Source organism: Microcebus murinus, chromosome 16, assembly GCF_040939455.1.
Source record: "Microcebus murinus isolate Inina chromosome 16, M.murinus_Inina_mat1.0, whole genome shotgun sequence".
Lineage (NCBI taxonomy): Eukaryota > Metazoa > Chordata > Mammalia > Primates > Cheirogaleidae > Microcebus > Microcebus murinus.
In genome coordinates, this window is record NC_134119.1 from 568,159 (window position 1) to 635,041 (window position 66,883).

At 59.2% G+C, this 66,883-nt stretch overlaps 3 protein-coding genes, 1 long non-coding RNA gene and 2 pseudogenes across 5 annotated transcripts; 2 read left to right on the top strand and 4 right to left on the bottom strand.

Moving 5' to 3' along the window:
• Positions 1–3,161: 3,161 nt before the first annotated feature.
• Positions 3,162–29,516, top strand: GMEB2 (glucocorticoid modulatory element binding protein 2). 2 transcript variants are annotated; one of them, XM_076010802.1, is made up of 10 exons: positions 3,162–3,293; positions 14,610–14,795; positions 19,011–19,108; positions 19,641–19,768; positions 21,772–21,875; positions 22,866–23,023; positions 24,880–24,951; positions 25,260–25,397; positions 25,587–25,709; positions 26,589–29,516. In XM_076010802.1, exons 2-10 carry the CDS (start codon positions 14,665–14,667, stop codon positions 27,227–27,229), a joined length of 1,593 nt encoding a protein of 530 aa, XP_075866917.1. In that variant the 5' UTR covers positions 3,162–3,293; positions 14,610–14,664; the 3' UTR covers positions 27,230–29,516. The 2 variants fall into 2 exon arrangements, with proteins under 2 accessions (XP_075866917.1, XP_012628426.1); XM_012772972.2 differs by lacking the exons at positions 3,162–3,293; positions 14,610–14,795 and having other exon boundaries at positions 19,646–19,768.
• Positions 29,517–35,198: 5,682 nt separating this feature from the next.
• Positions 35,199–36,089, bottom strand: LOC105875746 (coiled-coil domain-containing protein 32 pseudogene; annotated as a pseudogene).
• A 3,071-nt stretch (positions 36,090–39,160) lies between these two features.
• LOC142876841 (uncharacterized) lies at positions 39,161–40,932 on the bottom strand. The gene is made up of 2 exons (XR_012923659.1): positions 40,844–40,932; positions 39,161–39,768 (listed from the first exon to the last, which is right to left on the bottom strand). It is a non-coding gene; the product is annotated as an uncharacterized LOC142876841 (long non-coding RNA).
• A 172-nt stretch (positions 40,933–41,104) lies between these two features.
• Positions 41,105–45,637, bottom strand: LOC142861141 (uncharacterized; annotated as a pseudogene).
• Positions 45,314–60,496, top strand: HELZ2 (helicase with zinc finger 2). The gene is made up of 20 exons (XM_076010803.1): positions 45,314–45,416; positions 46,445–47,557; positions 47,873–48,056; positions 48,128–48,235; positions 48,694–49,211; positions 49,315–49,956; positions 50,706–51,489; positions 51,631–51,706; positions 51,784–55,456; positions 55,540–55,658; positions 55,739–55,870; positions 55,966–56,127; positions 56,206–56,350; positions 56,443–56,559; positions 56,645–56,837; positions 56,922–57,056; positions 57,130–57,348; positions 58,969–59,125; positions 59,204–59,371; positions 59,455–60,496. Exons 2-20 carry the CDS (start codon positions 46,530–46,532, stop codon positions 59,577–59,579), a joined length of 8,685 nt encoding a protein of 2,894 aa, XP_075866918.1. The 5' UTR covers positions 45,314–45,416; positions 46,445–46,529; the 3' UTR covers positions 59,580–60,496.
• Positions 60,497–62,803: 2,307 nt separating this feature from the next.
• FNDC11 (fibronectin type III domain containing 11) lies at positions 62,804–64,927 on the bottom strand. Its single transcript, XM_012773075.2, has 2 exons — positions 64,820–64,927; positions 62,804–63,862 (listed from the first exon to the last, which is right to left on the bottom strand). The coding sequence occupies exons 1-2, from the start codon at positions 64,897–64,899 to the stop codon at positions 62,851–62,853; spliced, it is 1,092 nt and encodes a 363-aa protein (XP_012628529.2). The 5' UTR covers positions 64,900–64,927; the 3' UTR covers positions 62,804–62,850.
• Between the last annotated feature and the right edge of the window lie 1,956 nt (positions 64,928–66,883).

The window sequence follows — 66,883 nt, forward strand, 5'->3', positions numbered from 1 at the left end:
CTTTAAAACGAGGAGACTGCCCTGGATCATCCGACGGGCCTTGTGTCACGAGGTCCTTAAAAGTGGAGGCAGGAGAGTCAGTGTCAGGGGGAGAGGCCCGCTGCAGTAGAGGCTGGGCCAAGAGCCGAGGGATGTTCGTTCTCTCTAGGCACTAGGAAAGGACGGATTCTCCCCTGACCTTCCAGAAGAACCAGCCCTGCAGATACCTTGGTTTAGCGAGCCAGTGAGGCCAGGATGGACTTCTGACCGGCAGAGCAGTAAGAGAATGCATTTGCATTTTCCTGGCACTAAGTCTGAGGAAACGTGTTATGGCAGCAGTAGAAAAGTACTGTAAGTATCCTGGAGATGTTTTGAGACCATGCAAATCTTGTGACACCTCACAGTCTCTCCCACTGCTTTTAGCACCTGTCTGTAACAGACAATAGTGATTTTCTAGTTCCTTCCATGCTTATTTTTTATTTATTTATTTATTTTTTGAGACAGAGTCTTGCTTTGTTGCCCAGGCTAGAGTGAGTGCCGTGGCGTTAGCCTAGCTCACAGCAACCTCAATCTCCTGGGCTCAAGCAATCCTATTGCCTCAGCCTCCCGAGTAGCTGGGACTACAGGCACATGCCACCATGCCTGGCTAATATATATATATATATATATATTAGTTGGCCAATTAATTTCTTTCTACTTTTATAGTAGAGACGGGGTCTCGCTCAGGCTGGTTTTGAACTCCTAACCTTGAGCAATCCGCCCGCCTCGGCCTCCCAGAGTGCTAGGATTACAAGCGTAAGCCACCGCGCCCGGCCTCCTTCCACGCTTATTAATTGGAATTCCACTGTCAGAAAGAGCAGCCCTGTCTCCCCACTTACCCGATTATGTATTTCTATCCATGTGGACTCAGTATTTATTCCACGCTGGGGTTAGGGTCTGGTACTGTCCTCACGGCCAAGCTCCAGCTGGTGGGAGCCCGCAAGCTGGTTCCTCTGTCCTCCATCAAGGCTCCGTCTTTCTCCGAGGACCACCCTGTTTTCCAGGTGCTCATCAAACACCAGCTGGGCTGTTATAACAGAAATACCTATACCAGGTGCTCATCAACAACAGGAATTTATTGCTAACTGCTCTGGAAGCTGGAAGTCCAAGATGAAGATGCCAGCAGGTTTGGCGTCTGATGAGGGCTTCCTCGTTTATGGATGGTGCCTTCCCATGTCCTCACGTAGGGCAGGGCATGAGGGGTCTCTCTGGGGCCCCTTTTATAAGAGCACTAATCCCATTCAGGAGAGTCCCTGTGGAGACAGCGGCCCTCCCTGGAGGCTCCCTCGCCTGTCTCAGCAGACTCAGGACTGACTTCAGGCTTTGGAGTAAACAGAAGCTGTAACTCTCAGTAGGCTGCAGCTTTCAAACTTTCAGTGTTTATGACCCAGAACTTAAAAACCTCATGGGTCTGGTTCACCCCTGTGCCTTCACACTGTGGTGGTCTGGCCTCCTGCTCCCGGCCTCCCTGGAAGCCGGGTCTGCAGGAGGAACTGGGGATGGGGTCCCAGGGAAGGAGGGAGAGGCAGGCCCTGCCCCTTCCCAGACAGGTGCGATGCAGCCAGCGGCCCGGTTCCTGGAGCCCTCCAGCACTGCCCTTCGACTCCACTGGCATTTATTTCCAAAACGTGAAGACAAGCAAACTCCAATGACGAACTCACAGACTGTGCACACCTTTCATATTTACCAGATGATAATTAAAACAGCAACACTCACAAGGGCTCAATAGTTTAATTTTTAAAGGCTTTCCCCATCACTAGTTTCAGTCCATTCTATATTATTGAAAACAGAAAGTGCAGCTCTCCTAATTATAGTATCACGGAGGCTTGCAGCAACCCTTCTTGCAGTGCAGTCAGGGCTCTGCCCCCAACCACCCCAACTGTCTCCCACTTTCTGACTCATTTCAGGCAATGCAGCTTCTGATCCAAATCCTGAGTTATCTGACAGCTGCTAAGGGCAAGAGCAATGATAGTGATCACATCTGAGAGGTCATACAAGGCTGCCCTGTCCTGACACCGCACAGTCTCAGCCACCCTCCCGGCAGATGGGGAAACTCAACACAGGAAGGCTGCAGGCTGGGCAGGTTTCCCCCAGGTGTCCTGCCTGCAGCACATGGCTAGGCCAGGCCAAGGTCCTGAGGCCTCAGCACCCAGGCACCGTGTAGGGCAGGTAAGTAGCGCTCACTGCCACGTGGGGGCCTCACACTGTCCTTTTTAATCAAACAGCAAGACTGGCTGTCCCCACTGTCAAAGTTTGCTGAACGTGCTTACCTTCTTACATTCTGGGAAATCCAAGGGCTTTATATTCCAGCCCTTTACTCACAATTGAAAAAAATAGGAGCGATTCTCAGGGCACCCCTAACACTACATCTATGCGATTTTTGTGGCTCCGAGTTAAAAGAGGAACTGAATGTTAACTTTCATCAAGTTTAAATCACCACACGTGGCTAGTGGCGGCAGCACCGCGTGGCGCTGCGCAAACTCAGAAGTAACATAACGTTCAAAGCTATTTTGAAAGTTTATTATAAAAAATAAAACACGTGAATTGTAACATTTGAACTATAGACAAGCATGAGAAGTAAACCGGAGCTCGCTACCCCTCCAAGCGCGCCCTGCAGGGTCCTCTCTTCCTGGGCTCTGCGTTGCCCAGGTGTACGATCCCAGGTAGACCGCAGCTCGCTATGGCCGCGTCGCCCCTTCGCGCGCGTGTCCTCCACCCCTAACGCCTTCCCAACGCCTGTTCCCACGGAGGCGACTCCGCGCGCCCGTGCAGGGGCAGCATCTGGGCCCGGTCGCAGGTACGCACACCTGAAGGCCCATCGGTGCCGCCCCGCTGGCCACCCCGGCCCGCCGCGCGCCTACACAGCGCCCAGCCACCGTGCGCCACGGGCTGCTGTCCCCGTGGTCCGCCCGCCCACGAGGGAGTCAGAGCCTCAGCCAGACCCCAGCGCAGTCCGCAGCGCGCACCCGCCGCCCGGCAGCCGGCGGCACTAGGACCCTACCACGTCCGCCCGCGCACGCGCGCCGGGGCCCGTCGAGCCTTATTTCATGGCTCCTCCCGCCTCCTCGCGAAGCGCCAAATAAGTCGCGGGCCCTCCCGGCCCTGCGTGCGCGCCTCCGCCGACTGCGTCACTAGGAAGCGCGCGCCCGCGCCGCCGCCGCCGCCGCCGAATCCCCAACAAGGAGCGAAGCCCGCGGCCGCCGCCGCCGCCCGCCGCCGTCGCCGCCCGCGCCGCCGCCACCGCCGGGCGCCCGAGCAGGCCGGGGCGGCCCCAGGTAAGCGGCGCCGGCGCGCCCGCGGCCCCCCCGCGGCGAGGCCTCTCGCTCCGCTCACGCGCCGCCGTCCAGTCAGGGGTCCCTGCGGAGCGTCAGGACGTTACGGCGGGGGGAGGGGAGGGCCGGGGGAGGGGCGGCGGGCGCGCGAGGGCGGCGGCGTCAGGCGCGACGGCGGCGTCAGGCGGGCGGGCGCGGGCGGCGGCGCGGGCGGCGGCGCTTCCTGCCTCCATCTTGGGCCGGGGCGGGGCGGGCCGGGCACTTATGGCCTCCTTGGAGTCCGCGTCGGTGTAGACCGGCCTGTGGGGACTAGTGTCGGTCCAGAGACCGGCTGGGGGGGGACCAGTGTCAGTGTAGACCGGCCTGTGGGGACTGGTGTCGGTGCAGAGACTGGCTTGGAGGGGGACCAGTGTCAGTGTAGACCGGCCTGTGGGGACTGGGGTTGGTGCAGAGACCCGCTGGGAGGAACCAGGATCGGTCTAGACCGGCTTGAGGGGACAAGGATCAGTGTAGACCGGCCTGTGGGGACTGGTGTCGGTGCAGAGACCCGCTGGGAGGAACTAGGATCAGTGTAGACCGGCTGGGGGGAAACTGGACCAGCGCAGGGGGACAAGGATCACTGTAGACCGGCCTGTGGGGACTGGTATCGGTGCAGCAACCGGCTGGGGGCGACCAGTGTCAGTGTAGATCGGTCTGTGGGGACTGGTGTCAGTGCAGAGACCCGCTGGGGGGGACCAGCATCATTGTAGACCGGCTTGGGGGGACCAGTGTTGGTGCAAAGACTGGCTGGGGTGGACCAGGATCAGTGTAGACCAGTCTGTGGGGACCGGTGTTGGTGCAGAGACCTGCTGGAGGGGCCCAGGATCAGTGTGGACCGATTGAGGGAGACCAGTGTCAGTGTAGACCAGCCTGTGGGGACCAGTGTTGGTGCAGAGACTGACTTGGGGGACCAGTGTGGTGCAGAGACCGGCTAGGGGTGACCAGGATCAGTGTAGACCGCATGGGAGGGACCAGGATCAGTGTAGACCAGCCTGTGGAGACCAGGATCAGTGTAGACCAGCCTGTGGGGACTGGTGTTGGTGCAGAGACCCGCTGGAGGGGCCAAGGATCAGTGTGGACCGATTGAGGGAGACCAGTGTCAGTGTAGACCAGCCTGTGGGGACCAGTGTTGGTGCAGAGACTGACTTGGGGGACCAGTGTGGTGCAGAGACCGGCTAGGGGTGACCAGGATCAGTGTAGACCGCATGGGAAGGACCAGGATCAGTGTAGACCAGCCTGTGGAGACCAGGATCAGTGTAGACCAGCCTGTGGGGACTGGTGTTGGTGCAGAGACTGTCTGGGGGAGACCAGGATCAGTGGGTAGAACCACTGGTGGGGACCACATTGAAGCAAACCCATTTGTCAGAACTGAATTTGTGTGGACTGGTTGGTTGGTAGGAGTTGTATCAATGTGGATTCATTAGTAGGAACCATAGCAATATGGGCTGATTGTTAGAAATGATTTGTTACATATTTGCTTAACTTTATAATGCATTTAGTTGACTGATTTCTTTGTTGAACCAAAGTTCTCTTTCTTTGCTCACAATTCAAATATAACAGTTTCAGTTACATCACCTTATTAAAAGTAAAACCAGATGACATAAAGCCCAAATATAACAAGATAAGTAGACCACTTGTTCAGAAATTGTTTCTTTAGCTGGGCACAGTGGGGTACAGCCCCACTACTGGGGAAGCTGAGGCAGGAGGATCAAGAGTTTGAGGCCACAGTGCTACACTCCCACCTGTGAACAGCCTGCACAACACATCAAGACCCTGTCTGCAAAAAAAAGAGTAGAAGTTGTTTCTTCATAGGCAGTGCCCTAAAACTTTTTGGAAGACATACTGGAATACTGGAGGGTGGAGGAGTTAGTGTATACACATATGTGCAATCACGATGAGTGTTTCTGTGCATTTACAACACTTCTTTGTAGAACCACTTTCAACCCTAGGCTTTAGAGTGCCCCGTTTTATGCCTGAACTGGGAAGGGAGGCTGTTCAAATACCTGCTCAGAGCCAGGAGACAAGTCCACGTGAGTTTGGGGCTGCACACGTAGGTGCTTGGGTGTGATGCCGAGGGCACCGTTGCTCCTGGAGGGCTGCTGCCAGGGCAGCGCCATGTCCGTGGCTCACCTCTTGTGACGTTTTTCAAGAGAAGCTGGAAATTTGCAGTTTTGGAACTGGTTAAAATATTTTGAAGCACTGTGAGGATTGAAGAAGTTGTGCCTTATGGGCCAGTGGTTGGTGACCTCTGCAGTGGTATTTTTTTTTTTTTTTTTTTTTTTTTTGAGACAGAGTCTCGCTTTGTTGCCCAGGCTAGAGTGAGTGCCGTGGCGTCCTAGCTCACAGCAACCTCAAACTCCTGGGCTCGAGTGATCCTTCTGCCTCAGCCTCCCGGGTAGCTGGGACTACAGGCATGCGCCACCATGCCCGGCTAATTTTTTATATATATATCAGTTGGCCAATTAATTTCTTTCTATTTATAGTAGAGACGGGGTCTCGCTCTTGCTCAGGCTGGTTTTGAACTCCTGACCTTGAGCAATCCGCCCGCCTCGGCCTCCCAAGAGCTAGGATTACAGGCGTGAGCCACAGCGCCCGGCCTGCAGTGGTATTTTTATCAAAAGAAAATTTTGTCCAGAAGAAACAGAAAGCCATATATTGGAATCTGGTGTATTGATGACTCCTGGGCTCAGGTGGTCCTCCTGCCTTAGCCTCCCGAGTAGCTGGGACTGCAGGTGTGTGCCAGCATGCCCAGCTTCACACTAATACTTTGATACTGTTTTTGTGTGTTTATGTCTAAGAATGCTATTTTAAAAATATTTTCTGGGCAGGTGTGGTGGCTCATGCCTATCATCTCAGCGCTTTGGGAGGCTGAGGCAGGAAGATCTCTTGAGGCCAGGAGTTTAAGACCCGCCTGGGTAACATAGCAAGACCCTGTCTCTAAACAAAAGATCATCTAGGCATGGTGGTGTGGGCTTATAGTGCCAGCTACTCAGGAGGCTGAGGCAGGACTGCTTGAACCTAGGAGTTGGAGGCTGCAGTGAGCTGTGATAATGCCACAGCACTCTAGCCTGGGCGACAGAGCAAGACCCTGTCTCTAAAAAAATTGTTTTTCTCATATCCAATTTACCTCTAAGTTAATTTGGGGCTTGATTTACACAAGTCCTGGAACCCAGGCCTTGGGATCAGAGCTGGGTTTGGGTTGCGGCTGTGAGCGTGTACAGGCTTGCCCCTGGCTAAGGGGTTCCCCTCGTGGGTGGCCAGATGCTGGGGAGTGCTTGTTCTGTGTCTAAGTATTGTATCAAGCACTTGGAACTATTTTCTGTGAAGTAGCTTTTGTGTGTGTTGTTTTGAACATTTAACCTTTTGCACTTGCTTGCTTTTTTTCTCGATTCCTTTATTCTACTCGGGATTTAATTTTTTAAATACCCCAGATTTTACAAAGCGCAGCAGTAGAATAAAAAGCTGGAGTTTCTTTTCATATAAACTTATTTATTTGGATTTTTTTATATTTCAAATTATTGATACATTCAAAGAGTAATTTTAATCTCTATGATTTTTCATGGTGTGATATTTTTTGAAACATTCACCCACATGAAGACCTGGTTTACATTCACATGTTTCGCAAATATAAATCGTTTCTCTTCTTCCTCCTTTGATTTTTCTGTTGGAACAAACAACACAGTCTTTGTGTTTCTTGTTAGGGTGAGGTGTGATTATATGGAGCTTTCCATCTAAACGTTGCTCTAAGTTAGTGGATAATAATCTACCCCTGGAAGTTAGTGTGCCATCTCTACATTTACATTTTACTTGCCCTTTCGTGCTAATGAAAACAAGAAAAGATACTGGAAAAATAGACAAAAATCCCCTTTCCCCCTGCGGTGAAACTGTGTCGAGTGTGGCTTGACATACAAGCTGCTACCAATGCTAACCGTATCGAGTCACACTCGACATCTGAATGCAAAGGGTTAACACAGTTGGCATTGGAGAGGATGGAATTCAGTTTTGTGCATTTTTTTTTACGCTACTTAATACTCTAAAGTTTTGAGAACTTGGGTGAGGATAGTTACTTGTGGGATGGGCCCCTGCCTTTTTGCAGCTTTTGCTTGATGGCCCTTTAACTGCGCTTGGAGTGCTCACCCTCATGGTGAGATAGTTTAGCTCCGAGAAATCAGCATTATAGATACATTTTTTTTTTTTTTGAGACAGAGTCTCACTGTGTTGCCTGGGCTAGAGTGCCCGGGTATCAGCCTAGCTCACAGTAACCTCAAACTCCTGGACTCAAACGATCCTCCTGTCTCAGTCTTCCAAGTAGCTGGGACTACAAGTATGTGCCACCATGCCCGGCTAATTTTTTCTACGTATTTTTAGCTGTCCAAGTAATGTCTTTCTATTTTTAGTAAAGACGGGGGTCTCGCTGTTGCTCAGGGTGTTCTCGAACTCCTGAGCTCAAACAATCCACCCTCCTCTGCCTCTCCGAGTGCTAAGATTACAGGCATGAGATAAATACATCTTTTAAGTGAAATTTTAAAGTGATCTTTTATTCACGTTGGTTTGAAGCTCTTTGTTTCAAAGCCTAAATCTAGAACACCAAAGTTATGGTAGTGAAAAAAAATAATTTAGAAATGTGAAGTAAATCTGTCAATGTAAATAAATTCATTGTTCTAGTTTTTCTGGCTAAAAAACGTGAAGACAGTCTTCAGAGATGCTGCCCCACCCCCGTAACAGGCGGGGGGGGGGGGGGAGGGTGTCTCACATGGATCCAAGCAGCTGCAGGAGTCTCGAGTGAGCTCCCTGCACCCACTGAGGCACCTGTCAGGTGGCTGCCAGGTTTAAGTTGGGGATATAGTAAAAGGCTCATTATATTTGAGAACATTCTGCATTTTTAAAATATTTCCCCCTGATTTTTAAACATGCTTTTTCCTTCCATTACTCATTTTCTATACCCTTCTAAAGCAGGAAAGGGGGAGTATTTTCTTGCCCCTAGCATCTAATTCTTAATTCTTGTTTTTAGATATATTCTACTTAAAGTCTCATAGTGCTCTTGAAGTAAAATGAATGGGTCTTTCCTAGCCGAAAGTTCTCTTGGCTCTCAGGGCTCCCTTCTTACCCACCTCACCCCAGCCCCAGGGCAGGAGCTCACCTGCCATCCCAAGGGTCACATGGCACCATTGCTCTCCCAGGGCCAGCCCGGCCTCAGTGACACCGGTCCTTTCCACATCTGGCGCCAACTCCCCATGGCTGCTGCTTGCTGCTTTTTCTGTGAGAATGTGCGTGTCCTTGAGCGTGTTCAGCACCGTTGGCCTGTTCACATCACTGATGTTTCTTGGGTCCCTGGGTCTCTGGCCGGGGCTGCTGCAGACTGGCTGTCATTGCGGCTGGTGGGCCTGGAAGGCAAAGCTCTTCCTTTTGCCCTTGGAGTGTCTGGAGACCATCCTCGGTTAGGAAGCGGTGGAGCTCTGGCCCTGCTCTGCACCAAGACAAGGGCACATGTGTGAGACGGAGATTCAGAGAAGCTCTGTGCTAGATAAGCAGGTGCAGTGTGAGTTAGCAGAAGCCGGAGCTCCTGAGGGCACACTTTGCAATTGGCTGTTCAGTTTGGGCTGGTTAGTTCTGTCTTTGAAGGCTTCCTGGCCGAGGGCTGGTTGGGTGTGGGTGTCTTCTCTCCTGAGCTGAGGGCAGTTCATCCAGTGCACGGGGCGGCCACTGTGTGCCAACTCCAGGCAGGCCTGGCTCCTGTCCTTGGACATGTTTATGGTTTGGTATAGTTCTAGGGGTGGATGATAAAAAAATAGTTCTGAAAATTTTTCTTTTCCTTTTTTTTTTTTAGAGATGAGGTCTTGCTCTGTCACCCAGGCTAGAGTGCAGTGGCATCATCATAGCCCACTGCAACCTCAGACTCCTGGGCTCAAGCAATCCTTTGGCTCAGCCTCCTGAGTAACTGGGACTGTAGGCGCATACCACCACACCTGGCTCTCTTTTCTATTTTTTTATAGAGATGGGGCTTCACTATGTTGCTCAGGCTGGTCTTGGAACTCCTGGGCTCACGAGTTCTTTCCTGCCTCAGCCTCCCTAAATGCTGGGATTACAGGTATGAATCACTGTGCCTGACCCATTTTAACCTTTTTTTTTTCTTTTTTGAGACAGGGTCTCACTCCATTGCCTGAGCTAGAGTGCAGTGGCCTGATCATAGATAGCTGCAGCCTCACTCACACTCCTGGGCCCATGGATCCTCCTGCCTCAGCCACACTGCCACACTTGGCTAATGTTTCTGTTTTTGTAGAGACGGGTTGTGCTCTTGCTCAGGCTGGTCTTGAACTCCTGGCCTCAAGTGATCTTTCTGCCTTAGCCTCCCAAACCCCAAAGCGCTAGGATTACATATGAGCCACCATGCCCAGCCCATTTTAACCATTTTTAAGTGTACAATTCAGTAGTATTACATACATTCACAGTGTTGTGCCACTATTGCTGCTGTCTATTTCCAGAACGTTCTCATCAGCCCAAACAGAAATTCTACACTCATTACAGAATGAGTCCCCTTTCTGCCTCCCCCAGCGCCTGGTAACTGCTATTCTACTTTCTGTCTCTATGAGTTTGGCTGTCTAGGTAATTCACGTAAGTGGAATCACACAGTCTCTGTCCTCTTGTGTCCAGTTTCTCTCGCTTAGGACGTTTTCAGTGTTCATCCGTGTTGTAGCAGGTGTCAGGATTTTATTCCTTTTTAAGGCTGAATAATGCTGTGTTGCATACGTGAGCTGTGTTCTGCTCACCCGTCTGCTGATGAGCATGCGGGTGTTTCCACTTTGGCTCCTGTGGATGGTGCTGTTAGCGACACTGGTGTGCGAGTGTCCGTTTTAGTCCCTGCTTTCAGTTACTGGGTCTGTACCTAGAAGTAGGATTGCTGGATCGTGCAGCAATTCTGAGTTTGCTTTTTTGAGGAACTGCTGCCTGTTTTCCACAGTGGCTGTGTTATTTGACTTTTCTACTAACAGTGCGTATGGGTTCCACTTTCTTTATATCCTCAACACAACTTGTTATTTTCACTTCCCAGTGGGTGTGAGATGGTGTCTCACTGTGGTTACAATTAGCATCTCCCTATGGGCTAGTGATGTGGAACATCTTTTCATGTTTTTATTGGCCAGCTGTATATGTTCTTTTCAGAAATGTCTATTCTCAGTCCTTTGCCCATGTTTGTTAAGTTGGGTTGTTATGTTGTTGTTTTAGGAATTCTTTATACTTTCTGGAATTAACCCCCAACCAAATACATGATTTGTAAATATTTCCTTCCATTCTCTGGGTGTTTTCACTCTCTTAATAGTGTCCTTTGGGCCGGGCGTGGTGGCTCACGCCTATAATCCTAGCACTCTGGGAGGCTGAGGCAGGAGGTGGGAGGATTGCTTGAGCTCAGGAGTTTAAGATTGCTGTGAGCTAGGCTGATGCCAGGGCACACTAGCCTAGGCAACAGAGTGAGACTCTTGTCTCAAACACACACACACACACACACACACACACACACACAAAAAAAAAAACCCAGACAAACAAGCAAATAAAAATAGTGTCCTTTGATGCATAAAAGTTTTAAATATTGATGAAGTCCAAATTATCTGATTTTTCTCTTGTTGCCTGTGTTTCTGGTGTCATCTAAGAAATTATTGCCAAATCCAGTGTCATGAAGATTTCACCTCCATTTTCTTTTCTTTTTTTTTTTTTTTGAGACAGTCTCCCTGTGTCGCCCAGGCTAGAGTGAGTGCCATGGTGTTAGCCTTGCTCACAGCAACCTCAGTCTCCTGGGCTCAGCGATCCCCCTGCCTCAGCCTCCCGAGTAGCTGGGACTACAGGCATGCGCCACCATGCCTGGCTAATTTTTTGTATATATATTTTTAGTTGGTCAATTAATTTCTTTCTATTTTTTGGTAGAGACGGGGTCTTGCTCAGGCTGGTTTCGAACTCCTGACCTTGAGCAATCCGCCCGCCTCAGCCTCCCAAAGTGCTAGGATTACAGGCATGAGCCACCACGCCCGGCCTTCACCTCCATTTTCTTTTAAGTATTTTATAGTTTTAGCTCTTAGGTTTCTGGTTTTGATCCATTTTGAATTAATTTTTATGTGTGATGTTAAGATAAGAGCTCAGCTTTGTTCAGCATGTGGGTGTCCAGTTGTCCAGCACCATTGTTTTCCCTTTGAGGCAAAGTCTCACTCTGTGGCCCAGGCTGGAGTGCAGCAGTGTCATCATAGCTCACTGCAGCCTCCAACTCCTGGGCTCCAGCCATCCTCCTGTCTCAGCCTCCCTAGCAGCTGTTACTACAGGCATGTGCCACCACACCCAGTGAATTTTTCTTTTTTGTAGAAACAGGGTCTCAGTTCTGTTCAGGCTGGTCTTGAACTCCTGGCTTCAAGCAATCCTCCAGCCTTGGCCTCCCGAAGTGCTGGGGTTACAGATGTGAGCCACCATGCCCGGCTCAGCCCTGTGTTTTGAAAAGACTGTCCTTCTCCCGTCAAATGGTCATGGCACACTTGTTGAAAATCAGTTGACTAGGTATGCAAGGGTGCAATAGCTTTTTTTTTTTCTGGCCAGTTTGATTTTTTTAAAAAGATTTACAAATGGTAAAATAAACTTTTTTTGTGTGTATGGCTCTGTGAATTTTAACACGGAGATTCATGTAACTACTCCCAGAATCAGAATGGAGAACGGTCTGTCCAGAAATGTCCCTGTGCTCCTTTTGTAGTTACATCCTCCTCCCTCACCGTGACATCCACGATGTGTTCTCTGTCTTACAGTTTTGTCTTTTGCAGATGGCACCAAAGTCCCCAGGCGGTGCCGTGAGCTCACCTCACACACGCGAAGAACATAGGAGGAGAGCGGTTTGTCACATTTACCGTTCCTGTTGCTGTTCCTTTATTCCTGAAGTTCCAGGTTTCCCCCTAGTATAATTTCCTTCTGTATGAAAAACTTCAATTCACATTTCTTTTCAGCCAGGTCTATTTGTGACCAGTTCTCTTGATTTTCCTTCTTCTAAAAGTGTCTTTATTTTCCTTTCATTTCTTTTTCTTTTCCCCTATTCAGACCTGATATTTTGCTTTCATTTCTAAAGGATCTTTTCACTGGTTGTAGAATCCTAGATTAACAGTCATTTTGCTTTCAGCACATTAAAAATGTTTCCTTGCTTTCTGGCCTCTGTGGTTTCTGTGAGGATTCCACAGTCATTTGGGTTGTTTCCATATAGACGATGCATCCTTCTTTATCTGCCTGTTTTGAGATCTTTTTTACTTCGCTTTTGGTTTTCAGCAATTTAATTATGATTTGGGCATGGGTTTCTTTGAGCTTATCCTGTTTGAGGTTTGCCAGGCCTCTTGAATGTGTATTTATGTCTTTCACTGAATTTGGGAAGTGTTCAGCTAGTATTTCTTTTTTTTAACCTGTCAAATTTAGTGTGGGGGGGTTGTATACCAACTTTAGTGACACTAATGTTAATAAGTTCTGATAACTCACTGCCATCGGACCAACCCAGCTATTATTTCTTCTTCTTTTCTTTTTTTTTTTTTTTTGAGACAGAGTCTTGCTCTGTTGCCCCAGCTAGAATGCAGTGGCATCATCACAGCTTACTGCAGCCTCAGACTCCTGGGCTCAGGCAATCCTCCTGCCTCAGCCTCCCAAGTAGCTGAGATTACAGGCATGCACCACCACACCACACCCAGCTAATTTTTCTGTTTTTGGTAGAGACGGGGTCTTGCTGTTTCCCAGGCTGGTCTGGAACTCCTGAAGTCAAGTGATCCTCCTGCCCTGGCCTCCCAGCGTGCTGGGATTACAGGTGTGAGCCATCATAGCTGGCCTGTTTCTTCAAGTATGTTTTCAGCTTAAAACTTTTTTCATCTCTCCTGTTGCAGCTCCAGTGCACAAATGCTCGGCTTTTGAGCCTGGCGTACGTTCCCTGAAGCTCTGTTCATTTGGCGTCCCAGTCTTTTTTCTGCTCAGACTGGATGATTCTGTTGCTGTTTGTGTTCACTGACTTCCCCTCTGTCATCTCCATTCTGCTGTGGAGCCGTCCGTTGATTTTTTATTTTAGTTATTATATTTTTAAACTCAGATTTCCACTTGGTTGTAACTTCTGTTTCCATACCAAGACTTTCTTTCCTTTGGTTCAGGAAGGTTTGGCTTTGCTCTGAGGAGCTGGTATGGCAGCCACCGTAAAGGGCGTCTCTTGATTATCATTTGCTTGGAGAACTAATCAGACGTCCTGCCTCTCTGTGTGCCACGTCATGCTGGGTTACGTTCTGGATGACTTTGAACACGATGTTACGAGACTCTGGGTCTTGTTTGAGTCTCACAGAGAGTGTAGATGTTTTTGTGACGGCAGGAAATCGGCCTGTCAGGTCTGGGCAGGTTTTGACCCCTCTCCTGTGGCCATGCTCACAGGCCAGTTTGGCGCCAGCGCCTTCACCAACCTGTCCCTTAGGCGCTGTTCGGGGCCAGTTTGAGACCGGGGTGATGGTCTACCCGTAGGTCAGTTCTCTTTGGTTTGCCACTTAGGGTCAGGTTCACACGTGGACCATCCTGGGACTAGCCAGGTGCTCACATAGCTGTGTGCAGCCCGTCATACCCTCCTCTCACCACCTCCCACGCCTGGGCCTCAGGCCCCTTTCAGGTCCCTTCTGCACCGTGGCGCTCGGGACATAGCCTCCCCAGGGTAGAGCGTAGAGGATGGGGAGCGAGAACAGTGGGGGCCCCTGTGCTCTTGGGGCCCCTGTCCCCTCAAGTGCTGGGTGCCTGCTGGGCCGCTGCCACCATCACAGGGCTTTAGCAGGGGCTACGCTCGCCTGCTGGCAGAGCCAGCAAAGACGACGCATAATAGAAAGAACCAGGGCTTTTTGCCCTCTCTGCTCTTTATGGGTTTCCTTGCCCTTTCCCCAGACTGGAGAGAAGACTTCTCTGTGAGTGCTTTCTGCCTGCATCTGACACCTGGGTTGGGAATTTTGGCTGCTCTGGAGACACAGAGGAAGGCCGTGTCAGCCAGGACGCTCACCTCCAGAGACGCTGTGCTTGAATTCCAGGCTCGTGCCCTGCGGAGCTCGCAGGCCCACCCGGAGCACGTGGCTCTGCGTCCATCCAGTGGCAGGGACAGGAGGGTTGTGCTTCTGCCACCCGAGAGCCAGAGCCCCGGAGTCGCCCTTCTGTGGCTGCAGTTTCCGGCCAGAAAGCAGTTGGCTGGGCTCACGGATGGGTCTCTGCAGATGAAGCTCCCTTTGCAGACGTCCTGTAACACTGTGCCCGCCTTGTCTCCTCCAGGACTCGGGCCTGGGGAGCGACGCTGCAGGTCCCGGGCGGCCTCCCCAGCCGCGCCATGGCCACCCCAGACGTGAGCGTGCACATGGAGGAGGTGGTGGTCGTGACGACCCCGGACACCGCGGTTGATGGCAGCGGCGTGGAGGGGGTGAAGACGGTGCTGGTGACGACCAACTTGGCTCCTCACGGGTAAGGACTGGGCCTCGGTGCCGCCAGGCCCGAGTGGGGCGGGGCGGGCTCGCCCTGGCATGGCTGGCGTGGCTGGCGTGGACACACGTCTGGGTGAGCTCGGGGTTTCCTTTACTTCTGAGACGGGACGCAAGTCTCTGTGAGCGCAGAGTTTGCAGGAAACAGAAACGGCGCGTCGGCCGGGAAGCTCCAGTGCAGACTTTGGTAGGATGCCTCATCCTTTGCGTCAGCGTGGCCGCGTGGTTTCGTTTCCCAAAATACGTGGTAATTTCTCTTTTGATGAGAGGGAGCAGCAGGGATGGCCGGGAACCGATTTTTCAGGAATGACGCTGAAGGGCCAGTGATTCTCTTGGCATTCCTCATGACACTGTGAGTTTCTTCCTCAGCTCTCACACCAGCTGTCCACGTTGAGCACTGGTTGACGAAAGGCGCTCCTTTGCCCAAACTGCCGGCTTCCATTTGTTGGCCCGTAGGAGGGACTGCTAGGAAGTGGCGCAAGGCTCCGGCTGCAAACGCATCCCCCGCCCTGCGTGAGGGGCTGCCTGAGCCCTCACTCTGCCCCCTTCCTGTGAGGGTCTTGCAGCCTGGGATCTGGAGATGTGAGCAATCCGATCCTCTTCAGTCCCTGGAGATTTTTGTTCAAGAGAACAATTATCCAACATCAAAGAAGCAAATTGGCACTTTTTGCCTTCTGCCCGAAATTTCCCTGGTGAGAACCACAAATTCACTGGGGGGGTGTTTCCTCCCTTGTCACCCCTGTGGTCTGCTGGTTGCTCCTGTGCCCCACGGCACAGGAGTCTCTGCCTGCAGCCTGCAGATTCCTGCTTTGCCCCTGCCCAGCCTCTGCCCTTCCAGCAAAGGCAGCACCACGAGGATGAGAGTACTCCCACGTACGGCTCCGCTCCTGTAGTAGTCTGTTTGCTGCTTAACAAACCACCATAAAACTTGGTGGTTTAAAGTGACAGATGTTTGTTGTCCTTAAGATTTTCTGGCCCAGGCTGGTGCTGCTGGGCCTAGCTAAGCTCACCTCCCACGGTGGGCCCCTCATGGTGCTCGTGCCCCACCGGGTGGTCTAGGGTGGCTGGAGGCTCTTTGCATGTGTCCCTCACCCTCTAGGACGCACTTGGGTGTATTTGGCCAGCATGGAAGCCGCAGGGCCCCCTGGGGCCAGGCTGTGGGCTGGTGGTCAAAGCGGGTCGAAGGATCAGCCTGAGGTCATGTGGGGAGACGCAACGCCCGTCTTGATGGGGAGCCGTGGAGATCGGGGTCATGGAGATCGGCTGCACTGGCAGGTGCTGAGGTCCCGCCCCACTGAGAGGAAAGGAGAGGCCACCTGTGCTTTCCCCTTGGGGTGAAGGCCCTTGGCCATGGAGGCTGATCACCTTGAGGCCCTAAGACCCTCCTCTTTTTCTGTGGGGAATCTGTTAACCTTCTAGTTGGAAGTTGAGATTTAGTCTTGCTACATGTTTTCTTAAAACGTGAGGGAGTGTAAGCTGGGTAATTACTTGGTGGGCGCAGATTTCTTTCGTGGTTGGTTATCTGGGGAGAACTTGGGGCCCCCTCTCTTAGTAAGCCTGGGAGCTGCCTGGCGCCCACTGACGCGCCATGGCAACGGGCCGAGTGCTGGGGAGGAGGAGGCAGGATTTTGTGGCGGCCAGCAGCTGCATGGATGTTTGCTTTAAGCAGCGGAGAGGTTTCTCAAGTAAAGTGTGAAGTACAGAAGCTTCGGGGTCCGCCGGGCTGTGGGGGCCTCGTGGCGTCGTCCTGCAGAGGGTGGCTCCTGCCTCAGCACGTGGGTGCACTGGGGGAGCAGCGCATGGCTGCGCAGCGGCCGGCGTGAATCGTGGGGTGGCACTCGATGACCCGTCGTTGCAGCCCTTGGGTGGCCTAGGGCCCTTCTCCGTGGAGTGTCCCTGGCCCTCACTTTGCAGGTGGCCTGGGGTGAGGTTTGCCTGGTGACCCTGATGCTGCTTGTCAGAGCTCCCTGCCCCGCCAGAGCTGGTCTTAGCCACCTGTTCCACCATTCTCCTCTCCATCTCCCAGTGCGGGCCTGGACAGCAGCTTCCTCCTGAGTTTGTCCACCCCCTTTGGAGTTCTGATGTTCCCACTTAATGTTATTCTTCACATAATACGCCCCAAGGGCCAGATTCCAAGTGTGTGCTTTTAATCAACTGCCATTTCTGACCTGACTTAAGGTGAAATAAAACTTTGAGAATCAGAGAGCAGTGAGTTCGCTGGACAGTGTGCTCAGGTGCTCTAGAGGAAAGATCTTGGACGAGCAGGCTGCCCTCTACCTCCCGGGCCCTGTGAGTGCCCGCTGCTCAGCGACTGCTCTCCACGCTGTGCCTGTTCGGGCCTTCCGGGGGACAGATGCCATGCAGGGCCCCGTACGGCTCTGACCGAGGGGGGCCGGGCAGGCAGGGCCTCAGATGCAGCACGGGCACCATGAGGGGCCCACTGTGGGAGGTGGGCTTATCCTGACGGGTCCAGGGCCATCTGCAGAGCCTCGCGCTGCCCACGGCCACCTCCTCCCCGTCTCCATCCTGGGAGTGTGCCCCTTGACCCCTCCTCGTCCTGCACTCCCGGCTCCCAATGCCACCATGCTCCGGTAGGTATCTTCCAGCCCTGCGCCAGCATCAAGCCGTGTGGCATCGTGGCCCACCCTGCTATTCCTGGGCCCTCTGCTGCTTTTTGGATGGTGCCACGGCAGCGCCTCACACCACAGCTCACTCTTCCCAGGGATCCCAGCCCAGTCGGGGCTTCAGCCGAGGAGAACTTCGGCAATCACCTGCTGAATGGGCAGTAAACTGTGGAGCATGCACATGTGGTTTTAGGTAAACTCCTTGCAGTACAGAAGAGCACACCTGGCATACTCACCTATCATGGGGTGCAGACCTGGGCGCTCCACCCAGACCCTCCCAGCCCTTACGGGTTTCAGAAGCCAGGGAGACAGTTCTGCAGGGAAGGTCTGTGCACACACATCGTTGTGCGTGGTGGGAATGCTCGGTGTGTAGGGTTGATTCCAAGAAGTGAAGATGATGGGGCCAGAGGCACCTGCTGTCCAGGCTGTGCTCAGGTCACCCTCCTGGGTGTGTCTGACACCACTGGGGCATCGGCTCCCCACGCTGACCCTGACACCCGACTTTCTCCCGTACTCGCGTTGATGACATTTCCGTCTTGGGGCCGTCTGGGAAATCGTATCCAGTTGTAGCTTTTATGTTTGCGTTTCTTATGAGTTACGCGATGTCTTTCCATAGGTTTCGCCAAGGCCTCGGGTGTGGCCCGCCTTCCCGCTGGGCGCTGCGTGTCTGTGCACCTCCCTGTGTAGTGTCAGGAGGGCCGCTGTCTTCTTGCCTTATAAACATTCTCCCCCACAGTTCTCTTTTCTTAGAACATTGTGATTGTCTCCTATACAAAAAGTTTTTATTTTTTTAAGGCAAAGTTATCTTTTTTTATTGCTGGGCTTTGTTTTATATAAGAAAACCCTTTACTACTTTGAAACTAGTAAAAATAATCCTCTTTTTTCCTTTTAATACTTTTTCAGAGACAGGGTCTGGCTCTGTCACCTAGGCTAGAGTGCAGTGGCACGATCACAGCTCACAGCAGCCTCCTGGGCTCAATCCTCCCACCGTGGACTCCCAAGTAGCTGGGGCTATAGGCTCACACCACCAGTTTAAATACTTTATTTGTATTTAAATACAAATGTAAATGTTCTCCATTAAATACTTTTATTTCTTCATCTTTTACCTTTACATTTTGATTTGTCAATAATGTATTTTGTTATAAGTAAGATTGGGACATGGTGAATTTTTTCCTTTCTAAGATTTTATATTTTCTGATAGTTTCTACAACTATATAAGGGAAATAAAAAGCGTTATTAAGGAGAGAAATGGAAGTGCGGGACTCCCGTGTGAGCAGTCGTTGCTTCCCCAGATCCATCGTGCTGGTTTCGTGGGCCAGGCACTGCTCTGGCACCGGCGACGGGCGGTGAAGACAGCCGGGAGCGTGCACCCGCGGTGTGAGGGCACCGCGCGGAGCCGTCCGCTCTCAGCCCCTGACTCCGCAGCCTCTGCCATTTCTGCATAAATTAGGGAAGTGTAGCAGAAGATCCACAACGAGCAGCCTCCTTAATGAAAGTGCACAAAGGGCACCGTTTCCTGCTGGCGTCGAGCTCAGGGACCCTGATGTTCCTTCTCTTTCTTCCACCGACCGCAGGGGCGACCTGGCCGAGGACAGCATGGAGACGGAAAACGCAGCAGCAGCAGCCGCCGCCGCCTTCACAGCCTCCTCGCAGCTGAAGGAAGCCGTGTTAGGTAAGGCCCGTCTGGTCTGCGGCTCCTCTGCCGCCGCCTGTGGCCCTGCGAGAGCAGAGGGCAGCCCCAGATTCCGCCGCCCTCTCTTCCCTGGGATTTTGTTCCCTGCTCACCGTTTCTGTCCCTGTTGTCTTTCGTATACCTGTCTGTCATAACTCTCTGTGAGCAGTGGTAAAAATTCTTTGTAACACCTTTGGTGTTTTTCTGTTGTCCAGGATTAAAGGCCCTAGAATCTTTAAAACCTTACATTTCCCTACAGTTGTTAATCTGATTAACAACTGTAAATCTGATTCCATTTCCTCAAGCGGCTCTTCAGTGGAACCCGAGTTTAATGGAACCATATTAACATTCTGCAGTGAGACCTGTTTGGTCTGCTGAGGACGCCCTCCCGCCGCGGTTCTCTCTCGGGCATTCCCGAGTTTTCATTTCCGTTCCCAGATCAGTAGCTATTTCTGCGTTGGCAGGAGGTGTGTGGAGAGGTTGTGACTGACTTTCTGCCTTTGCACTTTCATCTCCGCCTGCCTGTGAGAAGTGAAGATGGCTGAAGAGGGGGAGAACCTGGAGGCCGAGATCGTGTACCCCATCACCTGCGGGGACAGCAGAGCCAACCTCATCTGGAGGAAGTTTGTGTGTCCCGGTATCAACGTGAAGTGCGTACAGGTAAGGGAATTCTTTTTGGGAGAATTCACCTTTATCTCAGGTTTCAAGTGATTTCCACAAATTTCCAAGGAAGTCAACAGCTCACAATAAAACAAAAAATGCCGGACACACAGGAAAACAAAGTCCCCAGGTGAGAACATGCAGAAGCAGCAGGCGGCAGAGTCAGCCATAGATACGGCTCAGGTGTTGGCATTTAAGACATGGGGTATAAAATAATTACATTTAATTTATATTAAGAAACAAGAACATGAATCAAGACATAGCAGATTTTACAAAAATACAACTGGAAAAATAGGAATAAAATTAAACATTTAACGGCTAGGTCTCTTATAGCAGATGAGACATAGCTGAAGAGGTAATTAGTGAAGTGGAAGATAGAAGTTAAGAAATCATTCAGAAAGAAGAAGAAGAATAGGAGCATGAGAAAGTCTAACACATCTGTTTAAGTTCTGGAAGGAGAAGAGAGAGGCTGGGAACTCTCATGACCGAGGAGAGACAGAGTCCACATTGCAAGAGCCCTAACGGGTCCTTAGCTGGATGAAAAGACCCCACTACCTCCATCCAGGACGGTTTGACATCAAAATAAATAATGATAGCCGTGAATTTTAACTCGAGGGAAATAAAATCTACGAGGCTGTATTTATTACAGTATATTTCACATCCGTTATTTATGTTAAGTGAATGTGTAGTGCGGTCAGCTCTTACGTCAGAACTCCAGCTGCACAGCGTGGGAGGAATGGGGAGGGCAGAGTTGCAGCGGGTGCTGGACTCGGTGGTGTAGCCTGAGGCCGCAGTGGGCTGTGGTCGCGCCACTGCACTCCCCTCTGGGCAACAGTGAGACCCCCTCCCTGAAAGCAAGAAAAGGGTTAGGCTGAGGTAAAGACGTTTTCAGACAAAACTGAGTTTGCTGCCAACGCGTCATCGCGGAAAGATGTTCTGAGTGTGTATTTCAGGCTGAGGGAAAGTGATTCAGGTAGAAGTGCCGAGGCGCAGGAAGGCCTGGGGGTCAGGGTGGAGAAAGGAGGGTAAATCCTAGCGGCGGACGCTGCATGGCGTCCGGAGTGGCATCTCGGGGCTTCTAAAGGTGCCTGGGGCAGTGGCAGCGCTCCGGAGAGGCCAGTCGGCTCTGGGCTCTGACAGCCCAGCGGGGCGAGAGACGCTCAAGCATGCGGGCCCCCAAGGAGAGGAGCACACAGCTCCCCAGCAGGGAGGGAGAACGCACAGGGAGGCGCCGGCAGCCCTGTGGAAGGCGAGGAAGGGAGCAGGCAGTGCTGGAAGGGGAGGCAGGGCTGGCCCCTGCCTCGCAGGGGGAACGACCTGTCCAGTGCAGCCAAGTGACCCCAGGGTGAGCCATGTGGGGCAGTGGTGGTGGCCAGGAGGGGCCTCATTCAGGGCCACCAGCTTGGGCCTCCTGCTGGGCTTGGGTAGTGGCTGGAGGGTCTGGCAGACTCCACCTGCCTGGGCGTCTATCTGGTCTCTCCAAGCAGCTGCACAAGGCCAGGCTCCGGCTAGGCTCTGTGTCCTCGGCTGAGGGGTGTTTATGAGAGAAGCGTGCAGGCGCCCCACAGGCTGGCCTGGGCTCGGCAGTGCCCCAGCCTGGTGCCAGCCTCTGAGACCTTTCTTGCCCAGCCTGCTTGTTTTCTGAGTAACCACAATTTTATTTTCATTCTTTGGTTCTAATAATTGCTTTTGTAACAAGACGATAGGATATTTTTCCTTCTCAGGCTGTCATGTACGTACGTATTATCATGGAACAAATAGCACAGAAGAGGCTTGCTGAGAAGAGAGGGCCACGTGGCTTCAAACCGGCTGACCCTTCCCTGCTGGGCTCCCTCCCAGTCGGGGCAGCCCTCGTGTCTGAGGCCACAGAGCCGTTCTGCACAGTGGCTGCCGAGGGGACGCATCCTGTTCTGCCCGGTGCTCTCTGCAGGGGCCGGGCAGGAGAGGAGGGCAAGCCCTGCCTGCTTCTTGGAGCCTGACCGTCTGCTGTGCTCTCTCCCCAGTACGATGAGCACGTGATCAGCCCAAAGGAGTTCGTGCACCTGGCGGGGAAGTCCACACTGAAGGACTGGAAGAGGGCCATCCGCATGAACGGCATCATGCTCAGGTGGGCGTTGTGGGTGCCTTGCAGCCCCATGGGGGCCCTGGAGCCAGGCGGCCCTTCCTGGTGGAAGGGGCACGGCAGCTGCTGCTTTTTCATTTGCTTTTGGGGTTTTGAAGACGAGGCCATTTTGGATGTGAGTGCTAATGACCTCCCAGATGGCCACACCTCCCCACATCCCTCCCAACTCGGGCACATGTTAATTTCCACCAGGTTTTTACCTGGAGCATTTGCGGCTATTTCACTGTTAGGAAGTTGAGGGTATAACCTGGCGTTTGTGCATCAGATAGGTGCAGGCATCACGTTTAATCTCTTATGAGTGTGGCCTTTTATGTTGTTCTCTGTTTTTGTCCTTTTCGTCACTTTTTCCTGACACATGCAAGTGGTGTGCGCAGTTGCTCTCTTTGTACCTGTGAACTGTGGCCTGAGTCTGTGTGCCTGGAGGGTGCAGAGGCCACAGGGGCTGGGTGGCTGGTGGCATGGCCTCCGCCACACTGCCCGAGCAAGGCCGCCGCTCTGTGCCGGAGTCTGGGGCCTCCTGGGTACTGGCTGTGGTCCTTGCCCACGCGTCGGCCCCTGCTGCAGCGCCTCTGATTCCTAGAACGTGCTGGTGGCCCAGCTGTGGAGACCAGCAGGGGAAGACTGCTGCAGACGCGCCAGCCCAGCAGGTGCCTGAGGTCAGCGCTGCCCAAAGGCCAAGTGAGGCTGGAGCCTCTGACCCCCCTTTCACGTGTGGAGGCGGCTCATGGGGCAGGCCAGGCTGAGAGCCGGGACCTCGGGCGGGGCCGCCCCACGGCACCTGGGCAGTTGCAGGTCCCCATGCTCAGAGCCTTGCTGAGAGGAGAGCAGAGCCCAGCCTGCCTCCTGGAGCCCCCCTGGGCAGCACCTCTGCTGGGCCCTGCCCCCACACAGGCGGTGGCCCACGTCGGGCGGCTGGACGAGGTTCTCGGAGTGTGGGCCTCACTGGGACCCCTGGTCCTCTGCCCCGTGCCCCAGGAAGATCATGGACTCCGGGGAGCTGGACTTCTACCAGCACGACAAGGTCTGCTCCAACACCTGCCGCAGCACCAAGATCGACCTCTCGGGAGCCCGCGTGTCCCTGAGCAGCCCGGCGTCTGCCGAGTACATCCCGCTGACGCCCGCTACGGCCGATGGTAGGTGCGCAGGGCCGCCCTCCCGGGTCAGCGTGGCTTGTCCTGACCTGGCACTGGGCTTCTGCTCCCGCCAGGGGCCCGTGATGTCGGGGCTCGGCCTCTACCTCCTCATGCGTTGCTGTTTTCAGTGACGGGAAAGGTGAAGTTCTGTTCTTCCTAAGCCGCTTCTGCTCCGATGATCACGTGTGGAGAAGGGCGCAGGGGGCGGTAAGGGACCCTGGACCCCACCCCCATTGTCCCCATGCCTGCCCCGGATCTGGAGCCACTGCCCCGTTTCCTGGTGGCTGTGGGTCTGCTTGTCTCCTTCCGACCTGCTGTGCTGGGCGTCGTGCTGCAGGTGTCCCCTGCCTGGGTCTCTGGTGACGGTGCTCTCCCATGTGGTGTCTGTAGCTCTGAGCTGCAGAAAGAGTGGGCATCCCCTGGAATGCTTTCCAGCTTTATGAATAGGGAAATTCTCCTAAAAATGGAAGTTAGAGTGAAATTGGGTCCAGAGTCCCCTGGCCATGCCATCGGGTGATCTTTGGCAGTGTCGTGTTCCCAGCAATGTCACTTGCTTTGTCCCCAAACTGTCCCTCAGCATGTGGGCTGGAGTGTGCTTCTGTGTGACCGGGGACATCCTTGTCACTGGCCCAGATGGGGACCAGTGGAGGCCCTTGACCCATGTTCAAGAGGAAAAGTGAGGCCAGGGTGGCAGGGAGGCCTCATCCTCCACCCCTGGCCTTCCCTGTGCCCTGCCAGAGCAGGTGGTGGCTCGCGGAGCTATATCCTGAGTGGCCCAGGACTCTGCGTTGTGTGTCGGGCTGACCTCTGCTGGCCCTGCCCTCGGTCGGTGGTAGGGTTTGCAGCCATGGGGAGGTGGGGGGTCAGCGCTGTCTGCACCAAAGCTCAGGTTGGCTGCTGGGGGTGGGGCTGGCCAGGCACTCCCGGTGGGCCGGGGTCGGGGGAGGGGGGATCGAGGCCCAGCCTCCCGTCTATGCCCTGCTGGTGGCTGCCCCAGTGGCCAACATGGACAGACCAGTCCGGGTCATACATTTTCCTGAGCAGTGACGGGGCCCCTGAGCCCTGCAATGCCCGCCCAGCCCAGTCAGGTTCAGGGTTGGCTCTTCTGATGTTGTGTTTCCTCCCACCTAAAATCTCTGAGAACCTCTGACCTGGCTGCTGTGTAGTCAGTGAAAGATTGTGTATCAGCCCAAACTGTGAAAAGCATTCATTCCTGCCCCAGATAACAAGTGTGTAGTAACATTCACCGCCACATCCATCAAACGTGTGGAAAAGGCAGCACGACAGCAAAAGGCCCCCAGACTGCGCCTGTGGCAGGCGTGTCCCAGCCAGGCCTGAGCTCAGAGCCCCAGGTGCCAGCAGTGCCACAGTTGTGGATTTTGCCAGTAGGAATGGAGTTGGCGTCTCTCCCAGAGTCCCACCTCTTCCGATTTAGAAGCACGGGCAGGCGCTAGGTGCTGAGACTCAGAGCGGAGTCAGGGACCGTGGTGTGAAGACGCGGGGAGGGGAGCCGGGCGGCAGGTCCGACCACGGAGCAGGCCCAGGCACCTATAGGTGGGCCAGGAGGTCGCCACCTCCCCATGGCCGGGCACAGAGGCGTGTTGGGTAAAGCTGTGAACATGGCAGGAAGAGCGGAAGGTGGAGAATCATCGAGACCAGGCGACGGGCTGAGGGTGGTTTTGCTATTCTCCCGCTGGTTGTTTGACTCAGAGATGGGAGGCGAGCCCAGCCTGCGCTCTGCGTGGTTGCCGTGTGAGAACGGTGGGAAGGAGAGGTGTGCACGCGAGGGGCTGGCACGGGGCGGCATGGACTTGCCATCCGCAGTGGCGCTCACCCGACTTCCCTCTCGGCCGCAGTGAACGGGTCTCCTGCGACCATCACCATAGAGACGTGTGAGGACCCTGGCGACTGGACGGCGGCCATTGGAGGTACGGGGTTCCCCGCGAGCCTCTCATGGGTGCGGGGCTGGGCAGTCGGGTCCGTGCCACAGGCCACACGGGATCAGGACCCAGGCGGGCTGGGGAGGCTTTGCGGGGAGAGGTGGGCTTGGGCCACTGTCCTCGAGGGGGCTCCCAGCCCAGCTCCCTGGCCCACCTGCTGGACTTAGGCGCTGTGACATGGCTGGGTGCTTCGCCGACCCCCGGGTGGTGTCCCCTGCTGTCCCCTGCTCTCCCCACGGTGGCTGCCCCGTGTGGCGACGCTCTTCCTGCCCACCGAGCCCCTCCCTCCCTGGCAGATGACACCTTTGCCTTCTGGCGGGGTCTGAAGGACGCCGGGCTGCTGGACGAGGTCGTGCAGGAGTTCCACCAGGAGCTGACGGAGACCATGAAGGGCCTGCAGCGGCGGGTCCAGGACCCCCCCCTGCAGCTCCGAGGTGAGGGCCCTTCCAGCAAGGCAGGCAGCGTTGCCAGCGTGGGGCGCCAGGCCCCTCTGAGCATCTGGTGTGGGAGGGTCGCTTCGCCTGCCCTCAGACGTCTCCCGCTGGGCGGGGGCCCCTTGGCGGGCTGGGTCCCGAGCAGCTGGCCCGGTCCCGGGTTCCCAGCGAGCGCTCGTGTGCCCTCAGACGCCGTGCTGCTCAACAACATCGTGCAGAACTTCGGCATGCTGGACCTGGTGAAGAAGGTGCTGGCCAGCCACAAGTGCCAGATGGACCGCTCGCGGGAGCAGTACGCCCGGGACCTAGCAGGTACGCCAGCGGCGCCCACGGGCTCGCCTCTCTGCTGTGCGCACACGCCTCTCAGTCACAGCTGCTCCTCGGAAGCCCAGGCAGCGAGTGACCTGCAGCTGCCACGCGAGGCAGCCGTCAGTGAGACTTGAGAGACGCGGTCAGACTCCCTGTGGGGTTGCGGGTCCTCCCGTTACCGACTGTCTGTGTGCACCAGGTGGTCACTTCAGAGAGAGTGACAGGGAAGTGGACGAGACCACTCGCCACTGTGACCTGTTTGCACTGCTCTCAGCTCATCCTGGGCTGTACCTGCCGTGTGTGTGCACCTGTGTGCTCACAGCAGACGTGTAGATGCTGTTGTGACCACTTTCTATCTCACCATATCACAGAGCAACTCCCTGTGCAAGAGTAGTGACTGGAACACGTGCGAGCTGCCAAGAAAGGGCCAGCAGCCCTGCCAGCCCTGAGCTCAGAGTCAGAGCAGGCCCTGGGCCTGAGGGCCACCCAGTAGTGGTGGTGTCCTTGTCCCCTGCAGTGACCCTGCCTGTCCCCCTCACCACGGTGATGCTGTCTGCCCCCCTTGTCCCCGTCCCCCACGGTGATGCTGTCTGCCCCCCTTGTCCCCGTCCCCCACGGTGATGCTGTCTGCCCCCCTTGTCCCCGTCCCCCATGGTGATGCTGTCTGCCCCCCTTGTCCCCGTCCCCCATGGTGATGCTGTCTGCCCCCCTTGTCCCCGTCCCCCATGGTGATGCTGTCTGCCCCCCTTGTCTCCGTCCCCCATGGTGACCCTGTCTGCCCCATCCCCGTCCCCCACAGTGACTGTGTCCCCATCCCCCGCAGTGATGCTGTCTGCCCCGTCCCACCCCCCTCGGTGACACTGCTGTCCCCCGTCCCCGCAGCCCTGGAGCAGCAGTGTGACGAGCACCGCCGGCGCGCCAAGGAGCTCAAGCACAAGTCGCAACACCTCAGCAACGTGCTCATGACGCTGACGCCCGTGTCTCTTCCACCCCCCGTGAAGCGGCCCCGGCTGGCACGGGCCACGTCAGGACCGGCCGCCGTGGCCTCGCAGGTGCTCACCCAGTCTGCCCAGATCGCACTTGGCCCGGGCGTGCCTGTCTCCCCGATCACCAGTGTGCCGCTCGGCAAAGTGGTGTCCACCCTGCCCTCCACGGTGCTGGGCAAGGGCTCCCCTCAGGCCCCTCCTGCCAGCTCGCCAGCCTCCCCGCTGCTCGGGGGCTACACGGTCCTGGCCTCCTCGGGCTCCACCTTCCCCAGCACCGTGGAGATCCACCCGGACGCGTCCAGCCTCACGGTGCTGAGCACGGCCGCCGTGCAGGACGGCAGCACGGTGTTCAAGGTGGTCAGCCCCCTGCAGCTGCTCACTCTACCTGGCCTGGGCCCCACCCTGCAGAGCGTGGCCCAGGCGTCGCCGGGGGGCAGCACGATTGTGACAGTGCCGGCGGGGGCTGCCCCGGGGCCCGAGGAGCACACGGCCACTATCGAGGTGGCCACCGTGGCAGAGGACCACGAGCAGAAGTAGCCGGCGGGAGGCGAGGCCCCTGGGGCGGACAGGGCAGGCTGCCTCTCCGCGGCCGCAGGCCGGAGCGCAGCGCGAGGCCGCAGGGCCAGCTTGGGCAGGCGGGTCACGCGGGCTGCTGAACCAAAGAGAGGAATCGCCAAAACAAATCAAGAGAAGAGAGAAAGGGACGATGAGAGCAACCTGGAAAATCGGTCTTCAAGTTCCAAACTTCCTCCCCCTTTTTTCTTGGGAAATATATTTTTCCATCTGTTGCTTATTAATACTGTTTACACGCTGGGCCGTGGTCAGGAGCCAGGTGGACGAGGACAGGAGGAGGCCTGGGTGCGGAGGGTGCAGGGGCCAGAGCCTCGCGGCGGCGCCGATTGCCCGCAGGCCCTGGAGGTGCCGCGGCCACGCCGTGCTCGGGTCACTGCGGCCCCGGGACCGCGCCTGCCGGGCGACGTTACTACACATGTCTTGGGAACCCCTCCCAAGTGTGGAAACCCGTGGATCCTATGGATTTGGTTTCTTCCCACAGTTTTCTGTAGGGTTAGTGTGGCCTGCGCCCTGTCCCCTGCCTGTGTGGGAGCCTCGCCGGCGCAGGTCCCGGCGGGCTCCGACCTCCCCGCCCCGGCAGGTGCTGAGGTGGCCGAGGGGCCGCACAGACTAGGCGTGGCCGAAGCGCCGTTGCACATGTGCTGCAGGTGTTTTTAAGTGAATTGCTTAGTAGGCTTCTAGGAAGAGTCAAGTTTATAGCGTTTTCAACCAAAACGATGCTGAGTGCCTAGGCTTCCCAAGTCGGCTCTAGGGTGGGCCCAGAGCCTGTGTGTTCACCTGACCAGGTGCAGAGTCCTAGGTGGCGCCCCCTCCCAGGACGGCCCCTGCTAGGTCTGAGATCGTGGGCGTGTCGCTAAGGCTTGGGTCGGAGATGTGAGCAGGAGAGGTGCGGGGGGGATTGCCCCTTTGGCTTGGGGAGGCTCAGTGTGGCCCCTGAGTGCAGCTTGCTGGTGGGGCCGCCGTGATGGCCCCCAGTCCCCAGGCTCCCTGGGTGTCCCTTGGCTGATACCCGGGGGTCCTGGTCCAAGGGAGAGCCCAAGGCATCTGCGGGGGCCGTCCAGAGCGGGCTTGTTGGGGCCAGCTGGGGAAGGTGCAGCCCAGACACACCGGCAGGGCCGTCCGCAGGCTGCCTGCAGTCTGGTCTCACTAGGAAAACCACGCAGGGGCCAGATGTCTCGGGGGCAGCGAGCCCAGGCCTCCTGCTGTCGCCGGCAGGGCGTGTCCTGGAGCAGGCCTGAGCGCCCGATAGTGGGAGGGAGCCTGGTCCCACCCGGCGGCTCTGGAGGGAACCAGCTGCCCACCTGTCCGTCTGTGGGGTGCCCTGGGCCCCACCTGGGTGCTGTTGTGATGGGGCCTGTCCTGCCCCCACCCCTTGTCAAGCTACTGAGTTTCTTTTTTGTTTTCTTTCTGTTACATTTCTGTTGGCTGTTGTCACGAGTCAGCTGGTTTGGCACAGTGTTTACATGTCTGTGTACATACCCCTTTTTAGACCCATTTTCACTCGCGGGTGAGTCCTGTCCAGTGCGTCAGCGGGGCCCTGTGCCCACCCACCAGCTCGGCCGCTTGGCGGACGCAGCTCTCTGGCCGGAGAGCCTGGGGCCTTCTCTGCTTCCCTTAGTGCGGGTCTGCACTCACGGCCGCCTGCTCAGCGGACTTGAAGGGTTGTGGGTCAGTTCTTTCTTTCTGTGGCAGGGCAAGGGGGGACCTGTTCTGCCTCCACCCCAGCTCGAGGGGCACTGGAGGGTGCTGACTCCAGAGCTCACAGGGATGCGCCGGCTTCACAGCTGACCCTGGCCGCGCTCCCCCTGGCTGGGGCCCTTCCCAGTGCTCCCGGGAAGCTGCTGACAGACGCCTGCTGTTCTCGCGGCTGCTTCTGGCAAGGGCTCCACGCCCCAGCTGGGGAAGGGCCCGTTCTCAGGGCCACCACACGTTGGGGAGGGTTGTCACCACTGTCCCCAGCACATGCCCCTGCGCCCTGCAGGCTCCCAGGACCTCCTGGTCCTGCTCCTCAGGGTCTGACTGGGACCTGGAAGGGAAGAGCCTCTCGACACCTACACACACGGGTTTTGTGGCCGCCTCTGGTCTGGCTTTCGGAGGAGGCAGGATTGGTTTGTTTCTGCAGAGAGGGCGAGAACTCCTCTGTGTGCGCTCAGAGGCACCCTGGGTAAGGGCCGTGTTTAAGTTCTGCTTTGTATGTTCTTTTGCAAGTTTCTGCTTGGTACTTTGGTTTAAAATAAAAACATTTTTCTTAGTCTCTGTGTCTGTCTCTTGTCACGGAAAGTTGTGGAGAGGATCGAATTAAATCTGTGAGCAGGTGCCTGCCGGACAGCCCAAGCTTGTCAGGCTCCTCGCAGATCCACTTGGCCTTTGCAGGGTGGCGTCTGGGGGCTCCAGGACCCTGCCGGGTGCCCCCAAGGTCAACACTGTTTTCGTGACAGCAGCAGGTGCCATTTGTATTCTCATTCTCCCAGAGGCCTGACGGGCGGGTGGCGGCTGCCTCCTTCCCGTTGCTATGACAATAGCATAGACGGGGTGGCTTGTGACCAGCAGAAATTGGTTTCTCGTGGTTCTTGAGGTTGGGAGGTCTGAGACCGAGGCTCCGGTTTGAGGCTGTTCTGCCGATTGCTGGGGTGCGAGTGGAATGAGGACAGCCTTGGCCCCCCTGACCCAGGGCTGGAGTCAGAGACGCCTCCGCCAGCGGCCACGGCCTGTGCTTGCGGTTAGGAGCCAACAGGCTCACCCCCAGCCGGCCACTTGCTCCCCTCCCCAGGGCTCGGTCCCAGATCCTCCCCGGTGCCCGCTGCTCACGTCCTGGTGCCGTCCCCTGCCCCAAGGTCGTAGGAGGTGGTGCACCCCGGCCACGGGCCAGACAGGGCAGACGCAGGCGTCCACACCCCACGACACCACGTAGGGAAGTTTGACGCTGCCCACGGACAGATAAACGTGCTCTGAAAGTCGGGGCACCGTTCCCTGGTAAGGAGTGGCCAGAGCAGCGCAGGGTGCTGGGTTTGGGGACACCTCCGACTTGATCCAGGTGCTGGTGACCAGGTGACCTGATGGGGGTGCTCTGCCATCACACGTTCTGCTGCAGTGTCGCATCCCTGCGCTCACACCACGGTCTCCCAGGCGTCGTCTGCTCCTCAGAGCTCACGGGTGTGAGGCAGAGCTCCTGCTTCATGATGTCCGGAACCTGCTGCTTCCCTGTCACGCGTCGGGGGACACAACATGCCCCAGCTGCTCAGCCCCTTCCTGTAAGATGTGTCCCCTCCTCGCTGGGCAGGTCCCGTCTCTTGGCAGAGACAACCCTGGCTCCTGCCTGGGGCCCCTGTTGTCCCTCCGCCCTGGCGAGGGCTGTTCCCTCATCAATGCCCCGTGACACTTTCCACTCCCGACCCTTCTGGCCAGGGGTTCGTCACTTCTTGTGCCCACGAGTGGCACCGGCCACTCGGCGCCAAGGGTCCGCGTGGGCAGCGGCTGGAGCTCCCGGGCAGCAGCTCTCCGGAGGGCAGAGCCCCACAGAGCCCCACAGAGCCCGTCATCTGGTCGCGCTGCAGTTGGTCCACCGCGGAAGGGCGTGTCAGCTGCTTCCAAGTTTTACAAACACGAGTGAAGCTGCCATAAACACTGAGCAGGTTTTGTGTGGATGTGAATTTTCAACTCCTTTGGGTAAGTACCAGGGAGCACAATTGCTGGATGGGCCGAAGAATGTGTTTACTCCAGGGGTCCTCAAACTTCTTAAACAGGGGGCCAGTTCACTGTCCCTCAGACCGCCGGAGGGCCGTTGGAGAGCGCGGCGCACATTCCACACATGCGCACCGCGGGCCTGGGACGAGTCCGCTGCTAAGCAGGACAGGCAATGGCGGCAAAAACACCTAGGGGGGCCGCATGTAGCCTGTGGGCCGTAGTTTGGGGACCCCTGGTTTGGTTTGACAAGAAACTGACAACCTGTCCTCCAAAGCAGCCGCTCCGTTCCGCGTTCCCACCAGTGGGGAGCGAGCGTTATGCCGCGCCACGTCTGTGCCGTGTCCTCACCAGCGTTCCGTGTCCTCGGTGCTTTGGATCCGGGCCACTCCGTGGGTGTGTGACGACTGAGCCTCCACGTGCTGGCCCGTCGGTCCCCAGTGACACACGGCGTCCTCGGGCGAGGGGTCCGCTCGGCGCTCTGAGGGCCTGTTTCTGCCAGGTTTGATTGTTTCCTTCCTGCTGTGTTCTCGGAGTTCTTGCATGTTTTGGATGACAGCCCTTCTCGGATGTGTGGTCGCAGATTCTTTCCCAGGCTGTGGCTTGTCCCCTCCTCTCCCGACAGTGTCTTTCACGGGGACAACGTCGGTTTCAGTGGCGCTGGCCCTGTTGGCTGGGCGCGGCGGCAGCATCGGAGCCAGGAAGCCTTGGACGAGGCGCGATTATTGCTAATTGAAAACCTTTCCCACTCCCCCGCCCTGACGACTTGCGGCGTGATGATACTGACAGTGACGCCCGCACACGCAGCGCTGCGTTCGTGGGTCACGGGTTTGGTGTCGTACCCGGAAAAGTCACTGTTGCCAAAAGTCTTCTCGATGTTCGTCTGCTTTATCTTCTAAGTTTTATGGTTGTGTGTTTTTTACTTTTAGGTCTATGAGTCCTTCTGAGTTCATTTTTATGAAGGGTATAATGTCTGGGCCTAGATCCTAGATTCCTTTTTCTTTCTTTTTTGCATGTGGCTGTCGGGTTGCTCAGCACTGTTTGTTGAGAGGCTTTCTGTCCTGCATGCACAGCCCTTGATCCTTTGTCAAAGATCAATTGACTATGTCTGGACTCTCTATTCTATCCCGTCGACAGATATATATTTATTCTTTTGCCATTACCACACTGTCTTGATTGCTATAGCCTTCTATTCAGTCTTTTTTTTTTTTTTTTTGAGACAGAGTCTCACTTTGTTGTCCAGGCTAGAGTGAGTGCCGTGGCGTCAGCCTAGCTCACAGCAACCTCAAACTCCTGGGCTTGAGTGATCCTTCTGCCTCAGCCTCCCGAGTAGCTGGGATTACAGGCATGCGCCACCATGCCCGGCTAATTTTATATATATATATCAGTTGGCCAATTAATTTCTTTCTATTTATAGTAGAGACGGGGTCTCGCTCTTGCTCAGGCTGGTTTTGAACTCCTGACCTTGAGCAATCCGCCCGCCTCGACCTCCCAAGAGCTAGGATTACAGGCGTGAGCCACAGCGCCCGGCCCTATTCAGTCTTAACGTTGGGTAATTCCTGTGCTCAGACTTCATTCTCCTTCAGTCTCCTGTGGGTGATTCTGCATCCTTTGCCTCTCCATGTAAACTGGAGAACCAGTTTGTCGACATTCACAAAATAACTTGGTGGGATTTGGATTGGGATTGCATTGAAGCTGTAGGTCATGTTGGGTACCTTACATATTTTAAGGTTAGGGGAAACTTTTTGTGTTGGAAGCCCCATTAATCTAGCTGGAATCAAATAAGGCCACATTCAAGAAACTTCAGTTCGATAAAAACGTACCTGGTTTTGTAAAAAATCTAACTACTGTGGACTTAATAATTTCAAAAAATGAAAACCATTTGCTAATTTTAAAGTTAACTAGCCTTTTTTTTTTTTTTTTTTTTGTGACAGAGTCTCACTTTGTTGCCCAGGCTAGAGTGCTGTGGCATCAGCCTAGCTCACAGCAACTTCAGACTCCTGGGCTCAAGCGATCCTCCTGCCTCAGCCTCCCGAGTAGCTGGGACTACAGGCATGCGCCACCATGCCCAGCTAATTTATTTATTTATATATATGTATATATTAGTTGGCCAATTAATTTCTTTCTATTTATAGTAGAGACGGGGGTCTCGCTTTTGCTCAGGCTGGTTTCGAACTCCTGATCTTAAGCAATCTGCCCATCTTGGCCTCCCAGAGTGCTAGGATTACAGGCCACGCCCTGCCTTAACTAGCCTTTTAAAGACTGTGTTGTGTCTGGTTTTTGTTGTAAAGCATTTGAATATTTGGTTGCAGCATGGAGATCTGCAGTTTCAGTTGATCCTCTAGATAGGTATTAGTCATTCGAGACCTCAAGGGTGTCTTGATTTGGGTTAGGTAGTAGAGTTGCAGCAATAAGTGGTTGAAAAGCAAGAAAGCATTTTAGGGGCATGTTGCCAAAGGCATGAGAATTCTACTGCAATTTTCCATATTTCAATTGGATCTTTCTTAGTGTCAAACAATGACTTTAAAATGTCATCTACGGAGAACTCAGTCGATTCCATCTGAAGTTCTTTAGAGGCAGTGATGCTGATTTGAGTATGATGTCATGATGCTCAAAGTCGGTGAACCTTTCATTGTATTCTCCAATTAATAGGTCTATAACAGCTGCACATTTTTCAAATGATTCACGTATATCATCCTGCTCATCAATGACCTTTGCCAACTGGGGAAAATGTTCATCCAAAATTTCCTTCTGAAGAAGTGTTTTGGAAAAAGAAAGATTTTGTCGAAATGTTTATTTTTTGCTACATATCATACATAGACTTAGTATTACCTTGCAAAGAAATATTCAAGTCATTTTTATTTGGCATTATATCATACAGAAATGGTGCATTCCTATATAAATCTTCTTTCAACAGCTCACATTGCTGATTCTGTTCTTCATAAAATTTAACTATCTGTTCTCGCAGAGATAAAATTTTGGCTAACACCTGTCCCTGCCATAGGTGATACAGCAAATCCACACTGAATGCCTCCTCATTCAGCTTTAGCATGTTACGAAACTGACGCTGCATTGTTGCATTTTCACAAATATAGTTAACTATACTTATAACTTATTGCAAAGTGTCACTTAAAGTAGTAGCTTTAGCAGGGGATTTTGCTGATGCAAGATACAATGGGAAGAAATGAGAGCATCTGTATCTGTTGATACTTTTTTTATCTGTGCAATAAACCCTTCATGTTTTCCTGCCATGGAAGGTGCACCGTCTATACATACACTCACTAAATTTACCAAATTCAGTCCACCTTCATGACATTTATTGTGAAAGTTGTTCAAGATATATATATTCCCTGTGTTCTGTTCACAAGAGTGCCCAAAGCGAGTAACTCTTCATAGCAAAGAAAATCTTCTGTTATGACCTGAATGAAGCATAAAACCTGTGCTATGTCCATAGTATCAGTTGATTCATGCAAAGCAATTAAATAATATACATTTTCCTTTTGAAGTGTTATGTGAAGTTGTTCTGTTAATTTGAAGGCTAATTCATGCTGCCAATCAGTTATGATTCTCCTTAAAAGAGGCAGTTGTTTGTACTTTGAAATATTATTGGGGTCTAAGCATCTTACACCTTCAACAATGCATTTTTTTTTCTGATGACAAGTTTTATATGTATATACACTGAACGATAATGCAACAAACAAGGCATGTAGCTCAGACTCAGCCAGGAAAGCTGCCGCAAGGAATAAGTTTGGAACTATTCAGTAGTGCCAAACACTAACACTGTATTTACAAATCTAATTTGGAATCTGGACTTTTTTGAGTGCAGGAGGAAGTTGGGGGAGAAGCCATGCATGAAATAAAAATATATATACACAGACATAAACACCCACATTTTCATACTTTTTTCACCCATTTTCTCCACAAAGAACAAATCGGAGAAAGGAAAAGCCAAGCCCCTTTACGTAGAGTCCCTGTATTTACTATGGATTTATTAGAGAAGCCCCACATGGGGTTTGGATGCAAGGAGGCAGACTTCACTCTCGTTGGCCCCACTTACCCCTGACAAGTTACCTGGTGGGGACACAGGCATCAATATCCAGAAGAGGCAAGGAAAAATATGGCTTACTTAACTTACACATTACACACCAGGGGCCTCAGTTTCTCCAAGTACTTTCATACCTGGTCCTTCACTAGATCCTTGGCAGACTTGTAACCTGCAGCAACAGAGTTCAGTGAAGCTGTAAGACCCAGAGGGAAGCAGTATTTTGATCCAGCACGTGCAGGGTCAGTCACTTCATCCAAGACCATTACACATCCCAGCCCCAAGTAAGTCCTCAGGGGCTTCCAGCTGTTTTCTTCGTGGAGTAGAAGTTTGTGCTTTTTCCCTCCCTAGATTTCTCCTTGCTGCCACTACCAAGTTCTCCACTGCTCTCTCTGGACCCAAGACAGCTGCCTCAAGTGTGTGTATTTATCGTTCTGCTGCTGGTGGCTCCTCCCTGGCTGCAGGCTCTTCCCTGGCGCTGGCTTCCCTACCTGTGACTCCAGAGGAATCAGATATTGGACCTCCTCTGTGCTGGTGGCTACTTTATCTGGCTGCAGCCACCCCTTGAAATATTCCAAGGTGCTCTCACCAGAACCAAGTCCATCCACGAAGAACTCTGATGCTAACTTCTTCTGGAGGAACCGATCCCAGCATTCCTTCTTGGCACGGGCCAGGGTTCGAAGCATGTCCTTAGAAGTGACTTCCTGATTTAAGCCTTTGATTCTTTTCAGTTTCCTCTCTAGAGATGCTAAATACATTTCTGAATCCTGCAAGGGAGCCCAAGGCTTTATAGGTAGCTCAACAGCAAAGGCTGCGGCCCCTCTCCGGCCTTCACTTTCAGGGTAAGAATCAACAAAGGAGTCTGAGAAGGCATTGCTGGCACCATCTTCTTGGTCAGGATTTGGCAAACAAGAACAGATTTCAGCCCAGAGATCCTAGCTAGATCTTGTAGAGGTAGAATCAACACCTTCAAACATTTTCATTTGGAATCTGAGCATGCCAGTCTGCCGAGCAGCCCGCAAACGCTCGGCTCAGCTCGACAATGCATTTTTCCACAATTTCTACATCACTGAATGGCTTCTCTTTTTCCTGAGGATATAAGCTACTGTTTTTTCCTTTTTTTGAGTCAGGGTCTCACTGTGTTGCCTAGGCTAGAGTGCCATGGTGTCAGCCTAGCTCACAGCAACCTCAAACTCCTGGGCTCAAGCAATCCTCCTGCCTCAGCCTCCTGAGTAGCTGGGACTACAGGCATGCGCCACCATGCCCAGCTCATTTTTTCTATTTTTGTTAAACACGGGCCTGCTCTTGTTTAGGCTGGTATAGAACTCCTGAGCTCAAACGATCCGCTGGCCTCGGCCTCCCAGAGTGCTAGGATTATAGGTGTGAGCCACCGCGACCAGCCTAAGCTGCTTTATAAGTTGCTTCAGTGACATCATTTCCAGGTCTTATTGCTGCTTGAAAGAATCGTCTTTGCTTTTGCTTTTCATCTTTTAGTTTCTGCAGTACCACCTTTCCCACCTCTCCCTCTAATTGAAAATATTGGTGGTCCTTGTGAGTGTTGTGATGCTGATGAGCATTGAATTCTTTAATGCTGATGTTGCAGCATCACAGAGCAAGCAAATCATCTTATCTTTAGCAGAAAGAAGATAATATTGCCATTCCCAATCCTCATTAAAAAATCTGTTTTCTTCCTTCAACGTTCTCTTGGTCTTCTTTGACATGACAGACTGTTAAGCAGACAGAAATAAAAAATACTGTCAGCAGGGCATGGTGGCTCATGCCTGTAATCCTAGCACTCTGAGAAGCCAAGGGGCGGCTGGATCCCTTGAGGTCAGGAGTTTGAGGTTGCTGTGAGCTGCGCTGACGCCACGGCACTCTGGCCAGGGCAACAGAGCAAGACTGTCTCAAAAAAATAAAAAATAAATCAATCTACCATCTTCAGTCTTTTAATAGGATAGTTTAATCCTTTTATATTTATTGTAATTACTGATCTATTTGGATTCATATCTCTTAATAAGTTGTTCTACAGGCCAAAGCATTTGCGAGGAACTTTCTGCTGGTTGGACTCTTGCCTTTTCTTCCTTCCTTCCCATGGTGTGGATGATTCGTCTCTCTTCTACCATGTGGTGATTTTAAAAGGTGTCTACAGGCTGGTCCGATGGTAGTGGGTTATCAGAATTTATTAACGTTAGTGTCACTAAAGTTGGTATTCAACCCTCCTCCCACTGCTACATTTGACTGGCTAAAATAAATAAATAAAAGGTGTCTACAAATTCTATGGTACTTCTCCCACAGAAGTTGGGAGTCTGCTTTCCCTTGATTTTGGGTTGGCCTTGTGACTCGCTTTTCTTAATGACTGTCACCGGAATGAGACAGCCAGGTGGCCTCCACAGCTAGACTGGAAGAAGGTGGCAGAGCTTCCTCCACCTGGTTTCCCTCTCTCCTTGCCCACTGGGGAGCCCGAGCTGCCGTGCTGGAGAATGAAGACAGGTGCCTGAGAGCCTCTGCCGTCCCACCCCAGCCCTGTGGGTCGAGTCCGAGCCCAGCTGCCAGATGGGGAACCAGGGGCCTCAGGAGACTCCGCAGCAGAACTCAAGTCTCCTGGCCGAGGCTCCCAACATCAGGAGACCAGCTGTCCCTGCTGTGTCCCGTCTGCATTTTTGGCCTGGGGAGCTTGTGGGCCTCATAAATGGTTGTTCTATGCCCCTGAGTTTTGGGGTCATTTGTTACACAGCTACACCAACTGGGATCCACAGTGTCCACGATCAGATTCCTTTCCTCTGAGCCACACCTGAACTCTGGCATCTGGGTGCTGTTCACTGTTTGGTGGCATGAGGGGCCAAGCCTGGGGGGTCCCCATCTGAGCAGTGCCCTCTCTGTTGGAATGGGCAAGGCTGGGTGTTCTGCATGTGGTGGCATTTCGGGGGGCAGTTTGGCCCTGGCCTGGCCAGGACTCAGGGTCTCCAGACCAGATTCTGTGTGATCTCCTCTGCTTGAGGTTGCTGGGACTACAGGCATGCACCACCATGCCCAGCTAATTTTTTCTATATATTTTTTGGTTGTCCAGCTAATTTCTTTCTTTTTTTTTTTTTTTTTTTTTTTTTTGAGACAGTCTCGCTTTGTTGCCCAGGCTAGAGTGAGTGCCGTGGTGTCAGCCTAGCTCACAGCAACCTCAGACTCCTGGGCTCAAGCAATCCTCCTGCCTCAGCCTCCTGAGTAGCTGGGACTACAGGCATGCACCACCATGCCCGGCTAATTTTTTCTATATATATTAGTTGGCCAGTTAATTTCTTTCTATTTATAGTAGAGACAGGGTCTCGCTCTTGCTCAGGTTGGTCTCGAACTCCTGAGTTCAAGCTATCCACCCACCTCGGCCTCCCAGAGAGCTAGTATTACAGGCATGAGCCACTGCACCTGGCCCAGCTAATTTCTTTCTATTTTTAGCAGAGACAGGGTCTGACTCTTGCTCAGGCTGGTCTCGAACTCCTGAGCTCAAATGATCGGCCCACTTTGCCCTCCCAGCCTTTGCCGTCCTCTCACGACACATACCACTCCTGACACCAGGTGTGTGTGGGGTTCACTCCAACATCACATCCACCAGCGGTGCCGCAGACACCCCCGGGCTCCTCCAGTTCAATCCCGACACTGCCTGCCTGGAGGCAGCGTCAGGTTGCACAAGTGGGGGGCTCAGTCCCACAGACCGCCCCCCACTTCCAATGCCCATAGAAGCCCCAGGTGCTTCCGACTGTCCGACTAGGTATGGGGGTTCCCGTGACCCCCCCCTTGGGCTGGGTTGATTTACTAGAGCCCCTCACAGAACTCAGGGATCACTAACGTGTGCTAGTGTATCATGAAGGGTATCACAGGATGAACGCCACAGCCACGTGGAAGGGCTGTGCAGGGGGAGGTGCGGGGAGCAGGTGGGGAGCTCCCCTGCCCCCTTCATGTGCCGCCCTCCAGGGACCTCCTCATGCTCAGCTACAAAGTGATTGGTCACGTCACCGGTCACTGGTGATTGACTTAACCTTCTCCCCTCCCCGGACGGTGGCGCTGGGCTGATAGTCCCACCCTCTTACCCTGCCTCTGTCTTTCCTGTGACCAGCTCCACCTGAAGCTGCCCAGGAGGAGCCAGCCACCGCCAACTCATCAGCATGCAAGGAGACACTCAGTACTTTGGTTAAGCCAAGGATTTTAGGACAGGACAAAGAACAAATATCTATATCACAGTATCACAGAACGCTTGGTGCAAAGATGCTGTGGGCCCAGGGCAGCCAGGAGGCCCCAGGGCACAGACCCTTCCCGGGCAAAGCCCCATCAGATCCCTTCCCGGGCCCCTGCAGGAGGGAGCCGCAGCCCCCACACCTTCTCTCTAAGGAGGCCTCCCCAGCTGCAGCCGTGTAGATCAGGACAGGACTCCACGCACCTCCCACACAGACCAGTCACCTCCACTCGGGGCATGACCTTTTGGCTGGGTGGGCGGGTCCCTGGCAGACTGGGAACAGGGCACTAAAGTTCAGCTTAGGTGGGTCACATCCAGAAGCTGCTGGTATCTGCCTGAGAGCACAGGACCCAGCTTCACGGGTAAGCTGAGGCTCCCAGTCCTGGGGACCTCCGCCTCATGGGTAAACTAAGGCTCCCAGTCCTGGGGACCTCCATGCTCACTGGGGTGCGGGGTGGGTGCTGGGCTGGTGCAGCAGGCTGGGGAGTGGCGGGTCCTGGTGCAGATCCACAGGGAAAGACACTGGTGAGGACTTCCTTGTTTACCTGGGAGGAAGCAGAGCTGAGGGTGTGTCAGGCAGACATTTTGCTTTCTTTGTAACTTGACACAATACTTTTTTTTCTTTTTTTTTTTTTTTTTTTTTTTTTGAGACAGAGTCTCGCTTTGTTGTCCAGGCTAGAGTGAGTGCCGTGGCGTCAGCCTAGCTCACAGCAACCTCAAACTCCTGGGCTCAAGCGATCCTCCTGCCTCAGCCTCCCGAGTAGCTGGGACTACAGGCATGCGCCACCATGCCCGGCTAATTTTTTATATATATATCAGTTGGCCAATTAATTTCTTTCTATTTATAGTAGAGACGGGGTCTCGCTCTTGCTCAGGCTGGTATTGAACTCCTGACCTTGAGCAATCCGCCCGCCTCGGCCTCCCAAGAGCTAGGATTACAGGCGTGAGCCACAGCGCCCGGCCTTTTTTTCTTTTTTTTGAGAGTCTCACTCTTGCCCAGCCTAGAGTGCCTTGGCGTCAGCCTAGCTCACAGCAACCTCAAACTCCTGGGCTTAAGCGATCCTACCGCCTCAGCCTCCCTACTAGCTGGGACTACAGGCATGCGCCACCATGCCCGGCTAATTTTTTATATATATATACTTTTAGTTGTCCAACTGATTTCTTTCTATGTTTTTAGTAGATATAGGGTCTCGCTCTTGCTCAGGCTGGTCTCAAACTCCTGAACTCAAACGATCCACCTGCCTCTGCCTCCCAGAGTGCTAGGATTTACAGGCCTGAGCCACGGAGCCCGGCCAATATAATACTTTAAGCAAAGTTACACAAAAGTTGCAAAAGTGGTAATCAGGACTTCTTTCTATGTACTCTTTATCTGGATTCACCTGTTGCTCACATTCTGCCCCGTTTGCTTCATTGCATAAAAACCTTTATTTCTGGAACCACTGGTACGACATCATGCCCTTAGCCCTCACACGTTAGCGTGTTTCCTGACCACACGAGCTCTGCCCGCTGTCGCGGTGGGAGGTCCGACCCACACAGTGACATTCCTGGTGCTGAGCCTGCTGCGGCTAGCCTGGCTGGCGTCCGTTTTCGTGTGCCCCCCAGGCTGGGTGGTTCCTTGGCCTTTCCTGTTCTTTACCTTTTATCTTTCTTGGCGGGAGGGTTCCGGGAGCACAGGGCAGCTGTTCTGCAGAACGTCCCCCACGCTGGGTCTGTGCTGCGTCTTCTCGCGACGGGGCTGAGTCTTGCGTTTGGGCAGAGACCACGGAGCTGTCGCGCCCTCCTCGGGGCCCTGTGTCCGGGGGCTTGTGACTCTGTCCGTTCTGTCCTGGGATGTGGATGTCGGGAGTCCAGGGAAGAGACCGGGCCCGGTGACAAAGTGCCGCCGGCATCCGCGTGATCAGGCCAGAGCGGAGGTGCCGTCGCCTGCAGAACTTCCTGCTGCCGCTGGCAGGGCACCCGTGGGAAGGGGCCCCGGCTCGCGCTCGAGGGGGCACTTTTCACTTCTGTCGTGCACTCGGCAAGAGAAAGCCGCAGGTGTGAAAGGGCAAGAAAACAGCAAGTCCCTCCCGTCCAGCCACGTTCACTTCCGTCTCCGTAACAGGTGTTTGTACTTTACGCATGTTTTTGTTCTTGCAATCCTGTGCACCTCAGTTTCCTCCTCCTTTTTTGAGACAGAGTCTCACTCTGTTGTCCCGGCTAGAGTGCCGTGGCGTCAGCCTAGCTCACAGCAACCTCCAACTCCTGGGCTCAAGCGATCCTCCTGCCTCAGCCTCCCAAGTAGCTGGGACTATAGGCATGCGCCACCATGCCTGGCTAATTTTTTCTATTTTTGGGAGAGATGGGGTCTCGCTCTTGCTCACGCTAGTCTCAAACTCCTGAGCTCAAACAATCTGCCCGCCTCAGCCTCCCAGAGTGCTAGGATTACAGGTGTGAGCCACCGCGCCCAGCCAATGGCTACTTTTCAGTGGCCTCAGAATAAGAATAATTTCATGGCAGGGGTGGGGGAGGCTGCCAGCAGACCCCCAGGGGCACTGGGGCGTCCAGGTCTGTTGTGAGTAGAAAGGAAGCTGCAGCCGCCGGGCAGCTCACGCCTGTAACCTCCCTGCACTTTGGGAGGCCGAGGCGGGAGGATCGCTTGAAGTCAGGGAGTTTGAGACCAGCCTGGGCAACAGCAAGACCGGGTTCGACTACAGCAGCAAAGAGAAAGGCTGCCGTGAGCCCCAAACACGCACATACGTCGCTTGTCTTCACACAGGTGTGTCTGCGGAGCCTCGGGTGAAGGGCGTGTGCCCTGCGCTTCTGGGGGCCCGGTTGCCATGGCGGCGCTGCGGGCGGGCCGAGGGCAGGGCAGGGTCAGCTCTTGCTCATCACGGAGGTGAAATGTTATCCTGTGGTTCTAATTTTCACGTCCTCGGAATGAGGTTGAACATTTTCCCTACACTTGGAGCAATTTCTATTTTTTTTGGGGGGGGGCCGGGTATCAAATGATCCTTTACTGAAATCCTTTCCTTTGTACTTTCCGGCTGGCTGGGCATCCACGGCCCCGCTGTCCATGCCACCTGTGATGCCACCGGGGGTGACGGCCATCAGCACTGCGGCCCGCAGACGGGCAGTCCCGGGATCTCTTCGGTGGTTCCAGAGAGTTCTGTGGCTAAAGATCCGTCTGGTGACGTTGACACTCTCATCCAAAGTGGTATTTCCGTTGTGTTCAACGGTTTTCTGTTTCTGTCTGTCTCTTGGTGGTTCCTTGGCTGTGATGGCTGGGGCAGAGGCAGAAGGTGCCACTTCAGGCTGGGCCTGTCTGTTCTGAGCGGTCAGTTTCACTGTGAACTCAGACCTGCCAGTCACCGGTTGCCTTGGCGATGTCATCACCAGCCTATTTTGGAGACAGACCCAGGGGGCGGATCTTGGGGGCCAGGGCAGGTGTGCCACTGGCTTCGCCACCCGGGCATGTCGGGTGCACGACTTTGATCTCGTTGGGGTCGAGCTTGGCGGCTGGTGTCGGGTTGACCCGGATTTGGGACCCAAGAACGTTGCCCCTTGGCCTCCTCCGAGCCGAAAACCAAAAGTATTTCTCTTTGTAAAATAGTGCTCCACATCCTTTGCCTGTTTTTCTCTTGGAATCTTTTTCTAATTTATTGGATCTGTAAGGTATACATTGAAGAAATTAGACTTTCAGCTGTGATAGGAGCTGTGCATTTTTTTCAGTTAGTATTTGGCTTTTGACTGTATTGATGGTGTTTTTCTTTCCCACATGAACTTGTTTCATTTTTGTGGGGTTGAGCGTATCAGTGGGGCGCTCGTGGATGTTCAACAACTGGTTTTCTAGGGAGGGAAAACAACGCCCCGCCCGCCAGCGCGTGCTGGTCTGCGTTCCTCGTGTGCCCCTCGTGCCGAGCGGGGCAGTCCTGGTGCTCTGAGCGGGGGGGGGCTCCTTCCTGCTCAGCCCTGCTGGGTGGCGGGCGTCCCTCTTAGAAAGGCCTTTCCCATGGCAACATTACTAATAAAGAGCACATTCTACCTTGGTTTCTCTGGGTACCTCTGTGGTTGATCGGTTCCCTTTTTTTTTTTCCCCAGCACAAGCTCTGCAGTTCTATGTGGCTGATCAGTTCTTCCTGTGCAAATCTTTGTCCCACCTGCCAGTTAATTTTGGTGGTAGGTGCTGGGTGGAGACCTCCCTTCCATTTTTGTTTTAAGATGATATCCAGTTCTCACAAAACCTGCTGCGTGAGCCACCAGGGGGACCCCCTGGTCTGAAATGCTGTCACCGCGCCCGGACCCGTGTGTGCCTCAGTCTGCTCCCGGACTCCCCTTCCTGTCCGCATCTGCGTCCCCGCGCCGCAGGCTCTTGCTGTAGCTGTGCTGCGTGTCCTAGCGCCCAGTCACCCTCAAACCCGCCAGAGGCCTTTTCAATCATTTTCCTGCCGGTTCCCTCGTTTATCTCATGCTTTTGCATACGAACTTTCAGGATGCTGTGCACCTGGCCCTCCAATTCCTCTTACCATTTCGCTGACATTGTATCACACTCATAGGTAGATTTGGGGAGAACTGACATCCCTGCGAGATGTGAAGTCTCTCTGTCCAAGAACATAGTAACATAGTACCCCACACCACTTTATTTTTATTTTTATTTATTTATTTATTTATTTATTCTTTTTTTTTTTTTTTTTTTTTTTGAGACAGAGTCTTGCTTTGTTGCCCAGGCTAGAGTGAGTGCCGTGGCATCAGCCTAGCTAACAGCAACCTCAGACTCCTGGGCTCAAGCGATCCTCCTGCCTCAGCCTCCCGAGTAGCTGGGACTACAGGCAAGCGCCACCATGCCCGGCTAATTTTTTTTTTATATATATATTAGTTGGCCAATTAATTTCTTTCTATTTATAGTAGAGATGGGGTCTCGCTCTTGCTCAGGCTGGTTTCGAACTCCTGACCTCGAGCAATCCGCCCACCTCGGCCTCCCAGAGTGCTAGGATTACAGGCGTTTATTTATTTTTTTTGAGACAGAGTCTAGCTCTGTTGCCCAGGCTAGAGTGCCGTGGCATCAGCCTAGCTCACAGCAACCTGGAACTCCTGGGCTCAAGCAATCCTCCTGCCTCAGCCTCCCGAGTAGCTGGGACTACAGGCATGCACCACCATGCCCAGGTAATTTTTTCTATATATTTTTAGTTGGCCAATTAATTTTTTTCTATTTTTAGTAGAGATGGGGTCTTGCTCTTGCTCTTGCTCAGGCTGGTTTCAAACTCCTGACCTTGAGCAATCTGCCTGCCTCAGCCTCCCAGTGTGCTAGGATTGCAGGCGTGAGCCACCGTGCCCGGCCCCACACCACTTTAAATGGTGTCCGTCAGCAACATTTCACAAAGTTTTGCATATTTTTAAAGTGGTCCCTGAGTCTCTTGTTGCTGTTTTTATGGGCTCTATTTGTGTAGGGCTGCTCTTGTACGAAGGTTCCTGGTGTGACTGTTAGTGACATTCCCAGCCCCGTGGTGGCTTAAATGGGACACATCCCTGAGACCCCTGCCGACAGGGTGCCTTGGGGTGAGGAAGACGCTGCTGTGGGGGGGAGGGCGAGGCAGCGGTTGTGGTTGTGGGCTGCTGTGTGGTTATCTCACAGCAGGGAATGGCAGGGTGGGTGGCCAGGCTGGGGCTCCCCTGAGCTTGCAGTCTGCTGGCTGGGGCTGTCTTTGGCAGGAGGCCACAGGGGACACTGGAGGGTCCCCCCAGAGCCAGGGACAGGCCACTGCTGGGCAGGGGTCTCCAGGGCCAGGCAGGGGTCTCAGCTTTGTGGCTAGCCAGCGCTCAGCCAACTCAGCCTTCACAGCCGCAATGACTCGACTTACCCGCGGCTGAGGGTGGGAGGCTTGTGCGGGACCCCCGTGGGACCGCCGCGGAGCTGCCCTCCAGAACCGGGAGTGAGAACCCCGAGTGAGGAGTCCCGAGCCGGGGTGTTAAGGGGTTGGAGGTGCCGGTCTGGCCGCCTTCCCCAGGAAGCCCTCCGCACTCTAGCACTGCGGGCCCCTGGGGGATCGGCCGGGGGCGGGAGCTCTCGGGCGGGGCGGGGGCGTGTCGCCAGGCGGGGCGGGTGGGCAGTGAGGTAATTTCCGCGATCCGGCGGCGGAGCCTGAGTCGCCCGGGGCAGAATCGAAACTCATCGCAGAACCGAAAGTGATCGAGGGGCGCCCGGGAGCGGCCGCTGGGCCGTGGGGCGGCGGAGGGTGAGTGCGGCCGGCAGGGGTCTCCGGCCGGGCGGGGGTGGCAGCGGGCGGGGGGCTCTGGGGCCGGGCTGGGGTCTCCACACTAGGGTCTCCGGGCCGGGCAGGGGTGGCAGCTGGAGGGGGTCTCTGGGCCGGGCTGGGGTCTCGGCAGGTGGGGGCTCCGGGGCCGGGCTGGGGGTCTCCGGGCCAGGTGGGGGCTGGCGGCGGGGGGAGGTCCCCATGCTCAGGACCCGCCGCCCAGCCCCAGTCGGGTGGCAGCGCAGCCCCCGGGAGCGTGGGGGTCTTGCGCCAAAACTTTGTCCCCGCCGGCTGCGGCTGTGGGCTTTGGAGTCAGCTCGGGCGACTTTCGGGACCGTGGACTCAGTTTCCCGGGGCAGCGGTGGGTTCGCAGACGGTCTGCGCTTTCTGCCTCTCCTAATGTTTGCCCTGAAGGTCCCTTAGACCCAGCCAGCAGCGTGCAGGGAGCTGTCCCCTGCCCCATCCCGGCTGCGGTGGGGACAGCTGAGACGAGTGGAGTCCCCACTTCTCCCCTGCACCCCTGGGGGGACTCTGACCCAGACGCCCCACTTCACAGGCCAGGCCTCTGCTAGGCTGGGCCCCCGCCTGGGACACCCCCTGCCCAGGTCAGGCTGGGGGTGTCTGTTCCTAGGAACCAGCTATCACTTCACAGAGGGGGTGCCGTGTCTTTGGAAGGCTGGGGGCTGGGGGCCTTTGGGTGCACAGGACCCCGGAGGGGGTTCTGCTCTGGGGGAGCTGCCGGCCATAAGGGCTCTGCCCCCTCCCGGGCTCCAGGGGCCCCAGCAGCCCCACAGCAGCGGCTTTGGTGGCTCTTGGGCAGGGCCTGGAGAGACCCTTCCGGAGGTTGGGGCTGGGGTCCGGTCAGTGGGCCCTGACTCCCTCGACAGGCCCAGGCTGCCGGCCACAGCGAGTCCTGGGCATCAGGTTGGGCAGGGAGAGGGTCCTGTGTCTGAGCCCCCTGGGGGCAGGGCGCCTCTGGCCTCAGCCCGCCCTTGTCCCTCCTGTCCCAGACTTCACACCTCCGGGCAGTCCCAGTGCACCAGCTGAGCTCAGCAGCCTCAGATCCCGGCCCGAAGATCCAGGCCAGCGTCGGAGATGGAGGCCCCGGGGTCCCGTCCGTCGCCTGCCAGCCCCACCGCCAGCAAGGGGGTGTCCCTGGCCAGGCTGCACGCCCAGGTGGAGCTGCACCTGGGCTGCTCCCGCTGCACGCAGCGCCTCAACGAGAGCACGTACGTCCTGCGTGGCGTGGAGCACAGCTGCCCCCGCGAGATCCTGCTGGCCCGCTTCAAGCAGGCCACCAAGAGCAAGATCTGGCGCAAGGTGGGCCGCCGGCCCAGCTTCCCAAGGCCTTCCCGCTACCAAGTCTGCCGCTACTACAGCCCGGGGCTCGGCTGCCGGCGCCACCGGAACCAGTGCACCTTCGCCCGCAGCCCCGAGGAGGCCCTGGTCTGGACCTTCGAGCGCGAGCACAACCTCCAGCGCCTGTGGCTGAAGGCCGCGGTGCAGGGCGGCGGCGGGGCCCAGGGCGGGGCCGGCGGGCCGGGCCGGGCGGCCGACGCCATCAGAGAGGAGTTTGGCGGCCACTTCGAGCTGCTGTGCTCCCTGTGCTTCCGGCGCAGCCCCCCGCACATCTGCCGGGTGGACCCCCAGGGCCGGTGCCCTGAGCACGGAGCCTGCCCCTCACTCCTGACCCACGTGAGGGCCAAGGGCCGCAGCAAGCTGCAGTTCCTGGAGGTGCGGCCACAGCCCCAGTACGGCCAGCCGCTCGCCTACTGCATGTTTGTGGGCCGCGGGCAGCCGTGCCGGCACGGGGCCTCCCGCTGCCAGTACGCGCACAGCGCCGTGGAGATGGCCGTGTGGGAGGCCGAGCTGCGGGGCAGCCTCAAGCGGGAGGACCTGCTTGTGCCTGTTGCCCCCAGGGGCGGGCGCACAGCCCCCCTCAGCCAGCCCCCCGGGGCCCAGCTGTACTGCCACGCCTGCCGGATCACCTGCCACTCTCGGGAGGCTTTCGAGAACCACTGCTCCTCCTGGGAGCACACACACATGGTGGCCCTGGACCTGGCCGGGCCCTGGGAGCACCGCCGCCCCCCCATGGGGCTCTCCACGTTCGAGCTCTGCCCAGAGTAAGGGTGCTTGGGTGGGAGCATAGGGTGGGGATGAGCTGCCAAGGCCAGAGCCAAGGCCCCTCATGTTCACGGGGGCCTAGGGCCTCCCTGCCACCTGCCGGGGCCTCCCGGGACCTGGGTAAAGAAGTCCATGCCCTGCTTGGGAGTGGACAGGGAGGTGAAGTCCCTGCTCCCTGCCACCCTCTGGCCTGGAGCCTATTCCTGCTCCCCCCGCCCCACAGGCCAATCCTAGGCCACGGGGGTCCCAGCCCTTGCGCCAGCCATGGTGGCTGCACCTGTGTGAGGCCCTGCTAACGAACGCCCCTGTCCCAGGCCTGCCCGCTGCGAGTACGGGGACGTGTGCACCAAGGCGCACTCGGTGCAGGAGCTGCAGGAGTGGGTGCAGAGGGTGCAGGCTGCGGGGCTGCGGGAGCAGGCGGCCTGGCAGGACGGGCTGGTGCCCTACCGCGTGCGGCTGCTGGCCGAGTACCAGGACGGCGGCGGCCAGGCCCTGGTGGTGAGTGGGGCCCTGTGGGCAGGTGTGGGGCGGGGCCAGGGCAGCCCTGCTGAGGGCCGGCTCCCCTGCAGCTGGCCGAGACCGTGGAGGGCGTGTCCGTGTCCTGCGACCAGCCGCTGGCGCATCAGGCCCGGGAGAAGAGGACGCAGCACAGCTGGGTGTTCACCGTCCGGTCGGAGGTGAGGGTGAGCGCGGCGCCCCAGCCTCACGCCGGCCAGGCGCCCCAGCCCCGGGGGAGGGGCGGCGGGGGTGAAGACCACACGGTGGGCTGACGAGGGGAGCCTGGGGTCTGGGCCGACACCCGGGCACCGCCTCTGGGTGTCTGTGTGGCCTGCAGCAGGGCCTCAGCCTCTGCCTCAGTTTCCTCACCCGCACACAGGGTGACTGAGACGTGCCCGGGGCCCGCCGTGTCTGGGCCCAGGGAGTGAGGGACAAGCCCCAGGGACTCAGGCAGGTTGTGTGAGGCCCCGCTTTGCAGGGGAGCGAGCTGAGGTCGAGAGAGTCTCAGTGACCTGCCGGGGCCACTCGCCAGCTAGTGGCAGAGCCGGGACCGAGCCCCACGCTGTGGTCGCACCGCCCGGCGGCGTCTCGGAGGGGACGGGTGCCGGGCCCACCTGGCCCTGACTGTCCTCCCCAGGACCCCCTGCTGCACGTGGCCCTGCTCAAGCAGGAGCCGGGCGCGGACTTCTCCCTGCTGGCGCCCGGCCTCCCGCCAGGCCAGCTCTACGCGCAAGGCGAGCGCTTCCGCCAGCCGGGGTCCCAGACCGACTTCCGCGTGGGAGTGCGCGTGCAGACCACCTCCTTCGGCACCTTCAAGCAGTGGGTGGCCTTTGACTTCGGCCGCCGGCCGGTGCTGCTTCAGGAGCTGGAGCTGGAGCTGGGCCAGGTGCACTGCCCGGGGCTCCGGGGGGCGGCAGTGCCCGGCAGCTCGGAGGAGCTGGAGCGCTGGCACGCCGGCAACCGCCACGTGGTGCCCGGCGTGGAGCGCACGGCCGAGCAGACGGCCCTGCTGGCAAAGTACAAGGTGCCCGCCCAGGCCCTGGGGATCACGGGCAGCAGCCCTGCCCCGGGCCCCCTGTCTCGCAGCAACTACCGGCAGAGGATGCACCAGTTTCTCCACGAGGAGGAGGCCGCTCAGCAGCGGCTGGTGGCCAAGTGAGTGGGGCCGGCGGGCGGGCGGGCAGGGTGGCTGGGAGTCGGCACTTGGAGCTCGGCCGGCAGCTGTGGCCCTGGGGGCTGACCCAGGTCCTCCTGCCAGGCTGTCCCTTCGGGCCCAGGTGTCCCTGAAGACGGCGCTGCAGACGCCAGCCCTGGGCATGCTCTTCGCGCCACCCGGAGCGCTCTACGCCGAAGTCCCCATCCCCGCCTCCCTGACGCCGGACACAGAGCAGGGCTTCCTGCTGGGCCGGGCGGTCAGCACGGCCCTGGTGGCCCCCGTGCCCGCGCCCGACAGCACGGTGTTCGAGGCGCGGCTGGAGCCGCGGGCCAGGTCGGAGCAGGCGCTATGGCTGCTCCTGCCGGCCCCCTGCTGCGAGGCCCTGGGGCTGCGGCCCGAGGCCAGCCCTGTCCTGGAGGTGCAGTTCCAGGTCGACCCGCTGACCTTCTGCCTCTGGCACCAGGCTGTGGACGCGCTGCCCGAGGAGCGCCTGGTGCTGCCCGACCTGCCGGCCTGCGTCCTGCCCTGCCCGCGGCCAGCCCCGGCCTCCGTGCGTGGCAACTGCAAGCAGAAGCTGGCCATGGGGCTCATCGCGGGCAGCGGCCCCCCGGACGGGAGGCCCGTGTCCCCGCTGCTCATCTACGGCCCCTTTGGCACCGGCAAGACCTACACGCTGGCCATGGCCTCCCTGCAGGTCCTGCAGCAGCCGCACACCAGGGTGCTCATCTGCACACACACCAACAGGTGGGCTCCAGGCCTCCACGCCGGGCAGCAGTTCCAGTCCCCAGCCCTTGCAGGGGCTCTCCCCACAGGGGTTGGCCTGGGCTTCACCAGGCGGGGACTCCCGGGGGTGGGCCTGCTGTCGGGTGAGGGGCCGAGGGGCCTGCGCAGAGGCCGGGACCGAGGAGAGAGCCGTGGGGAGCGTCCGGCGTGGCCCTCCCAGCACTTCCTGGAGCAAAGGTTGCTTCCGATGTTTACGGAAGCAGGTTTCCCCTCTGGCCAGCGTGGCCTCCTCGCCCATCCGACTCCCCTGCCAGCAGGAGGAAGAGCCCAGGACAGCAGCCAAGTGCTGCTCTGGTCTCTGCAGAGTGTCTGAAGGGCTGGTGGGGCGAGGCCGTGCCCGGTGCCCGCAGCCCTTCCCTGGCCTCTGCCCTTGACCCTGCCCTAGGCCACAGGCGCCGGCTGTGGCTGCCCACCTGGCAGCGTCTGGGGCTGTGCTCGGGCTTTCTTTCCAGTCCACACGGGCAGCTCCTTTGGCTCCTCCGGGGAGCCCTCCCTGACCACCTGGCTCTCTGCATTGCCCTGTCCTCCTTGGCTCTGACCTTCCTTCCTTTCCATCGGTGTGCCCGTCCCCGCCGCCGGCCTTGAGCTGCAGGGGCAGGACCCGCGTCTGTCTGCCTGGCCGGGGTCCCTGGGATCCAGCGGGCTGGGCGCGCGGTGGGAGCCTCGGCCGGCCCCTGAGGCCCCGTGAGCAGCCACGCCCTTCCCCACAGCGCCGCTGACATCTACGTGCGGGAGTATTTCCACGGCCACGCCAGCAGCGGCCACCCCGAGGCGGCTCCGCTGCGGGTGATGTACGCGGACCGGCCCCCCAGCCAGACGGACCCGACCACGCTGCGCTACTGCTGCCTGACCCAGGACCGCCGGGCCTTCCGCCCGCCCACGGCGGCAGAGCTGGCGCAGCACCGCCTGGTGGTCACCACTACCACCCAGGCCCGCGAGCTGGGGGTGGCCGCCGGCTTCTTCTCGCACATCCTCATCGACGAGGCCGCCCAGATGCTGGAGTGCGAGGCCCTCACCCCGCTGCGCTACGCCGCGCCCGGCACCCGCGTGGTGCTGGCGGGCGACCACATGCAGGTGGCGCCCAAGCTGTTCAGCGTGCCCGGGGCCAGGGCGGCCGAGCACACGCTGCTGTTCCGCCTCTTCCTGCACTACCAGCAGGAGGCGCACCCGGCCGCCCGGCAGAGCCGCGTGGTCTTCCACGAGAACTACCGCTCCACGGACGCCATCGTCAGGTTCGTCTCCCGCCACTTCTACCTGGCCAAGGGCAGCCCCATCCAAGCCAGCGGCAACGTCCCACGCCACCCCCGCCACCCCCCCCTCATGTTCTGCCACGTGGCGGGCCACCCCGAGCGGGACCTGACGCGGACGTCCTGGCTGAACCCGGCGGAGATCGTGCAGGTGGTGGAGAAGGTGCAGGAGGCCTACGACACCTGGCCCGGCTGCTGGGGCGGCCGGGAGCAGAGATTCATCTGCGCCGTCTCCCACGGCGCCCAGGTGAGCCGGCCCCTCTGACCGCCCCAGCCTTGGTCTCCCCACCGGTAGGGGGCTCAGGCCCCGGGGGTGTGCGGGGCTGGGGCGGAGCCGTCCTTGCAGGCGGAGGGCAGGCGCCCGCTGCCCCGCCCCTGTCGCCCGCAGGTCGGCGCACTGAGGCAGGAGCTCAGGAGGAGGAACCTGGGCGAGGTGTCGGTGGGCAGCTTCGAGATCCTGCCAGGTGGGTGACCGGGGCGGGGCCGCGCGTGGGGGCACCTGGCCCCCGCCCGGCGCCCGGCTGACGCCCCTCCCCCGCAGGCCGGGAGTTCCGCGTCGTGGTGCTGAGCACCGTGCACAGCCGCGACAGCCTGCAGGGCCCCGGGGCGCCGACCGCAGGCTTCTTCACGGACGCCCGCGTGCTCAACACGGTCATGACCCGCGCCCAGTCCCAGCTGGTGGCCGTGGGCGACGCCGTGGCCCTCTGCTCCTTCGGGGCCTGCAGCAAGCTCTGGAAGAGCTTCGTCCGCGAGTGCGTGCAGCAGCGCAGCGTCTGCCCCGCGGGGCTGTCGCTGGAGCAGATCGAGCAGGCCGTGGGCCGGGGGCAGCGCGCCGCCCTCAGGGCAGAGGGGGCCGGCGCCGCTGCGCCCAGCATGGCCGTCCCGGAGGGGCCCGCGGGCGGCCCGGCCGCCCAGTGCACAGCTGCCGCCACAGCCACGGCCGGTGCAGGCGTCGGGGACCGGGCCTCGTGTGCCGCGGCCCGTGGCGCCATGGCAGAGGGGGGTCCCACGGCGGTGCAGGTGGCGGCCAGGCCGGCGGGAAACGCAGCGGCAGCAGCAGCGCCCGCCACGGAGGGCGGGGAGTGCGAGGACACCGAGTCCGACTTCTGGCCGTGTGACGGGGAGCTCAACGCGGACGACCCCATCCTGCAGGAGCTCCTGGACGAGAGCCGGAAGGTGACGGTGACCGTCGGGGAGGACGGGCTGCTGGAGACGGTCGCCAGGCCCGCCGGCCCGCGCCAGGCCTGGCGCTACGAGAACCTGCCGCTGGCGGCTCTGCACAGGCTGCTGGCCAGGGAGCCCGCGCTGCACCGCCGCTGCGCCTTCCTGCCGGAGACCTTCGACCGCGCGTCCGCCGTGCCGCTGGACGGCGGGGCCTCCGGCGCCATCCAGCTCAGGGGCCGCCGGAACTGCGGCATGGCGTTCGCCGGTGACGAGGTGCTGGTGAAGGTCCTGCCCGGGGCCGCTGGCGACGGGGGCGCCGCGGAGCGTCCGCAGGGCCGTGTGGTGGGCGTGCTCAAGAGGCGGCGGCAGGACCTGGCCTTCGTGTGCCGCGTGGACGAGTGGGACCCCCGCATCATGGTCCCCATCAACAGCTCCGTGACCAAGATCTTCGTGGCCGAGCTGAAGGACCCGCTGCAGGTGCCCCTCTACTGCCTGCACCAGGGCCGGGTGCAGCGCGTGGGCCAGGAGAGGCTCACGCCCGAGGCGCGGCGTGGCCGGCTCTTCTGGGTCCGCGTGGTCCTGTGGCGGACGCGCTTCTACTACCCGCTGGGCGTCGTCCTGGAGGTGCTGCCCGAGGCCACCAGCTGGGACCGGGGCCTCCGCGTCCTGGACCTGGAGTACGGCCTGAGGGCGCCCTCGCCGGACCCGGCCGCTGTCGCCAGGGCTCTGCAGAAGCACCGTGCGGAGCTGGGCCGCGCCGGCGGCCAGCGGGAGGACTGCCGCCGCTTCCTGACCTTCACGGTGGACCCCCAGGGCGCCTGCAACCTGGACGACGCCCTCAGCGTCCGGGACCTGGGCCCCCAGTACGAGGTGGCCGTGCACATCGCGGACGTGGCCAGCCTCCTGCCCAGGGACGGGCCGCTGGACGTGGAGGCCCGCAGGCGGGGCACGGCGTTCTACGCGCCCGGCCGGGAGCCGGTCCCCATGCTGCCGGCCGGCCTCTGCCGGGACGCGCTCAGCCTCCTGCCGGGCCAGGACCGCGCGGCCCTGTCGCTCTTCCTCACTGTGGAGAAGGGCAGCGGCCAGCTCGGGGGCTGGCGCTTCGGGCCGTCCGTGGTCTGCTCCGACCGGCAGCTGAGCTACGAGGAGGCCGAGCGGGCCATCCGGGAGCACCCGGGCGTCCCGGCCCAGCTGGACTCCGTGGACGCCTGCCTGGTGGCCGCGTTCCACCTCTCCCGCGAGCTGCGCCGGCGCCGCCTGCAGGGCGCCTGTCTCTACGAGCAGATGGACGAGGACAGCGCCCTGGGCTTCCGCGCAGCCCACCTCATGGTCAAGGAGTACATGATCCAGTTCAACAGCCTGGTGGCGGAGTTCCTGGCGGGCAGCGAGCGCACCCGCGCGGTCACGCCGCTGCGCAGGCAGCCGGCGCCCAGCAGCCACCAGCTGGAGGCCGTGTCCCAGAAGCACGGGCCACTCGTGCCCCTGTCGCTGCACCTGCGCCACCACCTGCGTGCTGGCGGCCGCCCCGCGCCGCGGCTGCAGCTCCTGGCCTCCCTCTGGAAGCAGGTGCAGCTCGCCGCGTGTGGCGGGGACTACGAGCAGATGGCGGACTTAATCGCCACGGACGACGTGCACCCCTCGCTGGCGCCCGCGGGCCTCGACCTCCGAAAGGCCCTGGGCCGCTCCGTCTTCGGCCGCTCTGGCCAGGGCGCCCAGGCCGGCCACTACACGCTGCAGGTGGACCGGTACACCTGGGCCACCTCGCCCATCCGCAGGTACCTGGACGTGGTGCTGCAGCGGCAGATCCTGCTGGCGCTGGGCCACGGGGGCGCCGCGTACTCGGCGAGGGACGTGGACCGGCTCTGCCTGGACTTTGGCCAGCAGCATGCGCAGGCGCAGGGCTACCAGCGGCGGGCCCGCGGTCTGCACCTGGCCGTGCAGCTCAAGGCCCAGCCTCGCCACAAGCTGGGCTTCGCGGTGGACGTGGAGGGCGGCAGCCGCTGCTTCACGCTGCTCTTCCCCACCCTCCGGGAGACGCTGCCCGACCCCTGCCCCGTGCACTACCGCTCCCTGCAGCTGGTCGAGCCGCCCCGGGACCTGGGGGGCCAGCAGGGCCTGCGGCTGCAATGGCGGCGCCGCGTCTACTCCGTGCAGGGCTCCGACGCGTCCTCCCCCAAGCCCGGCGCCCTGCGCAGCCCACACACCCAGACCGTCAGCGCGGCCTTGTGGGAGCGGCTGCTGGCGCTGGTGGAGGCGCAGTGCTGGCCCGAGGCGGCCGCCCTGGTCGGGGAGCAGGAGGGGGAGCAGGCCCCGGGGCGGGAGCTGGTGCAGGTGCGGCGCAGCCGCTGCGGCCACTTCCTGGAGGTGGCCCAGGAGCTGGGCAGCGGGCACACGCTGCAGGTGCAGCTCGGCGCCAGCCTGCAGCGCGGCTTCCTGCTGCCCACGCTGCAGCTGTGGGAGGTGGCGCCCGGCCTCAGCCTCTGCCTGGAGCACGTGGAGCGGCCCGCGGACTGCTTCTTGGGCCACCCACACCAGGCGCCCCGGGACCGGTACCGAGACGCGGACGCGTACGCCCGCGTGTGGGAGCCGTTCTGCGCCCTGGAGTCCGTCACCAACGCGGTGGCCGAGAACAGCTCCATCACGCTGCAGCACCTGCGGGTGTCCTGGGACGCAGAGCGGACGCCGCAGGGGCAGCTGCAGGGCACCTTCTGCCTGGAGACCTCCTTCCTCTCCGACAACAGCATCGACGTGGACCTCGGCTACTGCTACCTCTGCATCCGGCTGGAGGGGCTGTGCGCGCCCCCCGGGCCCCCGGCCCCGGGGCCCAGCGGCCTCGGCCCCCTCCTGAGCGTGGACCCCAGCACGTACACGTGGGTGGCCCACGGGCTGACCGAGAGCGGGGACCAGGAGGGCTGGGCGGACAGGGAGGAGGCGCCCAGGCAGGTGCACTTCTTCATCCGCCACATGGCCATGGAGGAGGTTCCGGAAGACGTGCTGAGGCCGGGCACCCTGTTCACCGTCGAGGTGCTGCCCAAGCTGCTTCCTGACCTGTGAGTGGCGGGGCGGGGCGGGCTCCCCGGCTCCCTGGGCCCCTCCCTGGGAGCGCCCATTTCCAGCGTCTGCCTCCTCCCAGCCGCAAGGAAGAAGCCCTTCGCAGACTGGCCATGGCGTCCCCGCTGGTCACCAGCATTGCGTTGGGGCGGCCTGTCCCGCAGGCCCGACACCTGCCTGGCCAGCATCCCCTCCCCAGAGGTAGGCCTGCCCCACCCCCACCCCTCCCGTCCCGCCCTGCACCCCTGCTCAGGGCGGCCTGTCCCCACGCCACCCCTCAGCGGCCACCAGCAGGTTCCTGGCGCGACAGACCTTCAACATCCCCGGAGGCCGCCACAAGCTGAACCCCAGCCAGAATGCGGCCATCAGGGAGGCCCTGAGGAAGCCGTTTGCGCTCATCCAGGGTCCGCCAGGTGGGCGGGGCGATGTGGGCAGGTGGGGGCGCTGTGGGCGGGACCTCGAGGTGGCGCTAGTGGGGAAGGCTCTGCTCAGAGTTCTCTGTCCCCAGGTACGGGGAAGACGGTCGTGGGTCTCCACATCATCTACTGGTTCCACAAATCCAACCAGGAGCAGGGACAGCCCAGCAGTAGCCCCGGCGGGGAGGAGCGGCCGGGGGGGCCCTGCATCCTGTACTGCGGCCCCTCCAACAAGTCGGTGGATGTGCTGGCAGGTGTGCGGGGTGGGGGGTGGGGGGGCGCCTCGGGGTGCCGGCATGGGCTGGGCGCTCACACCCCCCCCACTCCCGCAGGGATGCTCCTGAGCAAGGCGGAGCTCAAGCCCCTCCGCGTGTACGGCGAGCAGGTGGAGGTCACAGACTTCCCGGTGCCCGGCGTGGGCAGCGGAGCCCTGTCCAGGAAGGCCCTGCGGGACGGGCGGCCGAACCCGGCCCTCAGGTGCGGCCGCCTGGGCTCTCGCCTGGCCTGGGGGGCGGCCCTGCTGTCTGCCGCCCTGCCGTGGGCGGGGCTCACCGACCCTCTGCCCGCAGGAGCATCACCCTGCACCACCGGATCCGCAAGGCCCCCAACCCATACGCGGCTGCAATCAGGGCCTTTGATGCGCGGCTGCAGAAGGGGGAGGTCTTCTCCAGGGAGGACCTGGACTCGTGAGTGGCGGGGCGGGGCGGGGGGGGGAGCTGCCTGCCGCGTGGGGCGTCGGGCTGACACAGGCAGGCCGTGTTCCCGTCGCAGGTACAAGAGGGTCTTGAGGAAGGCACGCAAGTTCGAGCTGGACCAGCACCAGGTCATTCTCTGCACGTGCTCCTGTGCGGCGGCCCCCGGCCTCAGGAACCTGGACGTCCGGCAGATCCTGGTTGACGAGGCAGCCATGGCCACCGAGCCGGAGACCCTTATTCCGCTGGTGCACTTCCCGCAGGCCCAGAAGGTGCGGGTCGGCGCCGTCCTGGGGCAGCTCCTGGGCCAGGGTGCCGCAGTGCAGGACTGAGTGGTGATGGCTGCTGTCCCCCAGGTGGTTCTTCTTGGGGACCACAAGCAGCTGCGGCCCGTGGTCAGGAACGAGCGGCTGCAGAACTTGGGGCTGGACCGGTCCCTCTTCGAGCGCTACCACAGGGACGCCTACATGCTGGACACGCAGTACCGCATGGTGAGGCCCGGCCCACACAGCGCCACACCTGGCCTGCCGGCGGGCCCCTCACCGGCTCATCCTTGCCCCACAGCACGATGGCATCTGTGCTTTCCCCTCTGCGGAGTTCTACCAGGGGAAACTGAAGACCTGCCAGGGCCTGAGGCGGCCACCCAGTGTCCTGGGCCACGCTGGCAAGGAGAGCTGCCCTGTCATCTTCGGCCACGTGCAGGGCCGGGAGCAGAGCCTGCTGGTGTCCACAGACGAAGGGAACGAGAACTCCAAGGCCAACATGGAGGAGGTGGCAGTGGTAGTGAGTGTCAACAAGGCCTCCCTAGAGCCCTGTGGGTGGGGGGGGCTTCCTGGAGGAGGGAGGGGGGGCCAGGGAGGGGCTTCCTGGGGGGGGCCAGGGAGGGGCTTCCTGGAGGAGGGGGGGCCAGGGAGGAGCTTCCTGGAGGAGGGAGCAGGGGGGGCCAAGGAGGGGCTTCCTAGAGGAGGGGGCAGAAGAGGGGCCAGGGAGGGCTTCCTAGAGGAGGGGACAGAGGGGAGGGGCCAGGGAGGGGCTTCCTAGAGGAGGGGGCAGAAGAGGGGCCAGGGAGGGGCTTCCTAGAGGAGGGGACAGAGGGGAGGGGCCAGGGAGGGGCTTCCTAGAGGAGGGGGCAGAAGAGGGGCCAGGGAGGGGCTTCCTAGAGGAGAGGACAGAGGGGAGGGGCCAGGGAGGGGCTTCCTAGAGGAGGGGGCAGAAGAGGGGCCAGGGAGGGGCTTCCTAGAGGAGGGGGCAGAGGGGAGGGGCCAGGGAGGGGCTTCCTAGAGGAGGGGGCAGAAGAGGGGCCAGGGAGGGGCTTCCTAGAGGAGGGGGCAGAAGAGGGGCCAGGGAGGGGCTTCCTAGAGGAGGGGGCAGAAGAGGGGCCAGGGAGGGGGCTCCCTAGAGGAGGGGGCAGAAGAGGGGCCAGGGAGGGGGCTCCCTAGAGGAGGGGGCAGAAGAGGGGCCAGGGAGGGCTTCCTAGAGGAGGGGGCAGAAGAGGGGCCAGGGAGGGGGCTCCCTAGAGGAGGGGGCAGAAGAGGGGCCAGGGAGGTGCTTCCTAGAGGAGGGGACAGAGGGGAGGGGCCAGGGAGGGGCTTCCTGAAGAGGGGGCAGAAGAGGGGCCAGGGAGGGGCTTCCTAGAGGAGGGGACAGAGGGGAGGGGCCAGGGAGGGCTCCCTAGAGGAGGGGGCAGAGGGGAGGGGCCAGGGAGGGGCTCCCTAGAGGAGGGGGCAGAAGAGGGGCCAGGGAGGGGGCTCCCTAGAGGAGGGGGCAGAAGAGGGGCCAGGGAGGGGGCTCCCTAGAGGAGGGGGCAGAAGAGGGGCCAGGGAGGGCTTCCTAGAGGAGGGGACAGAGGGGAGGGGCCAGGGAGGGGCTTCCTAGAGGAGGGGGCAGAAGAGGGGCCAGGGAGGGGCTTCCTAGAGGAGGGGGCAGAAGAGGGGCCAGGGAGGGGCTTCCTAGAGGAGGGGACAGAGGGGAGGGGCCAGGGAGGGGCTTCCTGAAGAGGGGGCAGAAGAGGGGCCAGGGAGGGGGCTTCCTAGAGGAGGGGACAGAGGGGAGGGGCCAGGGAGGGCTCCCTAGAGGAGGGGGCAGAAGAGGGGCCAGGGAGGGGGCTTCCTAGAGGAGGGGGCAGAGGGGAGGGGCCAGGGAGGGGCTTCCTGGAGGAGGGGGCAGAAGGGAGGGGCAGGGAGGGGGCTCCCTGGAGGAGGGGGCAGAAGAGGGGCCAGGGAGGGGGCTTCCTAGAGGAGGGGGCAGAAGGGAGGGGCAGGGAGGGGGCTCCCTGGAGGAGGGGGCAGAAGGGAGGGGCAGGGAGGGGGCTCCCTGGAGGAGGGGGCAGAGCAGGAGGGAACAGGTGAGGCCCCCGTGCCCAGGGCAGCAGGGGCACCAGGCTCGTCTTCGCCTGTCCCCCAGGTCTCCATTGCCAAGCAGCTGACCCTGGGGAGGACGGTGGAGCCCAAGGACGTTGCCATCCTGACCCCCTACAACGCGCAGGCCGCGGAGATCCGCAAGGGCCTCCTGCGGGAGGGTGTGTGCGGCATGACGGTGTCCTCCATCACCAAGAGCCAGGGTGAGGCTGGCGTGGGGCGGGGCGCGCGTGGGCTGGGGGCAGCGGCCGCAGGGCCTCACCTCCCCTCCCCTCCGGCAGGGAGCGAGTGGCGCTACGTGCTGGTGAGCACGGTCCGCACCTGCGGCAGGAGCGACCTGGACCAGCAGCCCACCAAGGCCTGGCTCCGGAAGTTCCTGGGGTTTGTCGTGGACCCCAACCAAGTGAACGTGGCCATCACCCGGGCCCAGGAGGGGCTCTGCCTGATCGGTGAGGCTGGGGCTGGCTCCTCCGGGGGGGGGGGGGGCCGGGGCTGGGGGTGGGCACGGCAGCCTCCTCTGACCTCCCCGCAGGTGACCATCTCCTCCTGCGCTGCTGCCCGCTCTGGCAGCGCCTCCTGGACTTCTGCGAGGCCCGGCAGAGCCTGGTGCCGGCCAGACAGGTGCGGGTCCGCAGGAGGCCGGCGCTGTCTTCCTGAGGAGCAGCCCCGTGCCCTGGGGAGCCGGGACTCGGAGGGGAGTCCCAGCAACGCTGCTGCCGGCCTGGGGGTCCACCCGGCAGATGCCGCGTGCCTTGGTGGCCACTGCCCGGGCCCACCTGCCTGTGCCACGCAGCGAGGAGGACCACGGCACAGTCGTGGCCTCTGCCGGGCAGGGAGCAGGCCGGGCGTGGTCTGTCTGTAGGGCGTGAACTTGGGAGGAAGGGGAAGGGCTTCGAGGGTCCATCCCCTCCCAGCTGTGCTGCTATTCTGGGGACATTTGGGGACAGGGAAGCTCCTCAGGGCTGAGAGCAGCCTCGTCGGGACCGGCATGAGGAGGTTCTGCTGTCACCAGGATGTTTTTTGGGCCAAGAAAGAAACTGCACTTTGGTCTACGGACGCTGCCGTAGACGGAGTTGGGCTTGAGTTTCTATTTTGAAATAAACCAAAGCCAGTGTCCTCCGGGGCACAGGGACCTGGCCCTGACCCAGGGCCGGGCGGCCTGTCTGATGCTGGGCCCCGGCCCTGCGTCCTTTGGGGGCCACCGCTCAGAGGGCAGAGGGCAGACCGGGACCAGGTGCCCCCTGGCCCTGCGGCCGCACAGTGGGCGGCAGTGCTGGCGGGTGGAGTGGCAGCCGCTCGGGTGTGTCTGTCTCGGGCAGGCGCGAGGACTCCTGCCACCCCCAGACTCCCACCTGGAGATCGGCTCCAACTCTGCACCAGGCCGATCCCCAGTGCAATTCCGGGTTCCTGCGGCCTGTGCCTGGGGGCCTCTGCCGGTGACCTCGCTGCGGCCCCGGGGGACGCTTTCCTGGAGTTTTCCACAAACTCAGTCTCTACATTCCAGTGTTTGTGTCTCAGACTCTGAATTATGTGATTGCATATTGATTTCATTATAAACAGCACCCTGAAAGCTCTTCTCACTTCTGGGTGTTTTGAGGTCTGGCTAGGGAGGGGCCCGTCCTGCCTGGGGAGTGGCCGTGGGTACTGGACTCCAGAGCACGTGGGGGCGGCCCCTGTGTCGTGGCCGATGGCTCGGGCTGTGGAGGCTGAGGGGTCTGCTGGGAGCTTGGGGACAGTGCCGGGTGCTGGGCCAGCCCAGCGCGCTCTGTCCCAGGCACCACACACCCTCCGGCCGACTTGGGACTGGGACTCTGTCAGCGTTTGGCTGGTTGGTGGCCGGGTCCCCAGCGGCCCCCAGGCCTGCCTGCCGCCGGAGTTGCAGAGGGGACCCGGCCTGTGAGCCTCCGAGGCCCAGCTGTGGAGGGGCTGCAGCGTCACCGTGGGGAAGAGGGGTCCCCACGAGCCTCCTCCCGGGCGTTTGTGGAGGGAGGGGCGACGTCTGCTGCCTTGAAGTGCGCTTTGAGTGCCAGGGCTGTTCCAGAAATCACGAAGGGCCCTCCAGGCGAGGGGCGAGGGGGGTTCCGGGAGGAAGGGCATTAGCAGGGTCTGGACCAGCGGAGGTAGGGTAGTGGGGGGCGGTGGTCGGAGCATGGAGTGGCGGCAGCCCCCACCCAGGTGGCCCCTCTCCGTGAGGTCGGTGCCATTTTGGAGGAGCACGGGGATTCTTCCCCAGACCCCGGGGGTGGCCCTGTCCTGGGGACATCCAGGAACGACTGTCACAGCCACACACCCACATACCATGTTTCCCCGAAAATAAGACAGGGTCTTATGTTTATTTTTCCTCAGGAAGACACCCTAGGGCTTATTTTCAGGGGATGTGTTATTTTTTTTTAAGTACGGTACAACAATCTACATTGATTCAAATAGAGGGAAGTCGTCTTCTTCTGGAATATCATCATCACTCTCCGAACCCCGAATGCCATCCTGAATTTCTTGCGACTCTGTTTCCTTTAGAACCGTTGGCCCCAATCTCTCATGTCATGCAATAGACCTCTCCTGGGGCAGATGAGAAGGGCTGCTCGTCTTCTTCACCAACGACACGCACGGGCTGTGCAGATGCGCTGCGTAGCCACGCCCATCACTAGGCCTTATTTTCGGGGTGGGGCTTCTATTGTGCAAATGCTTAGAAACCCTGCTAGGGCTTATTTTATGGGTAGGTCTTATTTTCAGGGAAACACAGTGGCTGGGGGAGCCGGGCCTTTCTCACCAAGCACCCCACTGTGACAGGGGTTCCCTGTCCCTGCCTGCCCTGCGCCCGCCAGACCGGGTCATCCCAGAGCAGGTCCCAGTGACCGCCGTGGCGAGTGTAGTGATGGACGGAAGCTGCTGTCGTGTGCTGGGTGCAAGGTGCCACCCCTCTGGACCTGGGCGTGGCGGAGCCCTGTGTCCACACCATCAAGCCGATAGCATCTCGGGGAGCGAGCTGTTGGCCCGGCTGGGGTCACATGATCAGGCTGGAGGCTCCCCAGGCGACAGTGGGGCTGGGGGTCGGGAGCTGGAGGGACGGTCACCCGAAAAGCAGCCTCAGCACCGGCCAGTAGGACCACCTCAAGATGGGGATGCCCCTGAACTTCAGCTTTTCTTGGGGAGAAGATAAGACTGTTATCCTTTATTTTATTTTTTATTTTATTTATTTATTTTTTTTGAGTCAGAGTCTCTCTTTGTCGCCCAGGCTAGAGTGAGTGCCGTGGCATCAACCTAGCTCACAGCACCTCATACTCCTGGGCTCAAGCAATCCTCCTGCCTCAGCCTCCCAAGTAGCTGGGACTACAGGCATGCACCACCATGCCCAGCTAATTTTTTCTATATGTATTAGTTGGCCAATTAATTTCTTTCTATTTATAGTAGAGACGGGGTCTCGCTCTTGCTCAGGCTGGTTTCGAACTCCTGACCTCGAGCGATCCGCCGGCCTCGGCCTCCCAGAGTGCTAGGATTCCAGGTGTGAGCCACCGCACCCGGCCTATCCTTTATTTTAAAATATTCTCTTGCTGAGGCCTTGGGCTTAGGCGTCCTGGCTCCAAGGAAGCTGGGGGTGCTACACCAGGGCTCGATTGTCCCCGGACAGGACCTAGGAGTGCCAGTCCCCCAGGAAGCCCCCCGCCCAGGAAGTGGGTCAAGACAGCCAGAGTCGGGCTATGGTGAGGGTGGACATGGGGGGACCAGGCTGAGCCCCGCAGGGCAGGTCTCACCACGGGAGCTAGCGTTCCTTGCCCCGGGGTCGGCTGGGGGGGGGCGTCTGGCCTGGTCTGCCCCCCCAGGACGCAGGCACTAACTAAAGGGGCGGGGACAGGAAGAACACACGGCCCGCTGCTGCCTGTAAAACGTTAAGTAGGTTGTTCCTCTTTATTAGTGGATAAATACTAGAAAATCATCTCTCGGAAGGTGCGGTCAGGGGCGGGCCGGGCTTGCCCAGCCAACGGGGGGCGGGCCCCTCGGGGGGCCCCGGCTTGGTCTGCAGGGTGAGGCTGTCCCGCCAGGGCTCGTACACCAGCGTGTAGCTCTCCGCCCTCTTGATGGTGAACTTGTAGGAGCGGCTGGGCAGCAGGTTCCGGATGTCGAAGGTGCAGGCGGCCACCGGGATGATGCCGCGCTGCGCGCACTCCTGCTGCGTCCGTGGGTCCAGCAGCTTGAAGCGCAGCTCGAAGGGCTCCGGTGCCGGCGGCTGGATGGTGACGAACCAGCGCAGGCTGACCCAGTCCTGGTGGGCCACCGACTCCTTCCGGTCAAACATGACCGGCATCTTTGTGCTCAGCATGAGCCGGATGTGCGGGATCTTGGTGGCGCCCACGTCGGACACGAGGCGGTGCTTGATGTGGAGGCGTCCCGGCACCATCATGGCCAGGAAGTTGTCCATGACCGCCGACAGGTCTGCCAGCCGCTGCTCCACGCGCCCCCAGCCCGCCAGGAAGGGCCGCGGGTCCGGCGACTCCAGCAGGGTGTCCAGCTCGGCGCGGCCGCGGTCCAGCTGCTCCAGCAGGTCCCCGAGCAGCAGGAGCTGGATCTTGGTCTGCGCCGTGCCCACCTTCTTCATGCGCTGGAACTTCCAGGGGTCGATGAGCTGGAACATGGTGTTGGGCAGCACCAGCGGGTTCTGGTCGCCCAGGGCCAGGTGCTTGGGGAGCACCTCAATGTAGTAGGAGCACTTCCGGAGCAGCTGCACGCGGGCGTGGTGGCGCTTGAGCAGGTGGGGGCTCAGGTCCGTGGTCAGGAACTCCTGCAGCGCAGTGCGCCGGCCCATGTAGGTCCTCCAAGCCTCCGGCTCCAGCAGCTGCTGGTCCTCGGCCTCCTCGGCCTCCTCCTGGTCCAGGAAGGGCTGGCGACCGCCCAGCTTCATCTCGTCCAGGCCCGAGCCTGTCGCCTGGAAGCTCATGGTCTGGGAGCTGGGGGTGGGGGGCCAGCCATGAGCCACCGCAGCCGGGCTGGCCTCTGCCACCCTCCCAGGGACGCGCCTGGGACAGGGTCCAGCGGGTGGGGGAAGCGTCAGGCCCCCACACTGGGCCTTCTGTCCTTCCCTCGGGGGCCTGTGTCGCGGGGAAGAGGCTGCCCAGAGGGCCGGCTGTGGTTTGGACAGAAGTGTGTGTTAAGGGCCAAGGAGCCTCTTCCAGGGGCCAGTGGCCATTTGCAGCAAAGAGACAGGGTGGGCTAGGACAGTGGCCCTGGGGACAGCACAGCCGGGGCAGAAGCCCCAGCCACTGACCAGCATGTGGCCTGGCCAGGGCCTCAGTGCCTGGTCTGAAATGGGGTGCTGATGCCCCTGAGGGCTGTGAAGAGGATTCAGTGTGACCCCAAGTGGCTGTGACAACCGGGACTCTCTGGGGGATGCCATGGCCCAGCACTGGGGGCTGCCGCACCCCGAGGGTGGCTGGAAGCAGGGACAGTGGCCAGGGATGCTGGAGGTTGGTTGGGTCAATTGCAAGTGAGAACTGCCAGGTAAGTAGGCGGTGAAGCTGGGACTCAAGTCTGCCCCACTGCCCAAAGGCTGACCCTTGACCTTCTTGGGGCGGGGCCAGCACAGAGGGCATCTCGGGTGAGGAGCGAGCTGAGACCAGGCCCTGGGAGCCTCGCCCAAGTCCTGCCCTGCTGGAGGCTGGGGCGGGCTTCACCAGGGCGACCCGGCCTCTGCTGCTGCTCTGGGACTGTCCAGTGGCCGCCAGCCGCCCTCTTGGAAAACCGCAGAGGGGCTGGTTGTGACCCAGGGGAAGGTGGCTCTGAGCCCCCACTGTGGCCCCGAGACGCCCTCTCCACCATGCTTCCCTCGCCCGGAGCCCCTAGCCCTCCTCCCCAAGTCCCGGGGGCGCCCCATGCCCGCGCCCCGCCGGCCCCCCACTCCCACTTGCCCTGACTCCTGGAGCGGACAGAGCCGAGGCCACTGCCCGGTGCCACCAGGCGAACGCTTCGAAGTCCAAAGGGTTGCCATGGCGACCGGGAGCCACTGTGACGGCCCCGAGGGTAGGGGCGGGGACAAGGCGGAAGGGTAAGAGGCGACCCCGCCCCCCGTCGCGCCTGCGCCCCGCCCCCCCAGGGGCCGCGGAAGCCCGGGGTCCCCTGCGCCACTGCGGCGGGGCGCACACGCGCGCTTTGCCCGGGACCCGCCGCGGGATCCGCGGCCCCCAGCCCCGCCCCGCCCGCCGCACCAGGAACCGTCGGGCGGCGGGACCCGCGCCCCACTTGGGGCCACCGTGGGCCGCCGCGCCGGCCCCCGTGCCAGGCTGGAAGTGGGTTCCGCGAAAGCCGGGGCGGAGACCGCCGGCCGTCCTGCGGGCACGGCGCTCCCCGCCCGGGCCTTTCCGGCTGGGTACCCGGAACGGGGCTCCTGCTCGACGCCCCAACCCGAGCCCGCCCTCGGGAACCCCTGGAGGAATTCGGGAGAGGAAGAGGCCGAGACCTGGGGAGGGGGGTGTGGAGGGGCGGGGAGGCCCCACCTGGGCCCCAGCCGGGTCTGGAGGGACCGGGCCTCCACAGCTCCTGGGAGCCCCCGAGCGTCCTGAGGCCCCCGAGGCCGTCCGCGCCCCCAGCTGGACTCGGCACCGCTGGGGCGCCACGCGCCCCGACCCGCGGCCTCCGCGGAGGAGGACTGGGGCCGGGCAGCCTCCTGCTCCCCCGGCTCCACCCGAGTTAGGCTGTATTTTTGATGCACCAGCAGCTGTAAGAAGTAACTCAGGTCCTGTGTATGCTTTACTCAGTTTCCGCCAACGGTGATGTCACCAAATGGCACCAGGACGCCGACACTGGCTGGCAGTTCCCCGACAGCCGCTCATCTCTCCATTGCTATGACTGCCGTTTCCAGAATGTTCCGTACGTGGGGCCGGGCAGCACGCTTACGCTTGCAGCCACTAGGGGTCGGCAGTGAGCACCGGGGTCTGCTGCCCGGGGTACAGAGCTTCCCTGGCAGAGGGGGTGTCTGTGAGGTCAGGCCCTGGGGGAGGGGGTGCCGTGACCTCCAGACACCTGACCCGGGGAGGGGGCAGCGCAGCAGATGCAGACGCAGCAGAACTCCAGCTGCAGAGCCAGGAAGGCCCGTTCACTCCGGTCCCTGTCCTCACTGGGCTCCGTGCGCCCACAGGGAAGGGCCGAGGCATAGGGGGGTTCAGCCCCGTCCCCAAAGGCACATGGCCGGTGGGTCCGAGAGCCGGATTCTAGCTCCGGTCTTCTGACCTGTCCAGGGCAGTCCTGCACCCACTGCCCTCTTCTCACTCCCCTCTGTCCCCTACCCGGTTAGGAGGTGAGCTCATGGGGCTGTCCACAGGTTCCCTGTGCCGCCGCAGGTGGAGGTGGTGGGGAAGGCCAGGGAAGGGGTGTGCGCCACTCTCAGGGGTGCCGAGAACCACCAAGGAGGAGGGGAAACCAGCTCTGGCACAGAGCAAGGGGCAGCAGGTGCTTGGAGGAGAAAGATGGGGCTGGCTGGCTGAAGAGCGCTGATTTGGGGGTTGCCAGGTGGAGGGGCGGAGACACGCCAGGAGAGAGGCCCAGCGGGGACCGAGGGAGATGTGGGTGCAGCCGGGACTGAGGAGGGCCACCGGTACAGGCTGGGAGGGGTGCAGGGTGGGGTGGGATGCATGGTTAGGTGGGTGCAGAATGGGGTGGGGAACAGGGTCAGAGTAGGATGCAGGGTGGGGTGGTGTGCAGGGTCAGAGTGGGGTGAAGGGTCAGGGTGGGGTGCAGGGTGAATTGGGGTGCATGGTTAGATGGTGTAGAATGGGGTGGGGACCAGGGTCAGAGTGGGGTGCAGGGTGGGGTGGTGTGCAGGGTGGGGTAGGATGCAGGATCAGAGTGGGGTGCAGGTGGGATGGGGTGCAGGGTCAGAGTGGGGTGCAGGGTGGGGTGGGGTGCAGGGTCAAAATGGGGTGCAGGGTGGGTGGGGTGCAGGGTCAGAGTGGGGTGCAGGGTGGGGTGGCATGCAG

Excerpts from the sequence above, each read along its gene's own strand:
- GMEB2 (XM_076010802.1), top strand. The coding sequence starts at position 14,665 with ATGGCCACCCCAGACGTGAGCGTGCACATGGAGGAGGTGGTGGTCGTG. Across the intron at positions 14,796-19,010 it reads ACCAACTTGGCTCCTCACGG|GGGCGACCTGGCCGAGGACA; the intron begins GTAAGGACTGGG and ends CACCGACCGCAG. Across the intron at positions 21,876-22,865 it reads ATGAACGGCATCATGCTCAG|GAAGATCATGGACTCCGGGG; the intron begins GTGGGCGTTGTG and ends CCCGTGCCCCAG.
- HELZ2 (XM_076010803.1), top strand. The coding sequence starts at position 46,530 with ATGGAGGCCCCGGGGTCCCGTCCGTCGCCTGCCAGCCCCACCGCCAGC. Across the intron at positions 49,957-50,705 it reads ATCTGCACACACACCAACAG|CGCCGCTGACATCTACGTGC; the intron begins GTGGGCTCCAGG and ends CCTTCCCCACAG. Across the intron at positions 51,490-51,630 it reads CCGTCTCCCACGGCGCCCAG|GTCGGCGCACTGAGGCAGGA; the intron begins GTGAGCCGGCCC and ends TGTCGCCCGCAG.
- FNDC11 (XM_012773075.2), bottom strand. The coding sequence starts at position 64,899 with ATGGCAACCCTTTGGACTTCGAAGCGTTCGCCTGGTGGCACCGGGCAG. Across the intron at positions 63,863-64,819 it reads TGTCCGCTCCAGGAGTCAGG|CTCCCAGACCATGAGCTTCC; the intron begins GCAAGTGGGAGT and ends CCCCACCCCCAG.